The sequence below is a fragment of the Lytechinus variegatus genome, chromosome 6 (genome assembly GCF_018143015.1).
Source record: "Lytechinus variegatus isolate NC3 chromosome 6, Lvar_3.0, whole genome shotgun sequence".
NCBI lineage: Eukaryota > Metazoa > Echinodermata > Echinoidea > Temnopleuroida > Toxopneustidae > Lytechinus > Lytechinus variegatus.
Window position 1 is genome coordinate 39,362,655 of NC_054745.1, and position 72,089 is coordinate 39,434,743.

At 36.8% G+C, this 72,089-nt stretch overlaps 2 protein-coding genes across 2 annotated transcripts; one reads left to right on the plus strand and one right to left on the minus strand.

Annotated features, from left to right (window-relative positions):
- Positions 1-7,365: 7,365 nt before the first annotated feature.
- LOC121416640 (alpha-(1,3)-fucosyltransferase 7-like) lies at positions 7,366-9,135 on the plus strand. Its single transcript, XM_041610119.1, has one exon. It carries the CDS (start codon positions 7,701-7,703, stop codon positions 8,886-8,888), a length of 1,188 nt encoding a protein of 395 aa, XP_041466053.1. The 5' UTR covers positions 7,366-7,700; the 3' UTR covers positions 8,889-9,135.
- Positions 9,136-17,962: 8,827 nt separating this feature from the next.
- On the minus strand, positions 17,963-34,828 carry LOC121417458 (3-ketoacyl-CoA thiolase, mitochondrial-like). Its single transcript, XM_041611173.1, has 9 exons — positions 34,719-34,828; positions 31,683-31,849; positions 31,003-31,131; positions 30,228-30,344; positions 26,140-26,287; positions 25,393-25,565; positions 21,545-21,745; positions 20,935-21,089; positions 17,963-20,298 (listed from the first exon to the last, which is right to left on the minus strand). Exons 1-9 carry the CDS (start codon positions 34,732-34,734, stop codon positions 20,214-20,216), a joined length of 1,191 nt encoding a protein of 396 aa, XP_041467107.1. The 5' UTR covers positions 34,735-34,828; the 3' UTR covers positions 17,963-20,213.
- Positions 34,829-72,089: the final 37,261 nt, after the last annotated feature.

Consider the following 72,089-nt stretch of genomic DNA (forward strand, 5'->3'; position numbering starts at 1 on the left):
CGTCATGAATATTCATTAGGTTTTTCTTTTTCTTATGTTATATGAAGTTATAAATGTTTCATTTGTTCATACATGTGTAAATGACGTGTCTCCATTATGATGAAATAAGTTGCGGCAATAAAAAACAAATGTACTTAATCAGTTGTCAATCCAATTATTTAAGTTTTTGGTAGATTTTTTTTGATAAACCTAATTTCATATACTTAAATACAAAAGAACAATTGGGGATATGACATCAGCCCACCTTATAAACATTCGTTATGTAAGGTTGCAAAAATAGCTATTAGTGATAAATATCTTGTCTAAACCTGTATTAGTTTTAAAGATGAAATCAAGGCGAAACATAAAACAGTTACTTACCTTGACTTTAAGAACTTCGATCAGTCTGCTTTTGTTACTGACTTACAGACTGAATTTTTCTCTATACATACTTTAAAAAATCTAATGACATTGAAAAGGCGTGGTGCTTCTGGAAATTTAAATTTTTGTCTATTTGTTATAAATATGCCCCCATAAAACAGAGAAGGGTTAAACAAAGGTGTTGCCCGCGTATTTCAAGTGATATTATTAAACTCCTGTATAAAAGAGATTATTTAAAGGATAAGAGTAAGTCCAATCATAATTTAAAGAAAGATTTCCGTAAGATTCGAAATCACATCACGAAACTAATCCGTAAACGTAAGGATTACTTTAGTCAAATTGTCAATGAACATAATCACGACTCTAAAAAGATCTGGCGTGAGCTAAACAGAATTACAGGCAGAGGTATACGACAGGATACTATTCCGTCTAACATTGACGCAGATTTTCTTAACATTTTTTTATTAATATTGGTAAGAATTTGGTTAATGATCAAACTGGTCAATTTTTATGGAAGCATCCTTATTGTATTTATGAATTTAAATTTGAAAATATTGATGAAAACAAAATTTTAAAATGCCTTTTAAATGTTGGCACTGAGAGTAATAACGATATACTCAATATTGATTCGAAACTATTATGTATAGCGGCTCCGTACATCGCAAATTCTCTTTATTATTCAACGAAAGTTTGGAAGAAGGCACTTAGTCCAGGATAGGCCCCATAGGAAATTGACCAAACCTTGTTTTTTTATATATACAATATTTTTTGATGGTTTCTTGTCAATTCGAGGGTGCTGATTACGAATCTGAATGATGCCACTCGTGTAACCTTGAGCATTTTCCGCAAATTGGCAAAATCCAATATGGCCGCCAAAATATGCAAATTACTCATGAAATTCATAAAATTGTCCGCACATTGGCTGTGAAATGCATGAAATTGTGTGGCAGGAGTGAAATACAATCTTAAAAAATAATTTTTGACAAGATATTTATCTTCCTGATATTCAAAATGGCCGCCATAGGCCATTGTATACACTATCATGTACAATATGAATAGGGAAAACTAATTTTCACAAAAATGAGCACTAAATTGCAAAAATCGCGATGTATGAACGAAGTAATATATGCAAATCATCATTACTAATGAGATATATTACTTATTATGTCAAATATGGGAACATTGCTGTATTTCGATATCTAAAATAGCCGCCACTGGCCCAAAGAGTATTATGTACAATGGCAATGGCCGGGGCCAAAAAAATGAGAAGATTGAGCATTAAAATGCATATTATTAAGATAAACGAGTGGAATACTGACTAAAAACATAGATGTAAATATGCCATTTATGTGGTAAATGCTGTATTTTGAAATTCAAAATGGCCGCCATAGCCCCTATCTTCATCATGTACAATGCGAGTAGAGAAACTAATTTTCACACGAGTAAGAAACATAAAATGCATGTAATTGTGATCTATGAGTAAAATATTGTCTGACAACATGTTTTATAGCAAGACATATCATTTCTTTTGTCATGCATGAGATAAATACTGTATTATGAAATTCAAAATGGCCCCTATAGGCCCTAACAGTATTATCTACAATCTGAATTGGGACATATAATTTTGTACGAATTTGGATTTGCTTGACTATGACATCCATGTAATCCTGTTGAGTAAAACGTTGTTTGAAAACATTTTTTTAATCATCGCATTTCTTCTTTCATATAAGTGATAAATACTGTATTTTGACATTCAAAATAACCTCTACAAGCCCTAACTAAATTATGTAACATGCGAACAGGGAAACTAATTTTCACAAGAGTGAGAATCATAAAATGCATATAACTGTGATGTATGGGTAAAGATATTGTCTTAAACATTATTTCTAACTAAATACATCACATATGGGTCGTGGACATGGTGGAGGTAATAAATGGTGTACTTTGAAATCCAAAATGGCTGCCATAGGTCCTAAAAGTATTGTGTACATTGTAACATGGGACATATAATTTTGACAGAATTTGGCTTTGCTTGACTCTAAATATTGCATATAATTGTGAATTGTGATGTAAAGGTGAATAATTGTCTAAAACCATGGTTTCTAACTAGATATATCATAACGTTGTGTAATTAAGGTCATAAATGCTGCATTTTTAAATTGAAAATGGCCACCATAGGCACTTATCGTATAATATACATTTTGGGTGGAGACAAATCATGTTCACAAAAAGGGCATATGGCAGCCATTTTGAATGTTGAAATACAGTATTTATCACCTAAATTACATAAGATATGATATATTTTGTTATAAATAATGTTTTCAGACAACGTTCCACTCATACATCACCATTTGACCAAGCAAAGCCAAATTCTGTTCAAATGATTTGTTCCCATTCATATTGTGTATAATACCGTAAGGGACTGTAGCGGCCATATCTTAATAAAAATTATGCTTTCAGACAATATTTTACTCATAGATCACTATTACGTGCATTTATGGTGCTCACTCCTGTGAATATTGGTTTCCCACTTTGCATTGTACATAATACGGTTAATGTCGATGGCGGCCATTTTGAAAGTCGAAATACAATATTTAACACAAACTTAAAACCTGAATGATATATTTCGTAAGAAAATAAGTTTTTAGACAGTATCCAATTAATTTATCACATATATATGCATTTTAGCGCTCACTCTTGTGATTTCTTTTCTCCCATTTCTCATTTCTGTATAATACTTTTAGGGCCTTTGGCAGCCATTTTGAATATCAGAATACAACATTCACCACATACATGGCATATTAGTAATATATTTCGTTAATAATTATGTTTATAGTCAGTATTCCAACTGTTTAATCTTCATAATAAGCATTTTAGTGATCACTCTTGAGAATTTTTTGGCCCCCATTGCCATTGTACGCAATACTGTTTGGGCCAGTGGCGGCTATTTTAGATATAAAAATACTGCAATTTTGCCATATATGACATTACAAATGCTATATCTCGTTAGTAATGGTGATTTGCATATATTACTTCGTTCATACATCGCGATTTTTTGCAGTTTAGTGCTCATTTTTGTGAAAATTAGTTTTCCCTATTCATATTGTACATGATAGTGTATACAATGGCCTATGGCGGCCATTTTGAATATCAGGAAAATATTTTTTTGTCAAAAATTATTTTTTAAGATTGTATTTCACTCCTGCCACACAATTTCACGCATTTCACAGCCAATGTGCGGACAATTTTATGATTTTCATGGGTAATTTGCATATTTTGGCGGCCATATTGGATTTTGCCAATTTGCGGAAAATGCTCAAGGTTACACGAGTGGCATCATTCAGATTCGTAATCAGCACCCTCGAATTGACAAGAAACCATCAAAAAAAATATTGTATATATAAAAAACAAGGTTATGCCTCTTCTATCCTGGACTAACTGTTCCGCTTGATTGGGAACATACTCAAACCACCCCTGTATACAAAGGCAAAGGAGACAAAAGTGACCCGTCAAATTATCGACCGATTTCTGTTGCCTGCCATATCTCAAAACTCTTCGAAATAGAAATACAAAAGCAATTATTATACTATCTTCGTAAAAAATTACTTGATAAACATTGATCAGTTTGCCTTTTTACCCAACCACTCAAAAACTACTTGCCTACATAAAGTAGTTGATGACTGGTTGGAATCCTTTAATAATTGTTTTCTTGATATTTCAAAATGCTTTGATTCCATTAATTATGAATTATTATTAAAAAAACTGAAATGTTATGAGATTAAGGGGTCAGAAATAGAATGGTTTAAAAGTTACTTATCTCAACGATCACAAATCAAATCCTTTATTGTCATGGTAAGTTCTCTAAACCAGGAGATGTAATTACGGGCGTGCCCCAAGGTAGTTTCCTTAGCCCCATTTTATTTTTATTATTTATTAATGATATTACAGATTGTTTGAAATATTGTTCATGTCATATTTTTGCTGACGATGTTGTTATATACTTCTAACAAAATAGTGCTGGCAAAGCCATAAATATACTACAAAATGCTTAAATCTCACTTCTTGGTACCATAATAATAAATTGTGTATAAGTATTGATAAGACCAAAGTAATGTCGTTAAGTCCAAGATCTTCTTTTCATATGAATATATTTAAAGATAATAAAACAAGAACAGGTGATGAATATTCGATATCTTTGAGTAGCGATCGATGGAAAGTTGAATTGGAATTTTCATTTTCAAAATCTTGCCAAGTTACTTGTCAAAAAACGTTTTGCTCTGCGAAAAATTAGCTTTTATCTGGATTTAAATGGTTTGAATCTAATATATAAAACAATTATTCAACCCACTTTTGACTATTCAAGCTCGGTATGGGGTAATTGCTCAACAAAAAATAAACAGATACACGGTTACAAAAAAGAGCTGCAAGGATCGTATCAAAAATTTTGATTATGAAAATACAAATGGCCTAGATTTAATTAAGTCATTGAAATGGCAAACTTTTGAACAAAGAATGGATTATTTCTTAGCATTACTGATGTATAAATGTATTCATGGATTTGCTCCCACTAGAATGTGCAATAATATTGAAATGAACTTTGATAGACATGGTTTTAATACAAGATCTGGCGATTCTCTTAATGTAATCTTGCCAAAACCTAATCTAGAATGTTTCAAACATGGCTTTATGTATGCGGGAGGAAAGCTTTGGAACACCTTGCCATACGCTACAAAATATTCAACATCTGTACTATCTTTTAAGCATTTGTATAAGAAAGCATTTTTTTAACTAAGCGTTGACATATACTGTATTTTTACCAAGGTAAACGTCCAACTGCATTTATTTTAGTCTCTTTTAGACCTGTCGTGCAATAATTTGTATTGAGTGGGGACCTGGAGGTTGCAAGCTTCGTTTCATTTCTACAATAGTTATCCTTGTACATTAGAGAATGAGTCGTGTGTGGATTGTTGTTATTTAGGTGTTGTTGCAGGGTGATCTGTCTACCGTGATTGTTTATTGATAGTTTATGAATTAATCTGGTTGAGGTTGATTGATTTTGAATGATTGTGGGGGAATGTGTGTTAGGTGATAGGATGGATGGATGCGTAGTGTGTATTCTTCAAGTGAGTCACGAGGTTTACAAATGGTTCCTGGTTCCTCTTTTCATTCTCATTTTAACTTGTAAATACTGATTCTCAATATTGCAATAATGTGGAGCGTTGTGGCCCAGTGGATTAGTCTTCGGACTTTGAAACAGAGGGTCGTGGGTTCGAATCCCAGCCATGGCGTAATTTCCTTCAGCAAGAAACTGATCCACAGTGTGCTGCACTCAACCCAGGTGAGGTAACTGGGTACCGGTAGGAAGTAATTCCTTAAAAAGCTGTGTGCGCTATGAACGCCTAGCTTAGCCGGGTAATATAGGAGCGCCTTGAGCACCTAACAAGGTGGATGAATTATGTGCGCAATATGAATACCCTATATTATTATTATAAATTGCGTAGTAAGAACTGCCACTGTCATTCTCAATTTGTTTAGCTTATTATATGCAACTGGTCGTATTCTTTTATCAGCTTACAATTTTGATGTAACTTTTAACCTTTTCAGGACCTTGATGTAAAACAGTGCTTTTCTACTGATCTTGTATTTTTCCTGAAAAAATCGTCACCGCTCGCTACCGTTCACCATTTTCGATTTCGATTGTTTTTATTTTGTTTTCGATTTTTTTCCAAATTTTGTGAGCGAAATTCGACCCTCTTTCCCTACCGCTCCACGACCGCTCCAACAACGCTCAGGCGGTGTGACCAGGCCTTTACTAAACAATTGATGCGAGCTGAAAGCGCGAGCGGAAAATTCGAGATTTACACCTAAAAATGGGAAACTCTATTCATGTTTTGTAAATCATGAAAAATTGAGTAATTAGAAATCTTCCTACATTAATAATTCGAGCGCAAAGCGCGAGCAGAAAAAAAATTGATATTGTGATCTTAAACTGGATAATGATAGAGACCATGCTGCGTCTCTGAATAAATGCGTGTGCGTGTTTCAGATTTCGACCTATAGAATCTAGGCATTCTAAATAAATGTTTTAATAATGAAAATCAATAAAGCGAGTGCGAAGAGCGAGCTTGAAATATTTGACAATCCGATCTGAAAAGGGGGTCAATTTAAGCTCTGTATTTCAAGCACTTTGAAGGAAAATTAGGAGGTGGATATGTATCACAGTTTTAAAAAGAGCTGTTGTATTTCATTATTATTATTTTGAGTTCTGAAATGGGACCAGGACATTCTAAAATTATTTCATCATATGAAAATTATGACTATCTTTCTAATTCTCTTCCTAAGCGCGAGATAAAACTTGTCGATATCCCATTCTGGAAAAAGGAGACAATTTGATTATTAGATTCAGAAGCGGATCTAGAGGGGTGGGGTGGGGTTGGGGGGTGCAACCCCCTCCCCCCCCCAAAAAAAAAAACTTGTAATTTTATTTTATTCGATTTCTATGAATTTATTCCATTATTATTATTATTATTTCTTTTGGGGGAGGGAGGGGGTTGGGCGAACAAATGTCACAGAGTCCCTTGCCCCCCCCCCCCAATTTGGCAACGACCTCTTTACCAAAAATAGTGTTTTAGATGCAAGAAAACGCCATTTTCACACACAGATTTTCAAAAATTTTCCCTCCCCCTCGCTCGCTCCGCTCGCTTGGACTCGGTCGCTACGCTCTCTCGCATACCACCCAACCCCCCCCTTTATAAAAAGCTGGATCCGCCCCTGACATTAATATCCAATAAGCCTGATGATAGTGCGAAATCTGTTAATATTACGACCTGAAAACTGGACATTAGCACTTCTGTGATTATGAATAAGATGCATGAGCTCATATATGTTTTCAGCAATCAATGCGAGAGCAAATCGCGAGCCGATCTTTTCCCTTCTTTCCCCCCCCCCCCCCCTTGGATCCGCCTATGCATAATGTCATTCATTTAAAGAGACTCGTACCAATATAAACATGTGGAAAAGCTTCATGATGTTAAAACGTATCCGTTTATGTGATGGAGTTTTTTTTCTTCAAAAGTGTGTATTTTATTTTGATACGCTCTGTAGTCGAATGGCATTGGTCACGGTCATCATACACGGAGGCATAACCACAGGCAGGTCGACGGTGAACGTGTTAATACACGTGTGACAATGCATCAATGATCCGTTTCGTTTATAATTATACTATATGTTGTTAACTTAAAAGCGATATAGAAAATATTGTTGGATTGTAGGTGCATTGCATTTGATCACTGTCTCAATGCATCAGATTAGCTCCGGTCTTCTTAAAATATCAAATAAGTATGGAGAGGAAGAATGGTAGGCTCATAATAGCATTTTGCTTAGCAGCACTCATCATAATATGTTTGTCGGTAGAGAGTAGTAACTCCACCTGGCTCCTGAAATCCCTTTTCAGGTTATCAGAAGTCCATGGGTCGAGATCTCCGATGTATGGAAATGCAAGTGGTCATTCGGAAAAGAGATTATCTTGTTACCGTCGGGTACAGGTGTGGGCGGGCAAAAGTAGCACCGGGACTCCGAAAAATATAGAATGCCCAGGTCTTGACTGTGGACTTAGTTATACCTTTGACAGAAGTTATGAGACTATGGCGAAAAGTGATGCAATCGTGTTCTTTCATGGATCGAGCTGGAATTGGACGGAGATACAGAAAAGACGACCACTGAACCAGGCTTGGGTGTTTTATTCTTTAGAAAGTCCTCGGTATACGTCCAAACATGCAGCGCCACCAGCCAAACTTGATCATTTATACAACTACACGATGTCATATAGGCCAACGGCATCGATTCCTAGTCCGTATGGACTCTACAATAAGACTCTTCCACAAATATCATCAGGTGAAAGTCGAAATTGGGCGAAGGAGAAAAGTGCCTTGGTGGCATGGATGGCATCCAACTGCGGAAGGACAACCTGGCGCCGCCACGACTTTGTGAAAACGCTCGCGAAGCACGTAAGCGTCGACATGTATGGTCGTTGCGGAAGCATGACTTGCGATAGATTTTCTAAAGAATGCAGGAACAAAATCAAGAATCACAAGTTTTATCTATCTCTCGAGAGCAGCGAATGCCGGGACTACATCACCGAGAAGTTCTGGTCTAACGCTCTCTTGAATGACGTCGTGCCCATCGTGTATGGTCCGCCGCGGGTAGATTATGAGCGCGTAGCGCCACCAAACTCGTTCATACATTTACAAGATTTCAAAAGCTTCCAGGAATTGGTCGATTTTATTCATCTTTTAGATTCAAATGATGCCCTATACAATTCTTACTTTGAGTGGAAAAAACATGGATCGGTAAAAATACTTGGTGAGGCAGTTGTTCTGTATCCACCATATATGTGTAAACTTGTCTCGAAGTTATTGGATGATGAAGACAAGCTGCGAAAATTTCACCAGGAAGCAGTTCACCCTTCTGTTCGTAATGACATATTAAGTTCTTGCTTTGAAGCAACTGGATTTCCACATGATTTCTAAAGTGTATATGTAGGGCTGTTGTGGCTCAGTGGATAAGTCACCGGATCGACTTTGAACCAAGAGGTCCAGGGTTCAAATCCCATCGCAACACTCGCGTACCTTTGGCAAGGTGTTTATCTACATTTGCCACTCATCACCCAGGGAATGGGTACCCGGTAGGAATTCCTTGAATGCTCGTGCACCGATCAGGGTGGCCATGCTAAGCCGGGATAATAGTATGCAGCAACAATTGTATTATTATTATGTAAATGTTGCATAAGAATAATATTATTCTTATTATCATTATTGGTAGTATTAGTGGTAGTAGTAGTAGTAGTAGTCGTCGTCGTCGTAGTAGTAGTAGTAGTAGTAGTAGTAGTAGTAGTAGTAGTAGTAGTAGTAGTAGTAGTAGTAGTAGTAGTAGTAGTAGTAGTAGTAGTAGTAGTAGTAGTAGTAGTAGTAGTCGTCGTAGTAGTACGATGTTTTCAACATCAATGTTGATTATGACTATGGTTGCAATAGCGCTGTTCACGAGGAATAATGAATTGTGTTATTCGGACTATTAACCACATATTGCCGAAGGAGCGTTTCACGAAAGGACTTGTCGGACGTTTTATCCTTCATGTCATATTTTTTCTCAATGTTACCTAATGCCTCGTTGCCACTGCCGTACGATCGCTTGCGAAAGCCACGATTGGCCTTCCGTAACTGATCGCAGAAATTTTTAAATCATTAAAGGACAAGTCCACCCCAACAAAAACTTGATTTGAATAAAAAGAGAAAATTCAACAAGCACAACACTGAAAATTTCATCAAAATCGGATGTAAAATAAGAAAGTTATGGCATTTTAAAGTTTTGCTTATTTTCAACAAAATAGTTATATGAACGAGCCAGTTACATCCAAATGAGAGAGTTGATGACATCACTCACTCACTATTTCTTTTGTATTTTATTATATGAAATATGAAATATTTTGATTTTCTCGTCATTGTCATGTGAAATGAAGTTTCATTCCTCCCTGAACACATGGAATTCCATTATTTTAACATTTTGTGCTTCAGGCAAGGAGGTCCTAATCGTCAAATTCGTAAAAATTGAAATATTGTATAATTCAAACAATAAAAAACAAAAGAAATAGTGAGTGAGTGACATCATCAACTCTCTCATTTGGATGTAACTGGCTCGTTCATATAACTATTTTGTTGAAAATAAGCGAAACTTTGAAATGCCATAACTTTCTTATTTTACATCCGATTTTGATGACATTTTCAGCATTGTGCTTGTCTGATTTTTCTCTATTGATTCAAATCAATATTTTTCTGAGGTGGACTTGACCTTTAAAAACAAATGCTACGATCAATACGATGGCCACAGCTGATCTGATAATCTGGTACGATGTTTAAGATCACTACCGTTACTCCACGATTTAGTACGCCCTTTTGCAAAACGTTTTACTTTATTTCCTTGTAATTATTAGACTATTAAAAAAATGTTATATTTCATTACATATAATGTAGATTTTCTTCAACCTTCATTTCTTTTCTTCAAATTTAAGCATGGGCACGCAAGCAAGTTCTTGGCCCCCGCACTAAGGAGAAAACAAAATAAAAGTGAATTAAATGCAGTTGGACTACCTACTTTATTCAACGTAATAACGAAACTTAATTTGGGAGTTTTACTGATGAGTGCTGAGAGAAGGATCAATCGCTGTGCTCAATAGACCACATATTGCTTAAAATTTATGGCAGATGTATAAAGCAAATGGTAGTTTGCGATAATAAAATTATATACAATATGATGAGGTAATTTTCACGTTATACTCATTTAAAATGTCGTTATTTTTATTTTTGTTATTATTTTTTATTGGGGGGTTGTGCCACACTGTATAAGAAAGAATGACAACCTGCCCCTATCTGACATTATTTCTGAAGCTACTAGTCTCCCAATTTCTGAAATTGTTAAAATGAATACATATGTTCTCAATGTCTTCACGATAAGATATTCAAAACGGTTCTGTATATCACTATTTTGGTAACACGTTTGAGATAAACTCATCATTCAATGCTTACAATAAGCCAGTTCGTAGTTCCTTTCTGCGCATGATCAAAAGATTCTACGCATGATCAGAAGAAGGTCATTTGTACTAAAATGACATGGTGCTTTAAAATCTAATGAGATAAGCACCAACTTTGATGTTTTGATTATTCATATATTCTTTTGAATTGTCGTTTTCATTTATATCCACAAAAAAACAACAATGCTTCCACGAACGACTGGTATTTCACAGTTTGCAAACTGAGGTCCAGATTTTAAAAAATGGGCTCAGAAAAAGTGCTTTAGGCATTTTGTGTTAATGCTGATTTATCAATTGTTTTAAGGTAATTCAAAGGTGCTGAACCCAAAAACGCTGTTTGCCAAACTTGATTCCGACGTTTTCACCCTCAAATCGGCAAAAAACAAAATGGCGGCATTTTTAATGCAGTTTCCCATATTAAACGATTTTTATGGGTGATTGTATTTAAAAATTTGGGATCTATGCGTTATTTTTGATACCCAGGGTTGCAAACATAATGTGTCCGATTGATTCGTTAGCCATCTATAATTCCAAGATGGCTGCCATGATTCACAGCTGCTGATTTGATAAATAATATGGCAAAATGTTTGATAATTTGGGGCAATGCTGGCATATTCACATTGGATATCTTTAACGTGTCCGCCATTTTTTCCTCGCCTGCATAGCAGAAGCAAGACATGGACGTCGCTTTTCCGACGGCGGCGGCGAAGTCAACATCAAATCTTAACCGCGGTTAAGTTTTTGAAATTTCATAATTTTTAGGGTTTAGATGTCTATTTCATGAAACTTAGGCATGTTAGGATTAAACAAAGTCTATTGACACAGGTTATAGTTACAAAACGTTGTCAAGGTTACCGGGAAATTCAACATAGCGTCCACAACGGCAGTCGTTGTACTATCAACTCCAAAAATAAAGTAAATCCTCAAAATCAAAATCATCAAAAAGCTTTTAAGGCAAATAATGAATCAGGACATGTTTACAAGATAGTGAGTGTGTCAGAGAATTCAAGATTACCTTCCAAAATGGCGTCTATAATGGACGTTGTAACTTTGAAATGGTCCAAATTCATATAATATCCACCTGGTAGAAATAACTTTGGGGTCTACCGAGAATAAAACAAAAATCATGATTCCAAAGGGAAAAATTACATTGGAAATATTTCAAGGTTTATCAGTGGTGCAGTTTTGCCCCCCCCCCCCAAAGGACTTTTTCAAAAAATCATGTCCAGAAGTCGTATTTTCAGAGCACCTTTAGAAGAGAAATGCACACTTAAATCACTGTATATCTTCATGAATAAAAGACACATACTGACTCATTTAGGAGCTGGTTTCCAGTCACACACCGTATAAGCGGTCATTCAAAACATACATTTGGCAAAGGCTTATCACTTGCTTGCATCGTGTGATTGAAACGTCAAATTTAAATGATACGAAACTGAGACTTGTAATCGATAAGTTCCGAATAATCCATTCTGTTTATTGTCATTTGTGTATTTACATTGTGTGTTTCAAACGAGAATTGTTTAGTCGTATGGCAACATGCATAAAATTTGGTTCTTTTTTCCCCAAAATGCACAGTAAATTGTTACAAACTACAAAAAAACGACATCATCTTCTGGTAATCAACCTTTTCCCTCGTATTATTTTCAAATCATCTTCAATAATCCAGTCATTCTGCACAACCTCAAAGTAATATAATGCTTCTTAAGGGGATTCTCATCATTTTTATTTTATACGTTTTCGATTTTACTGGCATTTTTCTTAAAAGATATATTGTAATCAGCAAACCTATAGATTATCAAACATTAAAAATGGGGTAAGGGAGGGGGGGGGTTAATGTCACAATTTCTACTTTTTAACAATACACAATGTGTCCTCGGGACGTTTTTTCCCCAGCACGAAAGTATTTTTATTCTCCCCCCCCCCCCCTTCACATAAAATTTTCGCTCCTTACGCTGACATATAGCTGCCTATACACAGCAAACGCGGAGTGGGGTCGACTGGTGATTGAGAATATACAATTTTGCTCCTTGATAATTCGTTGGAATGATTGCTTCGGCGAAACTTAGTTGGGGCGCCCTGGATAATATGCCTCTGAATCTACCAGAAAGTGTAAAAGTTAGTTTACATTAAATACAAATATGTCTGACCTACACATTTCAGTGAAAACGTACATGACCAAGGCAGAATGATAATGCTGCGCACGTGGCGCCCGATATAAGGCTTCATCTTTGAGTGAAGAATAATCTCGGGGATAGACATTATCATTCGCATCGTTGACACTTTCTCTCGCGATCTGTTACTTACAATTTACATGTATTTGCCATAAAGACGGACAAACGCATGTTACAAAAAACACAAAATGTCGGGAAAAAATGATATCCAATCCAAAATCTTCACACTGGTCACTGCACTGCCACTCCCGATTACAAGTGGTGCAACTTTCCAACCAATCGACTTGCGCGCCCTGGAATTCCGGAATTTGCATGTTGCAATACAATATGACAGAGGTGCATTTGTGCGAACACAAAGGCAATGAGCGTAAGTTAAAATATAGTTTTGACTAGATCTAGCCCTTGAAATTGACTACATTGTACCAATCCAGTAAATATAACCATCCAAAAAAAAATAAAAAATCCGGCGAAAATAGGGGGGGGGGGCGCGCGCCCGGGGCGCCCCCCTCTGGATCCGCCACTGCTATCTACCTACAATGTAAAAACATTTTTGTGCCTTTCTCATGATTTCAAGGGTCATATGATATAGGTGAAGACAGATTACAGGGAACCACTGTTGTCCATTTTGTCAAAAAATTGAAGAACGCTCCAAAAATTACATTCAAATTGGCCACCATTGTTACAAAAATGACAATACTTTATATCTCATCTAGTGCCACTATTTTGGTGTCTCGGTTTCTAAGACTCATGAAATTATGTTTGACAAGAATTAGTGACATAATTAGGTGGTGGTGCAACAATAAGTAAACATCCAAAAACAAACTTTAAAAAATAAGGTACACTTTCACCTAAAAATTTCCATAATTCACTGATAAGTATTTCAAGACACGTCATTTTTGTGCTCAGGACTATCCTATGGTTTCATGATTAGGGGATTGCAGTCATTTTCACGCAATTTTAGAAGTCGCTTTGGACGAAAAGGAAACTGACCATCTTTTTTATTTGTTCCGATTTATTATTTCAGCCTTCAAACCACAATACATGTAGTGAAGATTTTGTTCACCTAATTATGACTATGTTTAGCTGATGGAAGTATTTTAAGACTCACTTTGAAAGCCAACTTTAAATAATAGGCAAAATGGACCGCTTCATACCATTGTAACTAATCCAAAAGTATTATTCAGCCCTTGAAACCATAGTGTAGACATCAACATCATATTTCCCAAGTGGATTTTAAATAGATTTTAGACTCCTTAATTGGAAGCCATCTTGGATTTTTAGACATACAGGACCATTGATTGCCCTTGTAACTTATCCTAATGTATTACTTGACCATTTAAACCAAGGGTTAGACAAGATAATCATATACCCCAGGTGGATATTAAACAAACTATGACAGTTTTTAGTTAACAATAGCCATTTTAGACTCCAATTTTGGAAGCCTTTTTGGATTCTTGGACATGCTGGACCTCTGACTGTCCTTGTAACTTGTCCTTATTTATTACTTGACCCTTTAAACCATGGGTTAAACACCAAAATCATATACCCCGGGCTGATACTAAACAAACTATGTCAGTTTTTCGGTGAGAACGGCCTATATAGACTCCATTTTTGGAAGCCATTATGGATTTTTGGACATAATGGAACCACTAACTGTCCTTGTAACTTGTCCCAATCTAATACTTGACCCTTTAAACCATGTGTTATACTAAAAAATCATATTCTCCAGGCGGTTATTAAACAAACTGTGTCGGTTTGTAATTAACGACAGACATTTTATACTCCATTTTTGCAAACCATCCTGGATTTTGGACATGGAGGACCATAGACTGTTTTTTTTTACTTGTCCCAACGTATTTCTTGACCCATTAAACCATGGGTTAGACACCAACATCATTTGCCCAAGGCAGGTATTAAACAAACTATGTCGGGTTTGGGGGTTTTTAGATAACAACAGCTATTTTAGACTCCAATTTTGAAAGCCATCTTGGATTTTTGGACATAAAGGACTGTTGACTGTCCTTGTAACTTGTCCCGGTTTACTTCTTGACCCTTGAAATCACCAATGAATACAACCCAAATAAAAGACAATAAAATACGTAAAAGATGAATTATGATTTTTTAGGCCATGGCAGCCATTTTTCCGCAATCTTGGATTTTCAGGTACCCTGGAGTGCTTATGTTCACTCTTTCCTTTTTCGCCTTCCACCATTGAATACATATATGCACCGAAAAAGGTGTCTAGGGTAGATAAAGTGCCGGTTATTTTAATTTTCAGTTAATGGCGGCCATCTTAGATGCCATCTTGAAAATAACCACTTTCCCGGATACGGATTTTGGTGGATTTTAAGTATGTTATTTTTGAGATCAAATAGTACCAAAAACCGTTGACAAACATTTTTGTTACAAGTTTTGGGGGTCAGAATAGAGTAAAAATGGGTGTAGAATGGCGGCCATTTTGTTTTTGCCAATTTGAGGATTTTAACATCAAAATCAAGGTTGGCAAACAGCAAATTTGGACTCAGCGCCCTCAAATTATGTTAAAGCACTTCTCAATTCAGCATTAACACGATTTGCCTAAGGCAGTCTACTTTTCTCAAATCTGGACCTGACTAGTTTGCAAAGTACATTGTGCAACGTGCTAAGATATGCATTCAAAGTAGGAATGCAACAAATGCGTTCATTAAGTGTTCATTTGTGTGCTATTCTAGTCACCTGGTCTATTCAATTTCTTCATCCTGCTATGTAAGGCAAGCTTACATAATATCTTGCTTTGAAATCTGCCTATCATGATGAAAGAAATGAAAGGTGATTTGACCAAAATTGTCCATGAAGTAATTACGAACTGGTCTATACTATTTGTATTCGCCCCCCACTCCTCTTTTCTCCCCCCCTCTTCTATTCTCTCGTCCGTCTCCCTCCTTTTATAAATCTCTCTCCCAGTCTTTCTCACCCTCTTTCTATCACCCCTCCCCCTTCTCTCTCTCCTTCGTCCCCCCCCCCCCCCTCTCAGGGGAATGAGTGTTTCATGAAAAGGACTTGTCGGACATTTTATCCGACAAGTCCCGTTTTCTCAGTTACCATATTGCAACAATGCTTCTCAGCCAATCAAAATCAAGGAAAGATGTCAGATCCGAAAACTTGTTGGACAAAAGTGTTGATAAAGTGCTCTCCTGGGCTCCATCTTACAAAGAGTTACAACTGCTCCAATCAATCTCAACTATATGGAAATCCATCTATTTCATATCTTTTTTTAAACAGGAAATTTGCACAATGTACTTTGTGAACATAAAGAAGCGCGCTGCATTTTCAAGAAACGTTATTTAGAAAATATAATAGAATAACCATGCATTATACACGTTAGCGTTGCTGGCTTTCCATAGTTTTCGTTGATAGGATCAATGTCTTACTCTCTTCCCCTCCCTCCTTCTCACTCTCATATGTCTAGTTCCGCCTTCTATAAATTGATGTTATTTGTCGGTGAAAAAAACAATATTTATTTCCATTTTGAAACGTTGTTCTTCGACATGTTTGTAATGTAATTTATCCATTTTCAATATGTTGCCATATAGCCTCACCCACAAGTCTTCTCATTTGGAAATCCTTGCAATTATAAATATATATATATTTTTTTTGGATTAAATTGAATTTGATTGAGTCCGAGTGGCCATTTGGCAGGAATCGCTTATTTCTTATGGATGAATGTAAATTTATATTAGACAGCCCCCCTCCCCCAAAAAATAAATAAATAATGAAATAAATAAAAAAATAAATAAAAGTATAAAAATCTGATGGATGTTTCCCGAGAAGTATCCCAATCTGTTTCCTAAGCTATTTCTAATCTGGGAGAAAATCCAATAGGAAACCCACTTAAAACCAAAAACTCCGATTTCACTGGACAAAATGCAAAAATGCCCCAATGACAAGCATGGTCACTACGCTCACTCGTTTTTATTTTTTTTTAAATAGTGTAAGTATACTGCCCCCGCCTCAGCGAAAAAAATCTGCGTACTGACCTGATATGAGTGACTCCAATGTGTTATCAAAATTGACTTAATCAATTTAATAATGTTTATTTATGATGTACAGGGGGATGTTAGAGCAACCCCCAAAAGTTCAATTCATGTTTGAGGATATGAAAGAGAAGGTATACAAAGTGGGGTAGACCAATCTGGGCCTTACAAAGAGTTATGATTGATGCGATCAACCTCAAGTATGTGGAAATCCATCAATTTCATAACTTTTCTTTCAAAAATTTGCACAATGTCCTTTGAAAAGAAGGAGAAGCACCCTGAATTTTTAAGAAAACTATGAATGAATGAATATACATCATATCTAGAAAAAAATCTTTGATGTATTTTAGTTATTGACTTTGCTTGCTCTCCATAGTTGCAGTTGATTGTAACTCTTTGTAAGACAGGGCCCAGAAATTTACCACATGAGTGCTACTTCAACTCATTGCCTCAAGAAATCAGAGCAATTGCCAATTTAAATGCCTTTTCTCAAATGCAATAGTTGTTTTGTCAAATGATTCATCTTTCTCTTTTCTTTTCCTTTATTTTTGTGTTGTTCCCCCTCCTCCCTTAATTTATGTTGTTTGTTTTCTACAATTATATGTTAAAATGTTAATATGTTTGATGTTTTTAGACTTGTATTTTATTCTAAATCACGGCCTTGCTGAAAAGCAGTCTTTTTGGCTGAATTGCAGGCTTTTATGTTTTATCCGTGAATAAATAAATCAAACTCAACTCAAACTCAAACTTTGGACCTTCTAAGGGTAATTGCCATCCACAATCGCCAATGTATATATTACTGCACGGTAATCACGACAAAACACAAAAGCATGTATGGTTATATATCATTTTAATTTTCATGAATTTAATTGTATTCATTTCATAACTACACATGTTTAACATGGTGTAATAGTAATATATTTCTTTCAATACACAGAACTTAAATTTGATGTCCGACCATTTCCTATGCAATACTGATTTAGAAGGAAGGGAAGGGGTTGGAACGGGGCCTGACCCTTCCATAAAATCTTTCTTATTATTCAATTGAAATTTAGGCAATAACATATTAACTAATTTAGTATGAAAACAGTTTTTGAGCCGACTTGCCCTTAGCTGCCGTTGTAATAAGAACTTGATATGCATGCATGCATTCTGTCATGATATTTGCTTGAAAGATTTGTCAAATCAATACCACATTAATTTCATGACCCTGTATTCGAGTTTTTACGAACTTGTAATAATCAGATATGATTATTTACCTTTGGGATTGACCTTTAATGTCACTATCCAAAAGACATGAATCTCCATTGCAATATAAGTTTCTGTAAAGACATTCACTAGAAAGTTTAATGACTGAATTTCAACAATATATATATATAACTTAACAGACAAGACATTGAACAGAAGAAATAGACAATAATAGAATTGATTTGGAAGGAATTTCTGAAACTCCAAAATAATCCTGAGAGTTAAAGGTATTTTGAATACATTTCATTACACTTTTAATACATAAAGAACCAGACAATCACGCTTCTTCTGAAGAAGAATAAAATTTGTCCAAGAATAAGATTAATATAGGATATTGCGTATCAATCATCTATACTAATTGATTTCGAGTTAGTGTCGTCGGGTGGTCACACATTTAGCGCGGCATGTACGTTAAACTATGGCACGCCATTTTTTCATAAAATTCTATTTCTTAATAGCGAGCATTCTATACATGATATCGAGAATTGCTTTACGGCTCAAAGTAGAAAGAAAATGCATTATTTACCAAAAATAAATCTTTTAGTATTTCTAGCAATTTTTTATGACTTAGTTAGGAAATGGCTCGACGTTCGGAAGTCGGCAATAGCATCCAGGGCTTCGTAACACAAAGATTAGCAATCAATCGCTATTAAAATGAACGGACCAATCAAGATCAATGTTACACGCGTATTTGTAGCAAAATACTGACTAGGAAGTAGGAACCAATCAGAAGTGTTCTTTCATATTTTCGATTCATCGCAAACCTTTGTGTTACGGAGCCCAGGTGAGACAACCACTTTAAAGGGGAAACCAACCTTCGTCAAAAATTGTGTACGAGGAGGAAAAAAATCAGAAAAATAGCATGGTGAAAGTTTGAAAGAAATCCGACAAGGTATTAGACAGTTATGGCCATTTAAAAAATGAGATCACTTACATTTTTGGTAACTGGGGAGATAAATTCTGACAAGTGGCAAGTTCACCTTCTCCATAGATTCTACTCAATTACCAGAGATTTTCACGTAAGTGCCAATTCACATCGGGCAGTAATCAACTATTTATACATATAATTTGAAGTGAAACTTTTGAAAAAAAAACTTACATTTTAACCACTTTGTGTACAAAAATTCATAACTTTCTCTTTTATCAAATATTCTTCACACTTTCACCTATCTATTTGTCTGATTTTGTCGTTTCCTCTAAAGACAACTCATCATTTGAGTTGGAATTCCTTTAATGAACAAAAATATAAATGTTGCTTCTTTGGAAGTGCAGTGGCAAAGTGGTTCTGAGTCAGAGGGCTGTGTGTTCAAATCTCATCACGGCCTGGCATCCTTTGAAAAGGCATCAATCACCACTTCGCCGCTCCCCACGAAGGTGCAAATGGGTACCCGAAAGGATGTGAACGTCATTGTTGCTTGCTTAGTACTGTATGCACCTCACCGGCAACTGGCTGGTATACTCACCAGGGAGTGGAGGATGTGCATACATTGCGTGCGGGGATGACTGATTGAATCCAATGACCAGGGCTCCGTAACACAAAGGTTTGCGATGAATAGCAAATGTGAAAGAACACTTCTGATTGGTTTCTGGTCAGTATTTTGCGCCAAATGTGCGTGTAACATCAATCTTGATTGGTCAATTCATTTAGCGATTGATCGCTAGTCTTTGTGTTACGGAGCCCAGGTAATAATAAATCTCTAAGCCCTAGATACGTACAATGTATGTCTTATGCATATTATGAATAATAAAATTATTATTTACTATACTCTGTAGGGCTTGCATTTGTTGTGGAAATGGATGGTTTGGTCTAGAGGTTGTTGCTGAAGACGGAGGCTATTATTCCAGGCTTTCTAGGATGACAGCAATACCCTGTCCGCCACCGATACACGCTGAACCAACACCGTATTTATTGCCTCTCCGTCTGCATTAATATATAAAATAATAATAATAATGTCCATTTATATAGCGCAGTTATTATGTGCATATACTCGACTGTGTTTTGGTATCATGTCATTACCCCGGCTGTAGCTGAGCCGCCATATCAATAGGCGCTACAGGGTTCGAGGAATAAATCCTACAGCAAATTGTGCAGCACAATGTGGATAAATTTCTTGCCGAGGGAAATTACGCCTTGGCTGGGATTTGAACCCACAACCCTCTGTTTCAAAGTCCGAAGACTAATCCACCGTGCCACAACGCTCCATAAAAGAAGATTAAAAGGAATAAAGAAGTTTGAATTTAAACCAGTTAACGACATGCTGCATCGAACCCACTGCCACCGTTCTTTGTATACTATTTGTCCAACAAAAGCAAGAGTTATTGATGCTTTTCCTCACTTAATGAGCATAGATCCTCCTCTTCTATCAATCTGATGGCAGTTAATTGAATTGATCTGATGGATTTATCGCTAAAAAGCCCGCCAGTTTTTTTAGGATTAATATTGCAGTGAATGGATTTTTTATAGCATTTCAGCCGTAAAATCGCCTCAAGCCACATGTAATTTTTTCCCCTGCCCCCCCCCCCCCACTCTCTCCTTTTCCCCAGGAAATTGACCTACCTTAGCTCATGGACAAGATGTGCTGTGATTCTCGAACCAGAGGCCCCGACGGGATGACCCAGAGCGATTGCGCCCCCGTTGACGTTGGTCTTCTGCCGATCCAAGCCCAGCTCACGCTCCACTGCGATGAACTGTGCTGCAAAGGCCTCGTTGACCTAATAGTGAAATGAAAATATGACAATTTCAGGCTTCCCACAAAACAGAATTCCATGACTAAATTGCTGCTTTCCACGACTTCCGGTGACGTCCCGAGAGTTATGTAGACATGATCTTCCAATCCAGTTTGAAAAACCACCTCGCGATGTAGTTTTCAAGATTGCTCTGCCTCGTTAAACTGGTTTTAGTTGGTACTTCGAGAAGCGATCTTCGCTCACTTTGAGCGCGCTACTCCACACACTGTGTGTAGAAACGCTGCGGTTTCAAATTTTGCATCAAACAGGTCACCCCCACTGAGAGCGTTCCCATAGCAACAAGACCACTTCACGTGAAGCGTGTTTGAAAACCACTTTCGGATCATATGGGAACGCTAGCAAAGTGATCTCCAAACTAGTTTCCTGAATTGGTTTCTAATAAACAAGTTTTAGGAAGTAGAAAAGGAAAGGTGTCTTACTTCGACAAGGTCCATATCATCGAGCGTCAGGCCGGCTTTCTCTAAGGCACTCCTTACAGCATATACCGGTCCTATACCCATGATGCTAGGGTCGCAACCGGCAACGTTATAACTGACAAGCCTGGCAAGTGGAGTGAGGTTGTGCTTGGTAACTGCTTCCTCACTGGCTAGGATCACCGCTCCAGCTCCGTCACAGATACCCTATGAAATAGACATAAGGATTTTAATAGAATCATGGAGTCGTATGGTCTAGTAGTTTGAGCATTGGACTCTTGATAATGATGTTGTAAGTTCAAATTCCCGCTGAGGCATTGTCTTCGCTTTGATTGAAAAGGTCCAAGAGTTACGATTGATCCGATCAACCTCATTTTTACAGAAATCCATCATTGCCATAATATTTTCTACAGGAAATATTAAAGGGGAATCCAACCCAAATAAAAACTTGCTTTTATAAGGAAGGAAAAATCAGACAAGTTTATAGGTGAAAGTTTGAACAATATTGGACAAACAACAAGAAAGTTATGAATTTTTAAAAGTTGTATATATTGGTAATCACTATAACCATGGAGACTTCAAATTGGCCGCATATGGGATGTCATAGTGATGTAAGGCAAGGACTACTCTTCCATGTACTCCAATACATATTATGGCTAAAATGTCATTTTTCCCAAAAGTTTTATTTCAAATTATATTTTTCTTTCATGAGGACATAAAACAATATACTACCTGGGTTATATTTAGATTACTGCCCCAAGGGAATGAGTACTTAGGAGAAAACCACAAATCCCTGATAATAAAGTACATGGCCTATGAGAAAGTTGTCCTTGCCCCTTGTCATAATTTACTTACCCAGTTGCCAATTTGAAATCTACATAGTATTAGTGATCTCAATTTTAAAGAAGCTATAACTTTCTTATTGCTTGTCCGATTTCTTTCAAACTTTCACCATTCTGTTAAATTTATTTTTCTCCTTCCCAACACAACATTTTATGGCCAAGGCTGGATTCCCCTTTAACAATGCCCTTTGTAAACAAAGTGAAGCACACTGAATTTTCCAGAAAACAATGAATCTATAAATATACATCATAGTCAAAAAATATTTGAACAAACATGCATTTTAGAAGGTGACATTGCTGGCTTTCCATAGCTATGGTTCATTGGATCAATCGTAACTCTTTGTAAGACGGGCACATGATGTCAATAAGATCAATCACAATAACTGATTAACTTAGCAGTAAAATATTTCAAGTAATTAATTTATGTCAGCTTGGCGTTTCATAGCAGAAAGCTGTTCGGTTCCATGACATTTGCACTGGCGACAATTGCTCGGCTATACATTCCACACACTAATTGGATGAGCAATTTGAACCCTTGGCTTATCAAAATGATACCAGTATACCCTACCCTAAACCCTAAAACCCTATTGCAACCCTAAACCTAACCCTACATCTTTGACAAAATTAAGCCTGGAGCAATTGTCACAGGAGTGAACGTCATGTCACCAGCTGTCCTGCCATGTTCCTACAGGAGTTATGGTTCTAAAAACAGAATAAGAGGGAAACTCTATTAGCACGTCCAAAGTCCATAATGTGGATTATACTCAAGTATCATAAAAAAAATCACTCAAACATGCCACTCTTGGACAAGTGAGAATTGAATCTTGTATAATTTTTTAGTGGTAACTTGAATATTGACTTAAAGGTATTGTTTGTGAGCGGCCATTTTAAAAAATTCTCAAACCACGATGAAACATGTGTACAAGTGCATGTATTAGAACTAATAAACCCTGAAAACAACCATTATCGAGAATGAAAAGCTAAAACTACAAGGCAAACCCCGATTTTGTAAATAGGTGTCTTATAGACGCCTTAAGTGTATGGGATGAAATTAAGATGGTGTTTCCGGTCACTTTATATTTCAATTTTTGAAGAACTAAATAATTATTTTTGAACGCACTTTTTTCTGGGCTTCATTTTTGTAACATATCACAGACACAGGTGACAAGTGTGACCTTCTAGCTCAGATTTTTTAAAAGTCAAACCAATGTTAACCAATCAATTTTATACATTTCATGTGCCCTCTCCTAGCAATGTCTTTATTTTCTTTAACCCTTTCCCCCGCATACTTTGTACCAGTGCCAACTTGGTGCTGCGTGAACTTCGCTCAAATAAACAATCCATTGTTCCCCTCCCTAAAAATAATTCAGCACAGAGGGGTTCATGGCCCAGCGCACAAAGGCCCCTTATTCTGAAGTCGGGTATAACTTAACCCTATCTAGGCCGGGGGGGGGCCTCGGAGGCCCCCCCCCCCCCCGGCCTAGATAGGGTTAAGTTATACCCTAGGTCAACAAATCACGCGATATTTTTGCCGTGCGAAATTTTTTGACCGCGCCACTCGCTGAGTTTTTACTTTCAAGTCTTGCGCAACTTTTGAGACCAATTTTGCGTCACCCGGGTACGTGGTTCCGAAATTATGCAACATTATGTAAGTGCATGTCAGACCGAAAATTGCTCAAAAACGTGATTTCGTGTACAAAGTCAATGCAAATTGTGTTTTCAACCAAAATTCATAAATGTATGATTATTTTTAGTTTTGCTAGTCTAAATGTATTCATTTTACGATTTTTATGATCACAGAAGAGTCCTCAACACATTTCATTGAAAAAACAATGAAAAACAAAAGGTCAAAAAACAAAGAAATACATAAGAAATTGCAAAAAACAATATAATACATAAGAAAATGATTTGATATCACAATTTTTTTCATGTACTCTTGCTAAGGACACCACAAAGAGTTTCTATACCAAAAATTAGTACATTTGGAGCTTTATTTAGGGAGTTAGAGGAAAAAGTATGATTTTGCATACTAATTATGCATAAATTAGCATAATCACTTAATAGCGATTCGCATGAAATAAATTACTATACAATCTTGTAGATTATGTCCCAGACAACCCGCGTGCCAATTTTCGGCGCAATCACGCGGTCGACGGCCAAGATCTTGGGGGGGGGGCCTGGGAGGCCCCCCCCGGCCATAGGAACTCCCAAAATACCCCGGCCTAGATAGGGTTAAACGCAGGTTTAAAGTTGTGGTTTAAGTATGGGTAGCCAATTGTTACATAAATCAAGTGGTTTTTAAATCCACGGTTGAATGCAGATTTCCGGTATAAATTACACTTATTTTAATGCGTATATTAAAAAAAGTGTCCAAAGCTGATGCACGCTCTTGTCACAGTGCGCAAAATTGACACCTGTTGCCGTAATCAACCATGCTATTTTATCCATGAGTCCACTGTTTTGAATCAATGAGTCCACTCTTCAAACAGTGGACTCATGAATAGAAGAGCGTATCTAACCATGGTAACAGGCGTCAATTTGGCACACTGTGAAAAAAGCACGCATCAGCATTTGACATGTTTTATACACGCGCCCGATACGCGCTAAATTAAGCGTAATTTATACAGGAAATCTGCATAAACCATGGATTCGACCGTGGGTTTTTCAAAACTACCTTTGTGAATTCGGGCCAATGAGTGAAAAAGGGCAATTCAAATACTTATCATGCATACTTTACTACCTGATGGGATATCAGAGAGCTAAGATTACATCTTTATCTCCAAAGGTATGGTCTCAACATAGTTGAAAGCTTTTCTCTTACAACATTGGCCCCGTATCAACACAAGGGTTAGCGATTGATTGTACGCTTGACTTTTACGATCGATTCACAATCAATTGTAGAAAAATGCTCTACGATCATTGCTAAGCTTCACGAAACTGGCCCCGGAAGTGCTAATCAAAATTTGAGAAGTGAAGCAATACTCTGAGCATACATATTTCAGGTGTACTCACCGAGGCATTCCCTGCCGAGACCAGACCATTCTTCTTGAAAACCGGCGGTAACTTTGCAAGTTGAGCCATGTTGGTCTCCCGAGGGTGTTCGTCGGTTGTGACCAATTTTGGTCCTTTCCTGGTGGCGAGCTCGATGGGTGCCATTTCAACATCAAAGATCCCTGCCTTATTGGCTGGAAAAGAAGACATAATAGATATATTTAGATTCAAAGGGCAGACTGATCAGCAATCGTAATAGCCCGACCTCAAGATCTCAATCACTCCAATCTGGCTACCTTTCTAACCCATAATACAAAATTCTGAACAGTTTAGTCTTCGAAAATAGGCCAACTTCAATGATAACTCACTAATTGCCTTCTGGGAAAGTTCCTTAAACTGCAGATTAACGGCATTATGATCAGGCACCAGTTCCCGTAGACCATGCGATATGAAATGATAGTGCAAAGCAAGTTAATATGTAGAAGCCTATGGAGATATTGCCGGATTTTGGTGCTTAATTCAATAGTTGGACCTCTTAGGCAAACCATTCAGATGAAAATCTTCATTTTTAATGCACTACTAGAGGCTGAATAAAGACAGTAATATCTAATATCACTTGCTTCAGGTGTTCCTCTTCTTTTTTGTGGGGGGTGGGCATTTTGTTAAAATCCATAATGGTATATCTTGTCATTAACTCCACATAATGATTATATTTGTTCCTATATACCCCCCCCCCCAACGCCCCCACAAAGCTGTAATACTTCCTACCTTCAGCCCACCTCTGTTGACCAAGTAAAGCAAATTCATCACAATCTTCTCTCGTGACCTCATACTTAGCTCCAAGTGTTTCTGCCGTGATGCCCATGGGTGTCTTGATGTGTGCGTCAGTGAGGGTAGCCCACAGGGTATCCTCAAGCTAAAAAAAGAAAAAAGAAAACAAGAGAAAAATTCTTTATTCCCATAGGCATATTGATGTGTTCATCAGTGAGGGTAGCCATAGGGTGTCCTCAAGCTAAACAAAGAAAAAAAAATAGGAGAAAAATCTCAACAGATATCCTTATACTCGTAGGCCCGTATTCTGAAGTCAGGTTTAAAGTTGTAGTTAAGTATGGGAAGCCAAGAGCATCAAAATTGTAATAAGTTATATACGTTTCTTATTTTTACTGTGCTCTTTCCTGATTCATCGATAGAGAAGACAATCATCTATTTGTACTTCCAAGACAATTATGAATGATTTGAGAGCCAAATGAACTGAAGTATGATATCTCTACTGTAAGTGATTTATGCAATAATTGGCTTCCAATATTTAAACCACAACTTTAAACCTGAGTTTAAGTTAAACCCGACTTCAGAATGCGGGCCCTAGAGGTCTTGATTTGTGCATCAGTGTTAAAAGCCCATAGACTCCTTAAGCTAAACAAATTATTTAAAAAAAAAGATAAATTAGGAAGAAACCTCAACAGATGTTATTCCCATAGGCATCTTAATGTGTACGTCAGAGTGGTAGGATGCCCTCAAATTTAAAAAACAACATTTAAACATAAAGAGAAATATTCTTAACAGATATAGGTATCTAGATGTGTGTGTCGGTGAGGTTTGCCACTTGGGTGTCCTCAAGCTAATCAAATTGAAAAAAATATATAAATTAGGAAGAAATATCAACAGATATCTTTTGAACCCATCTAGGTGTCTTACTGTGTGCATCAGAGTGGGTGGCGATTAGGATGTCCTCAAGTTAACCAAATAATATGAAAATATAGGAGAAATATTCTAAACACATATCTAGATTCTAGATGTGGGTGTCAGCAAGAATTGCCTATAGTGCTCTCATGCTAATTAAAGAAAAGAATAAAGTGAAAAATCTAAAAAGATATCCTCAAGGGCTATCCTGGGCTGAAAACAATTATATTCAAATAAGAAATAGAGCAATCTTCACCCAGCAAAATGCTGAAAATTTCATCAAAATCAGATAACGAATAACAAAGTTATTGAACCTTAAGCTTAGCAATAGTTTGAGATAATTCTTTTGCTCATTTCTCACCAATTACACATAATTTACTTCCAGTGCCACTTGGCACATTTTTTTTTAAAGAGATTCAATTCACACTCATTTTCCGATTGGAATACCACAACTGAAATTTATCTTCAATGATGTGAATATTCATACGCAAACCACGTGAATGCATAATTCTTCAATAACTTCAAGTATAGGTATGCGGCTACATTGTACCAGCAAATATACCAATACAATTGGCTTGGGAACGTTTCAATGCATGCTAATGAGGGTGGGTTAAAATAGCAAATCAATTGAACCTTGAATGTGTATGCTTGATAATACTTCAAGTTGATAAGAAGATAGTAATAATATGATATTGGCTTGTCATACATTTGTTTGATCATTCAAAATGTATTTAAGGAAAAAGAAAAAAGATACGTGCCATTAATTTTGCCAATGCCACTTTATGAAAGTGGTAGAGACTGAATTACCATCCGGTAGCATATATGCACCGCAAAAACTGATTACATTTTAATCGCTTCCACAAGAAAACAGCCAGCAACGTTATGAAGAGCTCACTTGCAAAAGGGGTTAGGTCCATTTTTCATCAATTTTTTTTGTCTCAATGTATAGATTCTAAATAGCTCTATGAGATGATATCAAAGAAACGTTGAAATTCCCATCAAAAGGCGATCTAAAATGGCAAAGAAAAATCACTTTTTTTCAAAAGGATAAGGTCCATTTCAGATTTGTTGCAAAAGGGGCTAGGTCCACACAAATTTTTTTTAGAATATTTAAAAAATATAGCTAATTTTATGTTCACGTGATAGGTTTGGAAATCATGATTTTTAGTTACTCATAAGAAAATTGCAGTAATAAAATGAGAATAAAAAACATGCTTTTTCTCATTATGGTCCAAAGTGGACCTAACCCCTTTTGCAACTAAACTCTTCATATATGCGATTTCTAATGCATGCACAGTCTGCGGTAAAGAATATATGCATAAAATCAGAAATAAAATGTAACATATTTTTCTTTCCACATTGGGACTATTGCAGGATCTTGGGCAATATTTCTGTCATTATATAAGAATAATGATGATAATAATAATACATGAGTGTCATGAGATTTATATAGGGCACTTTCCATCTTGATTAGATGCTCAAGGCGCTTCAGAGCAGAACAAACAAAAGCTATTTACATACATGTATGATACATGTCTGAACAATAAGTCAATGTCTATCAAAAACACTCTTATACAGGTATATTTTCAGGTTGCCCTTGAAGGTGGTCACTGAAGTCTATGTTTTCAAACTGTGTGGGAGAGAATTCCACAGGCTAGGCCCTGCATGAGCAAAGGCCTGTTCCCCTCACTGATTTCTTAGTAACTGGAATTTGTAAGAGATTAGATGATGAGGATCGTAAATTTCTTGAGGGTTGGTAATGATACTTCAAAGACCTATTGTAACTGGGGGAAGTTCCATTGATTACATGAAAAATCAAAAGAAGGATTTTAAAGACTATGCGTTCCTTCAGGGGCAACCAGTGAAGGGATAGTTTAATTTTTAACGGGTATTCACACAATTATGCAGCAGCGAAAGGAAATAGTTACAATTCTGATTTTCTAAACAATCTTGAATATTGTTTGTTACAGATCTAGTGGCAACTCCAGAAAGAATGGTCCCCCCTCCCCAGAAGGCATTTTTTTGGGGGGGGGGGATTCTAGGGGTGATTTGGGCTGTCCCAAAGGGGAAATTGTCCGTTTGCCTCATGTATTTACAATGCTGATCGGCTTTAACCAGCCAAGTGTTTGGATACACTATTGATTCATCTCCAAAAGACATGTTTATCTTCTCTGATAAGAAAATGGCAATGTTTAACACAATGTTTCTGCTAAATCCAGAAATGAATATATCACGATGATTGAAAATCAAGTACACAATAAATCAAACTTCACAAACTACATGTAAGATAAAACTGTGTGTACAAATAAGACCCAAACTAAATGCTACTATCTTGTTTGTTTGCCTTTTTTTGGGGGGGGAGGGGGCAGCAAAGGTTATAGAGTTTGCTAAATTTTTTTCCTGTTTAAAGTTGTATTCTCTCTTAAAAGAATAAGCAATGTATTAGCATAAATTTGGAAATTACATATGAAATGGATATAAAAAATAAAAAGATTGCAGAAAAATTAAGTAATTATGGCATGCAACATAATAATAATAATAGACAGTTCTTGTATAGCGCATAACACATTATAAATAACGTCTCTATGCGCTTCCAAAGGACTTGGATATTATTACCCTGGCTTTAGCCTCGCAGCCTTTTTTACAGCGCGATGGCATTTCAAGGAATAAATTCCTGCCAGGTACCCATTTACCTCACCTGGGTTGAGTGCAGCACAATGTGGATAAATTTCTTGCTGAAGGAAACTACGCCATGGCTGGGATTTGAACCCACGACCCTCTGTTTCAAAGTCCGGAGACTAATCCACTGGGCCACAACGCTCCACACATATATTACTGTTGACTATATAGTCTGTGTTATTGTTTCTCACATCATTGGAAAGTGAAAAAATGACAGAATAAATCTTTTGTTTTCTTCAAATGAAATGTAAGAAATTATATTAAGAAAAACATAAACGCAATTGACTACTAAAACCATAAAATAAATCCATTTGAGGTCTCATATGCACTTAAAAAATGTTACGTAATTTTGAAACAGTGTACCGAGGCATCGAAAATTTATCAAGACGCGCGAGACTTGAAAGTACAAAGTCAGCGAGCAGCACTGTAAAATTTTCCGCAGGTGGTGGGGTAAAATCACTCCCCCCTTTCAATTAGGGTTAAGTAAAATACTTTACCTTCTGATCTTCACCAAGTTTGGTACCAAATCTTGCCCCTCTCAGGGTGTAGGGAGCCATGCTCATATTCTCCGTTCCCCCTGTCAGAGCGACCTCTGCATCACCAGCCAATATCTCCTAAAAAGTTAAGATGAGAATGAATAATTAGACCAACCATTGCTAGAAATATCAATGAAGGTCAGGGGCAGATCCAGGATTTTCCAGAAAGTGGGGGGGGGGGGGCACACTTTCCTGAGAAAAATTTGACAAGCCAAAAAAAAAGAAAAGGGTTCTCACTTGGGTATGAATGAGGACATATCCCAATTATATATATATATGCTGTACCTATCAAGGAGGGGGGGGGGGGGCACACTTGTTTAAGACAAACATATTTACACTAGTTACAAATATTGGCTATGGCTCTCAAGGGGGGGCACGGGCCAGATAAGCATCCCGGCCCCTTCAATCGACCACTGCAGGAGGTGATTGATAACCCTACCCTATGGCATTACAATGGAAATGCAATTTCAAACACATTTAGGAAATAAATCCTGTATTTCTGTACCCCAAGATGAATATTCGTGCTCACTTTCAGTAGCACTGGCTAAATACTGGGGAAGTAGTTTGATCCCCAAGTTTTCCTTAAAACATTGTTTCTTTGCATTGCCATCAGTTTCTTTCCAAACAAAATGTTACAAAAAAAGTGCATGATTGCCAGACTACAAGACAAGACATAGAGAAAATAAATTACGTTCTTCTGAGAATGGCGCTCCTATGGCCTACGTATGTCATTTACCTGCGTAGCTGTTACAATAGAAGTGAACCCGGACCCACACAGTCTGTTAACAGTGAGGGCAGGCTTCGACATGGGTACCCCACAACGGAGTGCAACATGCCTGGCGGTGTAAGCAGCATCTGGCGATGTCTAGTAGAAAGAAAAATAGGGTCAACAATGAATAAAGTTTGTTTCCTTTTAGCCCATTCGTGTATTCTGGCATTTTGGCTTCTTACAGTCCACCCATGGCATATTTTTGGACGGCTGCTCAAAAATCCCAAACCCTAATCTATTCATTCAAACATCCTTGGTTCTTTAAAAAGGCACTTCCAAGAAGAAATCAATTGTAAATGCTTTACCTCATTCAAATGATACAATATACGGGTACTTTCAACATTATGAAAGATAATTATTGCAAAATGTACCCTTCTGACCTTAATATTTCATCTCTATTTATAGGCCTCAGATCCCTTTCACAGGCCTTGAGGATTGATTTTGCCCCTCTTTTTATCACTTTTTTAATGACCTATTAAAGATAAAATGTGTCCGCAACAAAAAGGGGACTTGCTCTATAGAAATCTAAGGCTTTATAAGATAACATGAAAAAATGACCCATTTGAAGGGAAAAATAACCACAGAGTCGGCCATTTGAAATTTTACCAAGTTGCACCAAATCTTTTTATCCTTTGAAATGTCCTCACCTGTGCTACGTTTCCCACGACAGTGGTATCTATGATTTCAGGGTTGATGTTGCCCGATGCTAGTGCTGCCTTGGCCGCCACTTCAGCAAGGTCTGTACCACTCTTATCCTTTAGAACACCACCAAAGGTACCAAACGGAGTGCGCTTGGCACCGACAATGAAGATTCCTGAAAACAATTATAATGCAGAGGGCAAGCTCTTTGAACAATGGGTGAATGTAGAAGTAATTAGGGTTTATTTTTATTTGGTCCCATGCCAATTCGTCCAATTATCAACTCGTCTACTATCATTTGGTCTACCAGCAGTTCATCAATTTTTTTCCATTTCGTCAATTCATCATTTCATTTAATAACCAGTTGGTCCAATAGCAAAAAAAATCCATTTGGTCTAATGAGACTAAGTGTTGATTAGGCAAAACGAATGAAAATAAAACAAATATTATTAGACCAACTGGTTGTGAGACGAGATGGTCATAGATGAGCTGGTGATTAAACCAAGTAAAGATTGAACCAAATGGTTGTTACATGAAATGTTGACAGATGGAATGGCATTAAGGCCACCGCACACCTTACGACCCGACTAGTCGCCGACTGGGTGAGGGGAGATGTGACATCACAGCTCTTGTCAGCTTGAGCGTCGCAGACCGGTCAGAGACCAGTCGCAAGGAAAATCGGAAGGATTTGACATGTTGAATCCTTATGACTGAATCGCAAGCTCAATCCAACCTCCAGCCAATCAGACAGCAGAGTTGCATAACGCGTATTATGATAAACAACGCACATACGCAGTAGAAAGCACAATTTCTCAGATGCTACGCCAAAAAGCAAAAAGTGCATGCGTGAGTTGCAGATCGGATCGCAAGGTGTGCGGTGTCGAGGCTTATGACTGCCTTGCTACTCATCTCTCCTCACTCAGTCGCAAGCCAGTCGGCGACCGGTCGGGTAGTAAGGTGTGCGGTGGACTTTAGACTACATGAAGGTAGACCATGTGATGAGTGGACGAGTTGGCAGTAGACAAATTGGCAATTAGTATGAATCAAATTAGCTCCATACATATATCATTATAGTGTTGCCAAATGTTGCACAAGAAACAGCTGGGTAGGCCGTAGGCCTACCATCAACATTCGTGTGTGTATACTGTATAGAGTCCACTGAGAAAACATCGGGGACAAGTTTTTTTAATTAAATGTTCAGCAAAATTAGAAGTCAAATACATATGAAGCTGTCCTTAAGCTTAAATAAAAAAATATATATCCAGACATAGGCTACAGTGAATATGAAATATGCATGCCAAAGGGGGAAACATCTAAAGTTAAAAGCCATTGAATGTGTGACTTATTGTTGAGGATAGGGCGGGGCATGTCGATTCACAGCTGTGAAGTTATGGCAAAGCATTTCAAGGTTTTATGGAATTGTAACATGTGATGTAATTTGACATTATATAATATTGCAGTAAAAAGCAAACACATATACCGTATAAAGTGGAAATATGATTTGTGAAATGCAAATTTTGAACTCTAGTCTAACTATAAAGTCTAAATACATAGGACTCCACATTAACTTTTTTTGTTGGTGGCCCGTTCAGGCAGGGTGCTACATAAGCACTTGCCTGATTCCCAGGGCAAGTAAAAGTTCAAGTTTCTTAAAAAGTTATTAAAAGTTAGAGTTGGGCAAGTTTTTTGAAGTAAAGACCAAGACTACTTGCACGACTTGGGCAAGCAAAATTCTCACAGAAGAATTACCTAGCAGTTTTTTCTACCTTTGAGTTCCTAACACCAAGTGTCTACCGAGGAGACTACTAGGGCGTGAAACAAGCCCAAAACGAACAAGAATGACCAAAATTAGAGTGGATATGATATTGACCAAAATTTTGGTCATGGACTGAAGGCAAGATAAAATCACAAATAAATGCAATGACAAAGTAGATCAGTGCATGTCAAAAGAGAAAAAAGGGTCTATGGTTTATAAAACCGCAAAACTTTTTTTGAATAAGTAAAACTTTTTTTTCAAGTATCTTTTCGGGCAAGTGAAATAGATTTTTGGGGCGAGTATATTCCAACTATTCAAAAATTAATTTGCCCAACTGGGCAAGTCCTTCTAAAAAGTTATGTAACACCCTGCGTTAAGGCCACCAAAACCTTCAAATAATTTATTTTTGGTGGCCCGAAAAATACAAAGAAACACATTAAAAATGAAGAAAACAAACTTCAGAAATATTAATTCTGCAGCCATTACCACTAAGTTACTTTCGTTTTGTACATCTTGTATAATAAGCTTCTTGAATCTCATGCAGTTTACAAATTGCTTCAAGTTCAAGCCAAATGGGGTTGGAGTCTGATTTAGAGTGTTAAATGAGATTCATTTTTCAAACTGTAATTTAGTTGACAAGCAGAACACAATTTTGAGTCGCTTCATCAAAAGCACCAATGCCAACTTCTAGCACCAGTAGCAAATAGTACCTAGCAGCTCATCAACCTGTAACAAACACTGAGAGAATACTGAGGAGTTCATTTGGGTGTGGAAACGACCCACAACGAATAACAACAACAACAATTTTCAGTCAGGACAAGGTGACATTCACAATGACAAGGTCATGATTCATTCAGAGCTCTCTCTCTCTCTCTCTCTGTCCTTGGCCATTGTTCAGTTGGCTGCCTTTTTCTGCCCTGGTATTATTAGTATTTGGCAGACTAAAAAAGTTAGAATGAGTCTACATTATATAACATCAAATGCAATGCAAACAGAATTATCCCAATAATGAATACAATCCCGTACCGAAGCATACAAAATCAATCTTATTTATTCTGACTATTGAAACTAATTATGATTGCGAATTCGCAACCGCAGCGGTGTCAAACGTGCATACCGTATCATCACTGCCCCCAGGGTTTCCCCGCAAACTCGCAAGCAAGATGCGGTACCAGCGAAGAGACAGCACAGAGTCGGGCACAGAAAATAGAAAAATGAGAGAAGACAGCAATTAAATTCAAATTATGAAATTTATCATATCGACACTTTAAGCTAATCATACAATTACCTCGAGTCAGGGCCATGATATGACTTTCAACGACTTTATAAGACCAATTATTTTATTTGGAGTGCAAAGTCTGTGCCACTTCTCCAATTTCAGAGTTCGTTCTGTCTCGAAATGCTTTTGAAAAGATTTGGCGCCATCTAGTGACAATATACCGTACCGGTACGTACCGGCAAAAAAAATAATTACAAACGAGGAAAATGGAAAGAGGCGGGGTCGGGGTCGCGTCGGGGGAGGTAGGGGGGGGGCCTGGAGATCCCATCATCATTACGATGCAGTTCACTAACTTGCAAAACGGGACATGTGTCATGACTGTTATGAAATGGCTGAAATTGAATTTGCATCATGTTCAAACAGAATGTGCAATAAAGAAATTTGCTTGTTTGTTCATTGAATCTGTGTTTACTTCATAATTTTATTTGTTATGATTCTATTTATAAACAGTCACGTATTTCATTTAGTAGTTTTATTTCAACAAAATCCAACTAAAAAATGTACTATGTACTAAATTAAGGCTTTCAAAAGCCTAAGTTACTTTTACAGGAGTACATGAATTGCAATTTTAGCGCTATAATAATAATGATGACAATGGCATATTTACCCAGGGTAGCCACTTCAGTTCCGAAAACTGTTCTCCTAGCGGGCCCTGCTTTTATTATTACCCCGGCCTTAGCACGGCTACCTTGATCGGGCGCTCGAGCATTCGTGGAATTTCTTAATTCCTACCGGGTACCCATTCACCTCACCTGGGTCGAGTGCAGCACAGTGTGGATAAATTTCTTGCAGAAGGAAATTAGGGCATGGCTGGGATTCGAACCCACGGCCCTCTGTTTCAAAGTCGGGAGACTAATCCACTGGGCCACAATGCTCCACGTTGACTCTATAGCTCAACTCCAGCCCTCTCCATCCCTCCCCTCTCTGGCCAGCGACGCCCTTCTTTACTGAAAATATGCTACCCTTCCCCCCCCCCCCCCATTTCGAACTCCATGCAAGTTTCCCCAGTTTCAAAGATGTGGTGTAAATTCTAAATGGGCAAAATAATATGCTCATACCATACACACGCCAACATTTTTTTCTGGGTCACAAGTCATGGAGGGTCATTTAGAACGGAAAACATTTGCATTGTGTCAAAAGGTCAATCCCTCGATCCCTCCTAGATACCCCCCCGCACACCCCTCTCTCTCTCTCTCTGCTCCCCACCCCCTCTATTAATCTATCTTGTTTCTGTCTCTGGGTGTCCCACTTAATTTGTAGGCTCGCGGTGTCACCACTAACCCCAACCCCCTCTCTATCACCCCTCCCCCTCCTCTCCTTCTCTCTTTCTCACACACATACAGCACGCAACTACGCCTTGATTTGGCCTTGGGGCGCCCCCATCCCCCCCCCCAAAAAAAAAAAAAAAAATCACGACCAAGCAAAAAATAAGTGCATGGATTATGTAAATGTTAATAGTATGCTAAAATCTGACAAAGTTGGATTTTCGTAATTAAAATTTCGAAATAAATACTCACTCGCTTTACTCGCAACTTTTTTATATTTTTTCACCTGATGCGCCATATCTGACCCTCCCATAATTTGTGCCTCATTACGCCACTGCACACACACATACACCTACTCCGGGTTTTCAATTTCTGTCTCCTCCACCCACTGTTGATATACTTCATCTGCATTAACATTTGACCTTTGACATCGTTATTCATCATCGCTATTGCCGTGTGCAAAACAGTATAGGTGAACTTGAAAATAACAGTCACATAATGTTGTTGAGACAAAAAAGTACTTTTTTCTCAAGAGTATAAGATATGGAAATATTATCACTCATTTAGCTCTCCCACAAACACTGCCGAACATTTCGGGGAGGGTTTAATTCCGAAAATAAATAAAAACAAATTAAAAAGTGACAAGTCTGTGAGAATCCATACTGAAATAGCAGCATATTCGACATTAATTTAGGCCTATAATCATAAACAGACGCTTGATCTAGCCTGCAGGCACGGACCCTGATTGGAACGTTGATCAAAAAGTGTGCCTCCAGCCGTCCACGCAAAGACTAGCTGTTCCAATACAGAGAGCCTTCTGTCACCCAACTCTATGCCTTCAGTACACAAGGCATGAGTAGGCTGCATATTCAGACCCTTAACTCGAGTGAATGGTTTGCCCAGCAGACTACGCTTTATCCGCCTTTGATCATGACAGAGGGAGGGGGGCAGGAAGAAGGATGAAATTATGATATGAAACCTGTGAAATAGTATTTAAACAGGTATTTTTTAAAATGTAATATTTAACATGCTTAAATGCGCCTATAATTAAGATGGCTGAGAAAAGAATATGACACCATCGCGAGATACCCCCCCCCCCAGCCCTCCCAAATAATACTGGCACCGCTCCTCCATCAAATCTGGGTCGTGTTTTATGATAACAACTACACAAAATAACCTGCAACAACTTTGCTTGCTATGGGCCAATCAAATTGTATGATTTAAGTAGCTTTTAACATGTATTGGACAGTTAACAGGTTTTGTGAAACTGGCCCCGATGTAGATGGAAAAATAAATGGATTGAATGGAGACATAACCGGTGAGGAATGACAAGAGAAATATAGGTCGAACGTCAAATGAAAATTGATGAAAACATGCACGTGCGAGCATCAATAATCCAACCAAAGCTGAACTGAATTAGAATGAAAATTAATATCTGAACTAAATACTAGGTAGTTTTTGCATTTAGCCCTAGTACGGGAATTTTTTTTTACAACACAACGCATCGATTCCTTTGAAAATGCGACTGAAATCACTATTCAGTGCGTATAAAAAAAACGGGCCAGTTTTGAAAAGTCTATAAAAATTGGTTTCAAAATATTATATCTATATTTTGATGTTAATAGATGCTCTGGGATCTTATCTTTCAAATGCTAATAAAAAAATTGTTCATGAATGAGTCGGGTTCAAAATAAGGCTTGCGCCAAAATGGCAGAAATGAGAAATTTGATGATTGGACTTATGGCTAATCAGCAGACTTCCTCTTAATCTTTTCATTATCTTTGCCATAATTTTCATTTACAAATTTATCTATTTACCTGATTTGTTTTGTTTTTCATTTAAACTCCTTTTACCTTTGAATTTTCCTTCATAAGTAAGAAAAGAATGCTTTTTGCCCACACAAGTAAGATGATTTACATTATTAACTGGAAGAATTCGTAATTATTCAATTTTTTTTATTATGTGAAAAAATTATGTTATGTACCTATAAAAGACAATTTTATAGGCATTTCAAATCTGTCCCACTTTTTTATACGCACTGTACTGAGAGAGCTGAGAGGCTTTTGTTCATATGAAAGTTGGTGGACTGGACAGCAGATCATCCGAAGATTTGCATTGGACGAAAAATTGCAAGCAATGCTGCTTATTTTTTTTATACACCGCTATTTACTACATGAAACTAAAAGTTGCTGTTTAAATGGTTTAAAAGGTAAAAAATATTGCTTAAAATCTTAATCAATGTTTGATTTTTATCATTTAACTCTCAATAAATAAAAACCTTCCTTCCTTTCTTTCTTTTTTCTCTCTTCCTTCCTACCTTCCTTTCTTTCTTTCTTTCTTTCTTTCTTTTTTTTCTTTCTTTCTTTTTTTTTTTCTTTCTTTCTTTCTTTCTTTCTTTCTTTTTCTTTCTTTCTTTTTTCTTTCTTTCTTTTTTTTTCTTTCTTTCTTTCTTTCTTTCTTTCTTTCTTTTTCATTATTTCTTTCTGTCTGTCTGTCTGTTTGTCTGTCTTTCTTTCTTTATTTATTTTTATTTATTTATCTATTTCTTACTTTATATTTTCATCTATCTATCTATTTATCTATCTATCTTTCTTTCTTCAAGTTTAGTTTTTAAGGTATTTTTTTGTTCATTAGTTTCTTTCGTTGTTTTCTTCTTTCTTTTTATCTTCCAATCTTTCCATCTTCCCTAGGACAGTGTGCAGTCAACCCCTGCGGCCATATCATACCTGCCTACTCCTATATCTGTATATGCGTTTATGGAAATGACAATGAAATCTGCCACCCCACCTCCCATCTTTAGGACACCCCCCCCCCCGCCACCAGTCCCAATTAAGCCTCCCATCAAGGAGGTTGGTGTACTTTTCTGCAATTCAAATCTATGTCCCTTCCTGTCTGACATGAGTTAATGAAACCATGGCAACGCGAGACATTTATCATGTTTATATTATCCCATGCCCGACAGAACTAGACCTTATAATGATCAAAGGCTAATCGATAATTGTGTCTCGCCTAATTGCGATCATGATTAAAAATCGAGGCGATCTTTGTGTTGCTACACTGCTCATGCACCGGGCTCATGGTGTATAGAAATACATTTCCATTGAGATAAATTAAAGGTCAAGTCCACCTCAGAAAAATATTGATTTGAATCGATAGAAAAAAATCAGACCAGCACAATGCTGAAAATTTCATCAAAATCGGATGTAAAATAAAAAAAGTTATGACATTTCAAAGTTTTGCTTATGTTTAACAAAACAGTTATATGAACGAGCCAGTTTCATCCAAATGAGAGAGTCGATGATGTCACTCACTCACTATTTCTTTTGTTTTTATTGTTTGAATTATATAATGATTCAATTTCACGAATTTGACGATTAGGACCTCCTTGCCAGGACGACAAAATGTTAAAATAATGGAATTCCATGTGTTCAGGGAGGAATGAAACTTCATTTCACTTGACAATGAAGAGAAAATCAAAATATTTCATATTTTGATTTGCGTGCCATGGTAGGTTACTTGTCTGATGGTAAAATAAAAGAAATGATAAAATAGAAGAAATAGTGAGTGAGTGATGTCATCGGTTCCCTCATTTGCATACTGTCCGAGATGTGCATATAACTGTTTTGTGAACATGGTGAAATGAAGCGAAACTTTAAAATGTCATAACTTTCTTATTTTACATCCGATTTTGATGAAATTTTCAGTGTTATGCTTGTTGAATTTTCTCTTTTTATTCAAATCAAGTTTTTGTTAGGGTGGACTTGTCCTTTAATGATAAGTTATTCATGTTTCTTGAACAATACCACACGGGTAACACAGCAACTGCTGTGTGATGCTTGCCTATGAAAAAAAATCATTAAAAAAAAAGAATCGTATATGGCTTCCAGTTCGCCGATGAATATATTTCAAGATGTTTTAATCGTATGCAAGTCACTATAAGTGGCCTAGCACCTATATTTCTGAGCTTTTACAAAGAAAAGTATACAGACACTCTGTATGAAAGATCGACAGCCAAGAAAAACCTTTCAAGATTACAAAGATGTCAAAATAGATATGCCCGCCTTATATTAAACGTTGATTATTTTACCCCGACCGTTCAATTACATAAAGTGGCAATCCATACACACGAGATTTAATTATCAATATTGCGTTTTACTTTATAAGGTATTAAATAGATTGTCCCCTCCATATCTCAGAAGACTAATTACTTACCGTCATACCATCTACCCTACTCGACATGTTCTTACCAATCAGTTATACCTTCCCAAGCCCAAAACAGATAACAAAAAACGTTCCTTTTCATATATTGCAACCGAACTTTTCAACTCCCTACCACTTCATATTCAAACATCCCCTTCCCTCCAAATTTTCAAAAGACGCCTTAGGCAACATCAGACCCTTTGAACAGATTTCCTATAAGTAACCATAATGACCATTGTCTTATGATGTTTTTTTTCGTTACTTGTACTTGCCCATCATGCTTTGTCTTTGTGTTTATATATTATTTTCGTTGTTTTATACTCATATCATTTATGATGTTTTTTTTCTATGAAATGCGTTGTTTTACTTATTTTTATTCACTGTTTTTATTTCTGTATATGTTATGTAAATCATGTATGTACACTTTGACAGGGCTCCCTTGTAAAGCAGGCCTTTTGGCTTGAATGGGGCTACCCTGTCTTTCAAAGAAAACGTGAATAAATATAATTGAATAGATAAATAAATGAATAAATAAATAAACAATCTACGCAGTTCTCATGATAATTTGCTCCTTCACATTTCCACTCGTAATACAAAGATAACTTTGGGAGATCGTGCTTTTGCCTGTGCAGCCCAAAAATTATGGAATGCGGGTTTGCCGTATGCATGGTATGTAATAGGATCCTGTTCGTCAGTAGAAACATTCAAACTTACACTAAAGTCACATCAAATAATTCCCATACATGTAAATTTTTCTTAGATCTGTTCTCAAGTATTTCACAAGTTCTTAATTGCAGCGCATGCAGTAGAATATATGCACGTAGTTTCTGCGACATAAATTAGTATATTATTATTATGTTATTATCGGACTGGGTACGTGGAATCGAACCCGGCATAACCTCGGGATTACATAGATCAGTGTCATAACCACTAGACCACCGAGTGCCCTATGTGTTAATTCAATACTCAAGACGAAATTGTCTGCGGTTTGAGTCGCCTAATGAAGATACACAGCAAAAACTGTGGTGTTAACCGGTGTACATAGAAGACCACGCCAGTTATTTTACACCGGTGTTAAATTGGTGGTGTTAGTTTTACACCTATAGGTGTTATTACAACACCTTTTGTTGTTACATTTACACTATTTGGTGTTATGTTTAATCTCTAGGGTGTAATTTTAGCACCTCAGGGTGTGTTCCTCTATTAACACCAATTGGTGTCAGGTTTAACACCGCAGTTTTTACAGTGTACAGACAGCAAGATCATCAGTTTATCGTCAGAAGATCTAGGAATTATGGAAGCTTAAAAGTGCCACCGAGATGTTGAGATAATTATCTTGGGAAGTCGACATCATGATAGCAAAAGATCAACGAGATCCTGGATCTCATCATGTCCACATCTTTCAAAAGACATGATCACATGACGAGATCCCTGATCTCGTCATGTCGACATCTTGTAGAAGAGATGATCAGATGACAAGATCCCGGATCTCGTCATGTCGACATCTTGTAGAAGAGATGATCAGATGACAAGATCCCTGATCTCATCATGTCTACATCCAGTGGAAGAAATGATCAGATATCATGATCTCGTAATTCGTCATGTCTACATCTTTTAGACGAGATGATCAGATGACATGATCATGGCTCGAAGATCTTGTCATCTGATCATCTCTTCTAAAGGATGTCGACATGACGAGATACGGGATCTTGTCATCTTATCATCTCTTCTACAACATGTCGACATGACGAGATCAGGGATCTTGTCATCTGATCATCTCTTCTAAAAGATGTCGACATGATGAGATCAGGGATCTTGTCATGTGATCATGTCTTCTGAAAGATGTGGACATGATGAGATCCGGTTTCTCGTCATCTGATCTTTTGCTATCATGATGTCGACCTCCCAAGATATTTATTTCAACATCTCGGTGGCACTTTTAAGCTTCCATAAGGAATACATCTCGTCAAAGATGATATCGAGCGTAGTCATCGCGCTGGAAATCCTGATTGGAAAAAACACGCCAGATCATTGTGAAGTTTCGATCACTCAGAAAACGTAACGAAGTGATAAGAAATCGTCGCAAACTTGCTGGAAAGAAGAAATCGATCATGGAAGATCTTACGGCGAAGAACGTTTCTCTCCCTATAGCAAAGTACGTGATTGTGAGCATGGGCGGAAATCCCAGGGGGGACAGGGGGGACATGTCCCCCCTACTAAAAATAGTAGGGGGGACACAATATAAAATGTCCCCCTACTATTTTGGGTCTTTGTTGATGCTAAGAAATGTATCACTGAAAATGTGAATAAAACGTGCGTTTTTTGACGAGAAGACCTTTTTTTTTTGCTCGTGAAATATATTTTCGTCGAAATGACCTGAAATTTTAGGTAATAGCCTTTTTTCAGACCCTTGTCCCCCCTACCTTTTGCCTTTTGGGAGAGATTTCCGCCCCTGATTGTGAGAGTGCATGGACAATGGATGGTCGAATCTCTGCACTCTCAAGGAAGCCTGGTAGCAGGAAAAAACTGATTACCTGTCAACCATGAGACATTGATAAACTCTAATAGAGTTATGTGCCTACTGGTTGTGTTTTATATGGCTCCTACTTTTTTATATTACATCGTTTGGGCTTGATTACATGCCATTTGTTATCCTTTTTTCTTCTTCTATCTGTATTTATTCTTCATTCCTTCTTTCTCTGATCCTTTCTCTTCTTTTTCTCTCTTCCTTTTTTTTTCTCTGTATCTCAAATGTTTTCATTCCATGTGTATTTATACTGTTAATAATAGTGTTTGATATGCTACATGTGTGTTTTTATTGTAACTGTTTAGTGGAAATTGAACATGCTCTTCTTGTAACATGTAATCTCTGAATTTGATAATAATGGTAAATGCTATTGTCTTTCCCCTGTTTGTATGAACTCTATTTTTGCATTCAGTGAACTCGAAGCTGACAGATTTTGTGCAATATTTAATGATAAACAAGTTGATGCTTTTGATTTTCAATCATTAAATTCTTTATCTTATGCCAGTGACGACACATATTTTGACGATGATGACGAAAATGATAATAATACCAATAAGTTCACTTATTCAAGATTTCCAGCTAGATTTTCAATATTATGTTGTTGATAAATTTTCTTCAATATATGAAAATCAAACTGATACATTTAGTATTCTTCATTTCAATTCACGATGTTTAAACAAGAATTTTGATGATTATTTTGATGAATATCTGATTTCATGTCTCATATTCCTTTTCAATTTTCAATTTATGGTTTTTCTGAAACCTGGTTACATAATAATACCCCTATTTTATTTTCCGTAGATGGGTATACATTCATACATTCTGATCGAATTCAAGGTCGAGGGGGTGGAGTTGGTCTTTTGATATCTAACATGTATATTTTTAAAAAAAAAATACGAACTGATCTATTTTATTCTACTGCATACTAGGAATCTCTATTCATTGAAATCTTGTGTCAGAAACAAACAAAAACATTTTAGTTGGAATTATATAGAGGAAACCTCAATCTATCATTAAGGAATTTACTGAAGAAATTGATAAATGTTTGGATAAAATGAATTGAGAGAACAAAATGAATTATATCATGGGTGATTTTAACGAGAATATTATGAAAAATTCTAATAATTTAGTTAATAATTTATTGAGTGTTATGCATGCTAATTATGTGATTCCTCTTATTGACAAACCTACAAGAATTACACCTACATCTTTCTTATTGATAGATAATATTTTTACGAACCATTTTGATATAAACATTTCTTCTGGCTTAATATATAGTGATATTTCTGATCATTTTCCATTACTCCAAATCTCCCAACAACAAAACTTGTATTCAAGTTGAACCTTTATGCCACAGCCGGATTATTAATGATGTGGCTATAGAGTCTTTTAAGAAATCATTATGCAGTGTCAACAAGGGTGATTGATTGTTCCCATACTGATGAAGCTTACAATAGATTTTCAGATTTTTTTATCATTGTATAATGAAGCTCTTATAATGAAAAAGAATAAACCAAGGAAAAGAAAAATTTAAAAACCTTGGATTCCTTTAATATTTTGCATCAAATTGACAAGAGAAACAGACTTCATAAGCAATATGTTAAGAATCGTAATAACTTTAACAAAAGAAAATATAATAAAGTACGAAATAGAGTTAACAGAATTTTGAATTCAGCAAAAAATAATTATTATACATTTACATTAAAAATTGCTCAAGGAAACATAAAAAAGACATGGGAAGTAATAATCGATGTCCTTGGCAAGTCTTAGCAAAGACTTCCTTCATATATTTCATTCAATGGTCAAGAAATTCATGATCCCAAAACTAATTCTAACCCCTTTAACCATTTTTGGTGACTATTGTACAGGAAATAAGTAAGTCATTACCAAATACTGATAATGACTTTTCCAAATTCTTGCCGATACCCTGTTCAAAATCTTTTTATTTCAAGCCAGTTACTGATAGTGAAATTGTAGATATTGTAAAAAAAGTTAAAGGCTACAAATAGTTGTGGAATAGATGATAAGAATCCTAGAGTATTAAAAAAAATGTTATTCATGTAATTTAAAAACCACTATGTCATATATTAAACTCCTCTTTGATATCTGGTGCTTTTCCACAGAAATTAATAATAGCTAAAGTAGCGCCCATACATAAGAAAAATGATATGATGTAATAATAATAGCAAATTACCGACCAATATCAATTCTCCCTTTCTTCTAAAAAAATCTGGAAGAAATTGTCTATAACAGGACATATAATTCTATTTCCTCTCAGTCACTATTTACTCATTGTCAATATGGTTTCTTGAAGCATCTTTCTCCTGAAATAGCATTAATTTATTTATATGATTTTGTTACCCGTTCTTTTAGTAAAAAAAAGCATACTATTGGAGTTTTCTTGGATTAAACAAAGGCCTTTGACTTTATTTATTTTTCAATTTTATTACACTAGCTTAAATTTTATGGAATTAGAGGATTATCTTTATCTTGGTTTGAGAATTATCTTTATGGTAGAAGTCAACGTGTTCTGCATCAAAACACATTATCGGATTCACAAAACGTAACATGTGGCGTGCCGCAGGGCTCAATCCTCGCCCTCTGTTGTTCTTACTATTTATTAACGACCTTCCTAATAGCTCTGATGAGTTGAAATTTATTTGTTTGCCGATGATACCAACATTCTTTACTCAACAAAAAATACTTATCAATAAACAACAATTTAAATGACAAATTAATCAATGTTTCATACTGTTTTAATTGTAACATATTATCATTGAATGCTGAAAAGTTTAATGTAATCTACTTTCATATTAAAATTTCTAAATTTCATACAAATATTTCCGGACAACTAAAGATATCAATGAACGGCAACATTACCGAGAAAGTCCACTCTGTTAATTTTTTAGGTATTTTTATAAATGAAAACATGTCATGGACGGATCACATTATGTATATTGCAAACAAAGTGTTAAAGGGTGTTGGTATCATTAACGAATTGCGAACAGTATTGCCTGAAAATATACTGAGATTGCTTTACAATACATTTATTTTACAATCCTTGACTTACTGTAATGCTGTTTGGGCAAACACTTAAAAAACTAAGTTGAAGTCCCTTTTTTATTACAAAAGAAGGCCGTTAGAACATGTTCTTTGAATTCATATTATGCCCATAGTAGGCCTCTGTTCAAATCACTTAAAATTCTTAACATTTATCAGTTGAATAGATATTACATCTTGATTTTACTGTTCAAACATAGAATTAGGTTTCTACCTTGATTACGTAATAATATGCTTTCATTAAGTATGTCAGTACATAACTACAATACAAAGAATAAAAATAAATATCATTTATGGGCAGTTGAAAAATCCTATCTACTATTTTCATTCAGTCACAAAGCACCAACAGTTTGGAATGACCTGCCAAGTGATATGCATGTAACATCAATAAAGAATTATAATGCATTTACAATAAGCATAAAGGAGCATTTAATCAATCTTCAACTTGTGTAGATTCCTTTTCCTCTTTACCTTTGTGTAGGGTTTGTTTTTTTGTTCCACTTTATTGTTTGATCTTGTGTTTTATTGTGGGCAAATAAATTTCTTATATCTTAATTTGTCAATTATATGTTGTCTAATTCCTTTAGGGGAGGGTTATCTAGACAAGCTCTACTCTTGGGTTTTTATAATTTCCCTATTTCCTCTGTTTAAATGTTAACCTATTGTATACATATATTTATTTTATGTGGAAGACTTTTGTAATACATGTACATTAATGTTGCTTTACATTTGCTCAATTATTGAGCATAAATGGAAATATGGGGGTCCACTAAAAAGCAAAGTTTGTAAAGTGTAGTTCCCCTTGGAAATGAAGGGAATAGAATCGACTTATATATGCGTATATATGCAGGAAAGAAGAAAATAAGAGAGGAAACAAAAAGGTCGAAATAGGGCCAAGCTATCCCATATAAATTTAGATATCAAATCGAAGGAATCGTCTTGAGTTAAGATAAATGAAAAGTCTGATTCAAGTTTCTCCAACAACACCACAAGGTTAACGCAGCAAGGTATAACACAGCAACGATGAATCCTTCGATATGATATACCTGCATTTGAAGTTCCACGATATTTACTCCGGCTACAATTGCTCCAATGGAAAATCTAGACGTTACGCCAAAAATAATTATTATTATAACCTAACCTAGTAACCTTCATAACTAAAATTGATTTTTTTTTATTGTACCTTCAGTATATCAATAGAAAAATTATTTCACACCCATTTCTATACAAAGAAAATAAGAATAAGTCGCCACGAACCGTTCCAAAAAACGAAGTTCAAATCGTTCAAAGTTATGCATTTCATATTACATAACATATAAAGCAGCTGTTCGTCTACGTCGACACAAATCCCAGACTTTAAATTCTAATAACTTTCTTAATCTTTAATGGATTTTCATCAAGCTTACATCAGTATTTTTTTAGTATTATAATTTTTGCTATTTTTTACAAGGAACTTTTCTTCAGGTTGAACTTGTACCTTTAAATCTTAGTATGCCTATATACCGGGCCTCGTAACACGACGCTATATGCGATCAATCTTAGGGCTAATATCTGCGATATTATTATTTTGTGTGGGTGCATCGTGGTCTAGTAAATCCGCCTTTGGAACAGATGGTCGTGGGTTCGAATCCCAGACATGGCTTGTTTTCCTTCCTTTCCAAGAAATTTATCCACACTGTGCTGCACTCGACCCAGGTGAGGTGAATGGGTACCCGGCAGGAGTAATTCCTTGCTTGCACTGCGCGCCGGTGATAGTATAGCTAGAGGTAGAGCCGGGGTAATAATAGCAGCGGTTTTTATCCTTTGGGAAAAAGCGCTATATAAATCCAGCTATTATTGCTATTATTTTTATTATTCCTACGAGAACTTAGGAGTATAAGATAAATCGTAAAATAAACGCAACAATCAGTCACTATAGGCTTTATGTAACCAGACCCTGGTATATATCAATGCCCTCGGCTTCGGAGCGTTTCACTGAGAGTTATATCAGTGATGCTCATGCACAGCCAATCAAAAGCAAGGATTTCTGGTAGCTCATAACATCGTTCCGTGATGAAGGTCCACATGAAAGGTACCCATGTTCTCATGTACAAATTGTAAGGACATGAGATTAGCTGCTGAGCTGGTCTGAGCTCCTTGATCTCTGTTAGGCCAGACAGCGAGATCTGGCTAGCCGCCCCCGCTCCTCCATCTTTCCCATAAAAATAACTTTCCATTGCAAAGTACCTGACAGGTTAAGAATGAATTTCAATGATCACGATATGTATCAGTGCCGTAATGACCTATACCCCCCCCCAAAAAAAAAAAAGGTTCTGAGGTTGCACTGTCATAGGGTATGGGTTTAAGTTTCTTAAATTAGCGAGCGAGTTTTTAACTTTTTCAGTACAAAAATTGTCTCATAGATTTTGGCATAATATTAAAAATGTATATATGCACCATATTTCACCATTTTACACCAGTTCCGTTTCTGGTAAGGATTTTTTTTTGAAGAGGGGGGGGGGGGGGTCAATGCCCCCAAGCCTCGATCCCGCCTCCCCCCCCCCCCCACACACACACACCTACACGCCTGTGTTGTGCGTATTATCTTACACGAAGATGGGGGCTACTAATAAATTATCCTTTTGTTCACAACATGCATATTTACCTCGAAAGGGTAAAAGGCCGCAGTTGATGTGCCAATTTATAAGGCTTTAGTCTTGTATAACGCCATCTACGGTCTGAGAATTACAATGGGGGGGGGGGGTTGGTTGGCATCATGCAGCCCCCACCTTTTTCCAAAACCGTGTACAAAGACGTAAAAATGACCTTAGGTTTGTGTTTTTTTGCATGGTCAGCCCCCCCCACACACACACTTTATTGTTCCGCGGCACCTGTAATTCTCAAGTTTCCAGACATGAACAAGGTCTTTCTTCTATTTATTCATTTATTAAATCCCTTAGGAAAACTCGCTCGATTTGTGTAGGCTACCAAATACCATTGGGTGTTCTAAGGCGCTCGACTACACCATGAAAGTCTGGGGTTCGATTCCCGGCACAGCCCTTGACCAAGGCATCTTTATCTTCATTGCTCTTTTATCTATGATCGAATAAATGAGAATGGTTCATGTCTTATCGATACCAACGTGTGTACGTGATTAAAAAAAAATAATGATAAGTCAACACAAACTCCCCTTTCGTCTGATATTATGCAATTCACTTTATAAAACAGGACGACATATTTGGCGAGTTACGGTGACAAATACCCAGTATAACACAGTCAATAAAGATATAGCTAAAATGACCCAAACAAAAATGTCTTAAACCGGAATGATGACTTGATTGCATGATAAATACAAGTCAATGGCCACCCCATTTCAATCTCGGGGGAGATGTACGGTAGGAAAGGTGGGGGCAGATTGGGGCAGATTCAGGATTTTTCAGGGAGGGTCATGGGGATATTTTTGTACAGACTTTCAAGGGCGTTAGACATATTCGTGTGCTCTAATACTCACACAGAATCCATGATTACCCCCACACGTCTCTCTCTTCAAAATTTTTCACATTTCCTGTCCTTTTAGTACAAAAAAGAAAACAGGCTTTAAAAAATATTTATTATGATTATTACTGTATACATTATGAAATATTTTGTATATTGCAAACAACGTGATTACTTTTGATAATTTATTATTGTGAATGCAGAAATTTTAATGAAACAAACAAAATCACAGGAAGGGGAGTGGCCGTCATATTCGTCATAATTTAGGTACACTGTAAAAAAGGAAGTGCTAATTTAGCACTTACAGTGTTTGTATAGTGACTGCACTACGATCGAGTGCTGATTTTCTAGTTCACATTTAAACTAGAAAATCAGCACTCCTATAGTGCAGTCACTATACAAGCACTAAAAGCGCTAAGTTCGCACTTCATTTTTTACACCGTAACTACTATTGATGTTATACATCAACAGATCAAGGGCGTAGGCCGGGGTGCACTTGGTGCATCCTCCCGACGGGGCAGAGGAGTTCCGAATATGGGAAGAAAAACGAAAATTGTACCCCTTCTTTTGCTTTCTGTTTGTGGTAATTAACTCCCGTATGAACTCGACAGGACAGCATTTTTTTGCTGGTAAGCGCCAAGCTGGTATATAACAAAATACCTTGGAAACATTTTACGTCTAGGTTAATCAGTCATAGTGGCTGACGTAAAAGACGACAGATATCACTCTTGGGCCTTTTTATCAAAGTGGAGACAATGGCAGAGTTGGGATTCGAACTCACAACCTTGCGATTATGAGTCCAATGCTCTAACCACCGGACCAAAAGGTTTTCCAAACTTTAGTTCCACCTCCCCAGGACGGTGCACCTCCGAATACTGAAACCAACCTCGTATGCCCTTGCAGATACTTCTATTTATGCCGAGATGGCAAGTTTAGGGGGTCCTGCTCTCGAGAAATATGATGATTCCAATGTTTTGATGTATTCCAATGTACACTGTCAAAACAGTCTGCTCGCGACTTCGAAAAATGCATTCTCGGGGGAAAATATCCAGATTCAGACCCCGTGGCATCTAACATGGACCAGAGGAAAAGGGGGTTTAAAGGGAAGTTCATTCTGTCAAAAAAGCTTATTCTAAAATTAGCAGGAAAATAATGCAAAATATCGGTGAAGGTTTGAGGAAAATCCATCAAACATCAAACAAAAGTTATTACAATTTGTTTTATTTGTGCATATGCGAACAGCTTCCCTATAAATAAAACTCTCGTGTTTTTAAAAATCAATAAAATGTCATAATTTTTTTTTCAGGAGTTTCTGCATTTATTGTAAAGTCAAAATAAATTCACAATACATAAACATAATCGTAATATGACATTAAAGTACATTGTAATGTGACAAATAACAGTGTCATAACAAAATTTAGACATGAATACAATTTAAGGATAAGACAAATTAGCGAAAAACAAATACAGTGGCACACTAATGATTATAAGCAACATAAATGCTTGAGTAATAGCAGCCAATTATCTCAAGATAATATTTTCAAAAAATACTTTACCTTTAGCGTGTCAACAGACAAAACATTTGCACCCACTCTTGAAGAAAAGACAAAATGATAGTCATCCTGAACCATTGAATATTGAAATGTATGCATGTTACATAACATATTTACACTGTAAAAACTGTGGTGTTAAAACTGACACCAATTGGTGTTAATAGAGGACCACACCCTGAGGTGTCAACACCCTATAAATTGAGCATAACACCAAAGAGTGTAAATGTAACAACCATAGGTGGTGTAATAACACCTATAGGTGTAAAACTAACACCACCAATTTAACACCGGTGTAAAATAACTGGTGTGGTTCTCTGTGTACACCGGTAAACACCAGTTTTCGCTGTGTAGAAGCTGCTCGTATATGACGTCACAAACAAATGTAAAACTTAAAATTCTTAACACTTTCTTCATCTTTGATGGATTTTCCTCAAAGCTTCACCAATATATTCACAATCATAGTCGACCATGTGTACACACTGTGAACAGTCACACTGTTCGTCGAAGCGTCAACAGTGTGAAACCTATCTCCACACCACTGAATTTGAGTACTGTAACAGTAAAACAAAATTCACAGTCTAGGACGATACCATGCTAGAAAAAATCAGCCATTTTCGCAGCATTCTAAAACCCACTGTCCAAATAAATGAGGAACTTCAATTTGTTTTGCGGTAGTAATAAAGAACTACCGGAAAGTCATATGAAAAAAAATGACAACCGATAAAAATGTTTTTTCCATAGTGAATGAGAGGTGAAAATGTTGCGTGTCGTAAGGGACATTTTTGAGTTCCGTAAGACACACAACATTCTCACCTTGAATTCACCCATAATCCAACCTTTTTTTGTTGGTAATCAGTGTTTCAGATGACTACCTACTATAACTTCATTATTGACAAAAAAAATATTTTCTATTTGCTCAAGCAATGAGCTAAGAGACTTGAAATTGTTGTCAAAATGTCCCATACGACACGTATGGAGTCGCCCTCGACTATGGGAACACACTGTGATCACAATGTGTGTGAGTGGGTGTGTGTGTGGGGGGGGGCTTATTGGGCAACGCCATTTCTTCACCAGGCGAATCTGTAATTTCACCAGTGTCCTATGCATTCACCCAAGTTCCACCCCTCGTGCGATCCCTTCTCGATACGCCCCCATGGGAAAATAAATGCATACTGACGGGGTTGTCTGGTGATATGTCTTTCATCGCGATGTTAACGAATGGGGACAGTTCCCAAACATTTCTAACCCCAGTCGACTTGGATCAATTCTCCTAGGTCTGGTTGCCATGCAATTCGAATGCGTGTCTAGCAGTGCTTTTTTTCATAGGACATTTATATTCTTTGCTGTTAAAAAGAGAACAGTTACGCTCCCTTGACTAGCAGGCCCCCGGCTTCAATGGGACTACACAACTTGCTTGAATTAATTAACAGATAAATGAATACATACATGAATTAGTAAATGAATAAATAAATAATTAAATAGGGTAATTAATTGATCAATTAATTCACACTTGGTAGGTTGGTACTTTTATCAATCAAGAGTATATCCTTTAGGAATATCCTTTATTTGAAAAGGGTTGGGGTAAGAGTTCGTTTTAATGGTACATGACTGCAGACACGTGGTCGAGTCCTACTTCGTATATACACTTGTATTAAGGCGTTAATATTCATATCTGAATGGAGAGTATGCGCCTTAAAAACCAGGAGAACAACAACAACAACAACATTCCTTTGATCTCGCCTCGCATGGTCTAAGTCCTTTTCGTCTACCCTAGTTCGCTAAAGGGACACTCCGCTCTGAAAATAATCATACACAGCAAAAACTGTGGTGTTAACCGGTGTACATAGAGGACCACACCAGTTATTTTACACCGGTGTTAAATTGGTGGTGTTAGTTTTACACCTATAGGTGTTATTACAACACCTATGGTTGTTACATTTACACTCTTTGGTGTTATGTTCAATCTCTAGGGTGTTATTTTAACACCTCAGGGTGTGGTCCTCTATTATCACCAATCGGTGTCAGTGTTAACACCGCAGTTCTTACAGTGTACCTTAAACAGGGTAAACTTTACTAAAATGCTGAAAATTTCATCAAAATCTGATTAAAAAAAAGTTATTGAATTTCGAAATTCAACAATAGTTTGTGACAACAATTATATCCAAATATATTATTAGTTGGGGTGATGATGCCCTGTCCCTACTCTCCCTTTTTATGTTATTACATGAAATGAATGATTATTTCACAATTTTCATACTTGTGTAGAATATAAATTATGACTCCCTTCTAATAAGCTAAGTTACAGCAATGAATATCAAATGAATCAAATCAGTTATTATCAAGACTGTTAGCCCGTATCATACAGGACTTGCAACTGTTGTAACTTTGCAATTATCATGATTATGGCAAAGATAATCATGATTATATCCAAACTAATATATATTGGAGTACATAAAAACACACCATGAGTATAATAATAATGAAAAGAAAATTCACTGATAATTCGGTAATCATTGTTAAATACTTGATAAAAAAGCACTTTTCACCTCACACTGTCACACACAATCCCACATACACACACACTGTTACATAAAAGTTTCAACTACGTAACAACACATATACCCACAATTACTTCACTACAGTAGTACCCTGACATGCATGCACCTCGTATCGATGCTAATCATGTAAATAAAACCACCGTCCACTTACTTTACTTTAAAGCTTTCAATTTTCCATCAATATTACATGGCGACGTGCGGAAAACACCACGTTTATTGTGGCTGACGGGGAATTATGCATTCTAAAACCACGTTAGATGAATATAAAAACGTTAAGGTTTTTTTTCCAGAGCATCACCTTTGGTCTTTAATTCTCTCTCCTTTATTTCATGATCACCTTCGCGTGTTTGTTGTGTGTTCTTATATTTTTTCTCCGGGGGGGGGGCGAGATTTTAAAAGTGTGAATCACATTAGCAGAGTCGACTATGTGCACCGTGAAAACACTGTGAACACTTTATCAGCACATTATGAACATACGTGTGAACACACAATGACTATATTATGAACACACTATAAACACACTGTGAACACACTATGAACACACTGTGAACACACTATGAACACACTGTGAACACAATGAGAACACACTATGAACACACTATAAACACACTGTGAACACACCCTGAACACACTTTGAACACACTATAAACACACTAAGAACACACTCTGAACACACTAAGAACACACTCTGAACACACTATGAACACACTAAGAACACACTGTGAACACACTATGAACACACTATGAACACACTGTGAACACACTATGAACACACTGTGAACACACTGTGAACACACTATGAACACACTTTGAACACACTAAGAACACACTCTGAACACACTATGAACACACTGTGAACACACTAAGAACACACTGAGAACACAATGTGAACTCTTTTGAGCAGAAACGGTGTGCCTTAAGAATCATTATAGTGTTTATACACAGGGGTCCGTATTCTAACGTCAGGTTTAACTTAGACCACGGTCTAAATCTGTGCTAAAATTATGGGAGCCCAAAATTTTTGTTTACATTGTATATTTCTTATTTTTCTCGCTTTCCTAATGAAACAAAAATATTTTTAAAACATTTCAGTTACAGTATCATTCCCAGATAATTTTTTAAAAATTCGAGTGTCACATGACTTAATAGACTGATTGTGTTCTGTTAAGGATTTGTGGCCCAATTGGTTCTCCATAGTTAAACCACAACTTTAAACAATGGTTTAATTTCAACCCGAGTTCAGAATGCGGGGGCCAGGGGGTTTACATGAGAAGCGTGAGTATAGAACACTGTTCGCTCACTCATTAGTGCCTACAGATAATCAATTTAATAATAATAATAAAAATATTCAGTTCTTTTATAGCGGAAAACACATAGCAACGCATGTCCCTATGCACTTGGATGAAATTAAGGGAAGAAATTAGAAAGTAAGTAAGAGTGCTAGGCACTTTAAGGGCACACATGAGTATTACAGACCCCCATTCACTCACGTGTTATATCATAGCTCATCAAAAAATCATTAAAAATCAATCCCTCGATAGATTTTGCTTTAATTCACTGACATTAGTCACAGATAACAGTACATTAAGATTTGATATGTTAATCAGGTACTTGCCCAGCTCAATCAAAAGTAAATGGCCTGAAATAAGACTAACCATAATTTCGGCCAGTTCATTGCCAGAAAAACCAGAACTGCATTGTGGGTAATAATTAAAATGAAATACAAAAATGCAGTCTAGCCTCCCCAAACGCCCTAATTATGAAAGAGTATGAACATAGCATTATCTCTATCGTTTTTCTTTTGATATACAAACATTTGATATATTTTTAATGAATCACTTTAATCAATAAAGTCATGTGATCTTTATTTACGCCTGTCCGGCATGCTTTGCGCGCAGATGAATTATTCTCGTGTGCCCTATATTGATATAAATATCCTGACAGACACAGAGGGTTTCATAGGCGGTCATGACTCTGACCGAGGGCGGAAATCTCTCCCCAAAGGTAGGGGGCAGGGAGCAGGGGTTGAAAAAATTTGACAAGCAAAAAAAAAAAAAGGATTGTCACCCAATAAGTAAGGTAATTTCGATCAAAAAACATGTTCTAGAATTTCGATTTGGAATGATGTATTTCTTTCCATCATAAAAGACCAAAAATAGTAGGGCGACATTTGATACTGTTGTGTCCTCCTAATACTTGAGGTAAGGGAACGCGTCCCCCCCCCCCCCCCCCCTGCGATTTGCGCCCATGACTGTGACACCAAACCAGATCCATCCGACCAATAACATAATTGTAATCGTATTGGGGTAGATTTCGTTAGTGTGAACTTAGCATTATATAATGGCGGCCTTGTCAGTGACAGCCTCCACGATTTGCCAAAAGTCATCAATAATGTAAGAGGTTGCACTCAATTCCGTCACTGGTTCTGAATCCCTTGTCTGTTCAAATAATCAACCCCATTTTCTTTAGGTGTTGAAACACACATAGCGGTGTCATTTATAGGTACTACCCCCACCCTGCTTGTGTGGTTGGAAGGTGTTTTCACATTGTGTTCAGATTATCCCACGGTGCGTTTAAAGTGTGTTGACAGTGTGTTCACAGTGTTTTCAGAGTGTGTTCACAGTGTGTTCAGTGTTTTTACAGTGTGTTTACACTATTTTCCGAGTGTTTCAGACTGTGTTCAGATTGTCCCACGGTGTGTTTGCAGTGTGTTAACAGTGTTTTCAGAGTGTGTTTACAGAGTCTCACAATTTGTTCAGATTGTATTCAGTTTGTGTTCAGAGTGTGTACATGGTGTTTTCCGAGTGTATTCAGCCTGTGTTCAGATTATCCCACGGTGTGTTTAAAGTATGTTAACATTTTGTTCACAGTGTTTTCAGAGTGTGTTTACAGCGTTCCACAATTTGTTCAGTTTGTATTCCGTTTGTATTCAAAGTGTGTACATGGTGTTTTCAAGTCTATTCAGTTTGTGTTAAGATTATCGCACGGTGTATTAAAAGTGAGCTCACAGTGTTTTCACATTGTTTTCACAGTGTGTTTACAGCGTTCCACAGTTTGTTCGGATTGTATTCAGTTTGTGTTCAGAGTGTGTACATGGTGTTTTCCAAGTCTATTCAGATTGTGTTAAGATTATCGCACTGTGTATTAAAAGTGAGCTCACAGTGTTTTCACAGTGTGTTTTACAGTATCTCACAGTTTGTTCAGATTGTGTTGAGTGTGTGCTCAGAGTGTATTCGGATTGTGTGCGAAATGTGTACACAGTTTTATTCAAAGTGAGGTACTGTGAACCTCGAATTTTCAGAGTCCACTTTTTGAAGAAAAAAAGCCCAGAACAGTATATCACAGTGTTCAAATGAGGGTGATTGTAGCAATAATAATAATAAGAAGAATTTTAATAATGATAATAATAGTAATGATAATAGTGATAATGATGATAAGAATAAAGATTTATCTATCAAGTCAATAATGAATAGAACATCTTTCTCTGTGATTTAAAATGTAAGACACACACACACACATATATGTATACGGTATATTTCGGCATCACCAAGTTTTCAAAGGGTAGATAGCTCTGGGGAACCTTGATTTAAGCTACGCCTACCATTGTTCTCTTCATCCATTTCTTTACAATATATAAATAAAAAAGAGTTGCCAAAAAGCTGTTGTACATAGGGTAGATAGCTCTGGGGAACCTTGATTTAAGCTACGCCTACCATTGTTCTCTTCATCCATTTCTTTACAATATTTAAATAAAAAAGAGTTGCCAAAAAGCTGTTGTACATGTAAAGCTTTACACATTTGTATTTCTTCTCCCATACGTGTACTGTATCAAAGCAATAGCTTTGATCCAGCTGAGGCATGGCGGCTTGTCATTGTTCGAAACTCACCTTCACCCAACAAAGGAAATTATAATTGATATGGTGTCGAAGATCTGTCTTTCTGACGGTCAATTGAATCAGGGTTGTCTTAGCCATTAACCCGTCTCTGTGGTCTAGTGGTTAAGGCACCGGCGTTCAAAGCTGGGGGCCCGGGTTCGATTCCCGGCAGAGACATGTTTTCGGCATCACAATTTTTCCAAAGGGAAGATAGCGCTGGGGAACCTTGATTTAAGCTACGCCTACCTTTGTTCTCTTCATCCATTTCTTTACAATATTTAAATAAAAAAGAGTTGCCAAAAAGCTGTTGTACATGTAAAGCTTTACACATTTGTATTTCTTCTCCCATACGTGTACTGTATCAAAGCAATAGCTTTGATCCAGCTGAGGCATGGCGGCTTGTCATTGTTCGAAACTCACCTTCACCCAACAAAGGAAATTATAATTGATATGGTGTCGAAAATCTGTCTTTCTGACGGTCAATTGAATCAGGGTTGCCTTAGCCATTAACCCGTCTCTGTGGTCTAGTGGTTAAGGCACCGGCGTTCAAAGCTGGGGGCCCGGGTTCGATTCCCGGCAGAGACATTTTTTCGGCATCACCAATTTTTCCAAAGGGTAGATAGCTCTGGGGAACCTTGATTTAAGCTACGCCTACCATTGTTCTCTTCATCCATTTCTTTACAATATATATGTATATGTATATATATATATATCTTATATATGCATATCTATCATATTTACATAGTGTGTGTTCTCGTCGTATTGTTAAGATAATGTGAATCACATCTTGACATAGTCCCCTATCACTGCGAACACATTGTAAACACACTGTGAATACAGTGTCAACACACGTTGAACAAACTTTGAAAACACTGTCAACACAATTTGAAAACACTTTCAACACACTGTCAACACAATTTGAAAACACTTTCAACACACTGTCAACACACTTTGAACACACTGTCAACACACTTTGAAAACCCTGTCAACACACTTTGAATACACTGTCAACACACTTTGAACAAACTTTGAAAACACTGTCAACACACTTTGAAAACACTGTCAACACACTTTCAACACACTTTGAACACACTGTCGACACTCTTTGAAAACACTGTCAACACACTTTGAACAAACTGTCAACACTCTTGAAAACACTGTCAACACGCTTTGAACACACTGTCAACACTCTTTGAAAACACTGTCAACACACTTTGAAAACACTGTCAACACTCTTTGAAAACACTGTCAACACACTTTGAAAACACTGTCAACACACTTTGAAAACACTGTCAACACACTTTGAACACACTGTCAACACACTTTGAAAACACTGTCAACACACTTTGAAAACACTGTCAACACACTTTGAACACACTGTCAACACTCTTTGAAAACACTGTCAACACACTTTGAACACACTGTCAACACTCTTTGAAAACACTGTCAACACACTTTGAACACACTGTCAACACTCTTTGAACACACTGTCAACACACTTTGAAAACACTGTCAACACACTTTGAAAACACTGTCAACACACTTTGAAAACACTGTCAACACACTTTGAAAACACTGTCAACACACTTTGAACACACTGTCAACACACTTTGAAAACACTGTCAACACACTTTGAAAACACTGTCAACACTCTTTGAAAACACTGTCAACACTCTTTGAAAACCCTGTCAACACTCTTTGAAAACACTGTCAACACTCTTTGAAAACACTGTCAACACACTTTGAACACACTTTGAACACACTTTCAACACACTGTCAACACTCTTTGAAAACATTGTCAACACACTTTGAACACACTCTCAACACTCTTTGAAAACACTCTCAACACACTTTGAACACACTGTCAACACTCTTTGAAAACACTGTCAACACACTTTGAAAACCCTGTCAACACTCTTTGAAAACACTGTCAACACACTTTGAAAACCCTGTCAACACTCTTTGAAAACACTGTCAACACACTTTGAACAAACTGTCAACACTCTTTGAAAACACTGTCAACACACTTTGAAAACACTGTCAACACACTGTCAACACACTTTGAACAAACTTTGAAAACACTGTCAACACACTTTGAAAACACTGTCAACACACTTTGAACACACTGTCAACACACTTTGAAAACACTGTCAACACACTTTGAAAACACTGTCAACACACTTTGAACACACTGTCAACACACTTTGAACAAAATTTCAACACACCTTGAACACATTGTCAACACGCTTTGAGCAAACTGTCAAGACACTTTGAACAAACTGTCAACACACTTTGAACACACTGTCAACACACTTTGAACACACTGTCAACACACTTTGAACACACTGTCAACACACTTTGAACACACTGTCAACACACTTTGAACACACTGTCAACACACTTTGAACACACTGTCAACACACTTTGAACACACTCTCAACACACCTTGAAAAAACTGTCAACACACTTTAAACACACTTTGAACAAACTGTCAACACACTTTGAACAAACTGTCAACACACTTTCAACACACTGTCAACACACTTTGAACACACTGTCAACACTCTTTGAAAACACTGTCAACACACTTTGAACACACTGTCAACACTCTTTGAAAACACTGTCAACACACTTTGAACACACTGTCAACACTCTTTGAAAACACTGTCAACACACTTTGAAAACCCTGTCAACACTCTTTGAAAACACTGTCAACACACTTTGAAAACCCTGTCAACACTCTTTGAAAACACTGTCAACACACTTTGAACACACTGTCAACACTCTTTGAAAACACTGTCAACACACTTTGAAAACCCTGTCAACACTCTTTGAAAACACTGTCAACACACTTTGAAAACCCTGTCAACACTCTTTGAAAACACTGTCAACACACTTTGAAAACCCTGTCAACACTCTTTGAAAACACTGTCAAGACACTTTGAACAAACTGTCAACACTCTTTGAAAACACTGTCAACACACTTTGAACACACTGTCAACACTCTTTGAAAACACTGTCAACACACTTTGAAAACCCTGTCAACACTCTTTGAAAACACTGTCAACACACTTTGAAAACACTGTCAACACACTTTGAAAACCCTGTCAACACACTTTGAAAACCCTGTCAACACTCTTTGAAAACACTGTCAACACACTTTGAAAACCCTGTCAACACTCTTTGAAAACCCTGTCAACACTCTTCGAAAACACTGTCAACACACTTTGAAAACCCTGTCAACACTTTTTGAAAACACTGTCAACACACTTTGAAAACCCTGTCAACACTCTTTGAAAACCCTGTCAACACACTTTGAAAACACTGTCAACACACTTTGAACACACTTTGAGAACACTGTCAACACACTTTGAACAAACTTTGAAAACACTGTCAACACACTTTGAAAACACTGTCAACACACTTTGAAAACACTGTCAACACACTTTGAAAACACTGTCAACACACTTTGAACAAACTTTGAAAACACTGTCAACACACTTTGAAAACACTGTCAACACACTTTGAAAACACTGTCAACACACTTTGAAAACACTGTCAACACACTTTGAACACACTGTCAACACACTTCGAACAAAATTTCAACAAACCTTGAACACATTGTCAACACACTTTGAACACACTGTCAACACACTTTGAACACACTGTCAACACACTTTGAACACACTGTCAACACACTTTGAACACACTGTCAACACACTTTGAACACACTGTCAACACACTTTGAACACACTGTCAACACACTTTGAACACACTGTCAACACACTTTGAAAACACTGTCAACACACTTTGAAAACACTGTCAACACTCTTTGAAAACACTGTCAACACACTTTGAAAACCCTGTCAACACTCTTTGAAAACACTGTCAACACACTTTGAACACACTGTCAACACTCTTTGAAAACACTGTCAACACACTTTGAAAACACTGTCAACACACTTTGAAAACACTGTCAACACACTTTGAAAACACTGTCAACACACTTTGAACACACTGTCAACACTCTTTGAAAACACTGTCAACACACTTTGAACACACTGTCAACACTCTTTGAACACACTGTCAACACACTTTGAACACACTGTCAACACTCTTTGAAAACACTGTCAACACACTTTGAAAACCCTGTCAACACTCTTTGAAAACACTGTCAACACACTTTGAAAACACTGTCAACACTCTTTGAAAACACTGTCAACACACTTTGAACACACTGTCAACACACTTTGAAAACACTGTCAACACACTTTGAAAACCCTGTCAACACTCTTTGAAAACACTGTCAACACTCTTTGAAAACCCTGTCAACACTCTTTGAAAACACTGTCAACACTCTTTGAAAACACTGTCAACACACTTTGAACACACTTTGAACACACTTTCAACACACTGTCAACACTCTTTGAAAACATTGTCAACACACTTTGAACACACTCTCAACACTCTTTGAAAACACTCTCAACACACTTTGAACACACTGTCAACACTCTTTGAAAACACTGTCAACACACTTTGAAAACCCTGTCAACACTCTTTGAAAACACTGTCAACACACTTTGAAAACTCTGTCAACACTCTTTGAAAACACTGTCAACACACTTTGAACAAACTGTCAACACTCTTTGAAAACACTGTCAACACACTTTGAAAACACTGTCAACACACTGTGAATACACTTTGAACAAACTTTGAAAACACTGTCAACACACTTTGAAAACACTGTCAACACACTTTGAACACACTGTCAACACACTTTGAAAACACTGTCAACACACTTTGAAAACACTGTCAACACACTTTGAACACACTGTCAACACACTTTGAACAAAATTTCAACACACCTTGAACACATTGTCAACACGCTTTGAGCAAACTGTCAAGACACTTTGAACAAACTGTCAACACACTTTGAACACACTGTCAACACACTTTGAACACACTGTCAACACACTTTGAACACACTGTCAACACACTTTGAACACACTGTCAACACACTTTGAACACACTGTCAACACACTTTGAACACTCTGTCGACACACTTTGAACACACTCTCAACACACCTTGAAAAAACTGTCAACACACTTTAAACACACTTTGAACAAACTGTCAACAAACTTTGAACAAACTGTCAACACACTGTCAACACACTGTCAACACACTTTGAACACACTGTCAACACTCTTTGAACACACTGTCAACACACTTTGAACACACTGTCAACACTCTTTGAAAACACTGTCAACACACTTTGAACACACTGTCAACACTCTTTGAAAACACTGTCAACACACTTTGAAAACACTGTCAACACTCTTTGAAAACACTGTCAACACACTTTGAAAACCCTGTCAACACTCTTTAAAAACACTGTCAACACACTTTGAACACACTGTCAACACTCTTTGAAAACACTGTCAACACACTTTGAAAACCCTGTCAACACTCTTTGAAAACACTGTCAACACACTTTGAAAACCCTGTCAACACTCTTTGAAAACACTGTCAACACACTTTGAAAACCCTGTCAACACTCTTTGAAAACACTGTCAAGACACTTTGAACAAACTGTCAACACTCTTTGAAAACACTGTCAACACACTTTGAACACACTGTCAACACTCTTTGAAAACACTGTCAACACACTTTGAAAACCCTGTCAACACTCTTTGAAAACACTGTCAACACACTTTGAAAACACTGTCAACACACTTTGAAAACCCTGTCAACACACTTTGAAAACCCTGTCAACACTCTTTGAAAACACTGTCAACACACTTTGAAAACCCTGTCAACACTCTTTGAAAACCCTGTCAACACTCTTCGAAAACACTGTCAACACACTTTGAAAACCCTGTCAACACTCTTTGAAAACACTGTCAACACACTTTGAAAACCCTGTCAACACTCTTTGAAAACCCTGTCAACACACTTTGAAAACACTGTCAACACACTTTGAACACACTTTGAGAACACTGTCAACACACTTTGAACAAACTTTGAAAACACTGTCAACACACTTTGAAAACACTGTCAACACACTTTGAAAACACTGTCAACACACTTTGAAAACACTGTCAACACACTTTGAACAAACTTTGAAAACACTGTCAACACACTTTGAAAACACTGTCAACACACTTTGAAAACACTGTCAACACACTTTGAAAACACTGTCAACACACTTTGAACACACGGTCAACACACTTCGAACAAAATTTCAACAAACCTTGAACACATTGTCAACACACTTTGAGCACACTGTCAACACACTTTGAACACACTGTCAACACACTTTGAACACACTGTCAACACACTTTGAACACACTGTCAACACACTTTGAACACACTGTCAACACACTTTGAACACACTGTCAACACACTTTGAACACACTGTCAACACACTTTGAAAACACTGTCAACACACTTTGAAAACCCTGTCAACACTCTTTGAAAACACTGTCAACACACTTTGAAAACCCTGTCAACACTCTTTGAAAACACTGTCAACACACTTTGAACACACTGTCAACACTCTTTGAAAACACTGTCAACACACTTTGAAAACCCTGTCAACACTCTTTGAAAACACTGTCAACACACTTTGAAAACCCTGTCAACACTCTTTGAAAACACTGTCAACACACTTTGAAAACCCTGTCAACACTCTTTGAAAACACTGTCAACACACTTTGAACAAACTGTCAACACTCTTTGAAAACACTGTCAACACACTTTGAACACACTGTCAACACTCTTTGAAAACACTGTCAACACACTTTGAAAACCCTGTCAACACACTTTGAAAACACTGTCAACACACTTTGAAAACACTGTCAACACACTTTGAAAACACTGTCAACACACTTTGAAAACACTGTCAACACACTTTGAAAACACTGTCAACACACTGTCAACACACTTTGAACACACTTTGAAAACACTGTCAACACACTTTGAAAACACTGTCAACACACTTTGAAAACACTGTCAACACACTTTGAACACACTGTCAACACACTTCGAACAAAATTTCAACAAACCTTGAACACATTGTCAACACACTTTGAGCAAACTGTCAAGACACTTTGAACAAACTGTCAACACACTTTGAACACACTGTCAACACACTTTGAACACACTGTCAACACACTTTGAACACTCTGTCGACACACTTTGAACACACTCTCAACACACCTTGAAAAAACTGTCAACACACTTTAAACACACTTTGAACAAACTGTCAACACACTTTGAACAAACTGTCAACACACTGTCAACACACTTTCAACACACTTTGAACACACTGTCAACACTCTTTGAAAACACTGTCAACACACTTTGAACAAACTGTCAACACTCTTTGAAAACACTGTCAACACACTTTGAACACACTGTCAACACTCTTTGAAAACACTGTCAACACACTTTGAAAACCCTGTCAACACTCTTTAAAAACACTGTCAACACACTTTGAAAACACTGTCAACACACTTTGAAAACACTGTCAACACACTTTGAAAACACTGTCAACACACTTTGAAAACACTGTCAACACTCTTTGAAAACACTGTCAACACACTTTGAAAACACTGTCAACACACTTTGAAAACACTGTCAACACACTTTGAAAACACTGTCAACACTCTTTGAAAACACTGTCAACACTCTTTGAAAACACTGTCAACACTCTTTGAACAGACTGTCAACACTCTTTGAAAACACTGTCAACACACTTTGAACACACTGTCAACACTCTTTGAAAACACTGTCAACACACTTTGAAAACCCTGTCAACACTCTTTGAAAACACTGTCAACACACTTTGAAAACACTGTCAACACACTTTGAAAACACTGTCAACACACTTTGAAAACACTGTCAACACACTTTGAAAACACTGTCAACACACTTTGAAAACACTGTCAACACACTTTGAACACACTGTCAACACACTTTGAAAACACTGTCAACACACTTTGAAAACACTGTCAACACACTTTGAAAACACTGTCAACACTCTTTGAAAACACTGTCAACACTCTTTGAACAGACTGTCAACACTCTTTGAACACACTGTCAACACACTTTTAACAGACTGTCAACACATTGTGAACATACAGTAAACACACTGTTAACACACTGTTAATAACCTGAGGCCTGTTGCATAAAACTTTTTATCTGAGAAAACTCTGGTAAAAACTGAAAACTAAGGTTAGTCTGATTTCTGCCATTGACATTAACACAGGGCAAAAACTCTGGTAAAAACCACCTGAGTTTTCTCAGGTAAAAAGTTTTATGCACACAGGCCCCAGGTTGTGACGGCTACCTGGTATAGGATGTAAAACCCAACGCAGTATATGCAAAGTATTTGAGATTGCAAGATCTCGGGTTACTAGAATGAACTTTCGTAGATTGGATAAAGTACATGAGGCATAGTTGTTTTCCACCATCCAGGATCTGATGACAGAGGTCATAAAATATCTGTTAATAGAGACACCGTTCATCGTTAAAAAACAAATAAAAGTAATAACACAAAAAGGGAAAAGAATGGTATAAAACAGGTCCACGACCATAATAAAGAATAAAGAGAGAAAGAAGGAAATGCAATAAAAGACAGAAAGAAAGAAAGAAAGAAAAAAAGAAAGGAAGGAAGAAAGAAAGAAAGAAAAAAAGGAAGAAAGAAAGAAGAAAAGAAAGAAAGAAATACAAAGAAAAGGAAAGAAAGTAATGAAGAAAGAAAGAAAGAAAGAAATAGAAAGAAAGAAATAAAGGAAGGAAGAAAGAAAGAAAGAAAGAAAGAAATAGAAAGAAAGAAAGAAAGAAAGGAAGAAAGAAAGAAAGAAAGATAGAAAGAAGAAAAGAAAGAAAGATAGAAAGAAAGACAAAGAAAAGGAAAGAAAGTAATGAAGAAAGAAAGAAAGAAAAAAGAAAGAAGAAAGAAAGAAGAAAAGAAAGAAAGAAAGAAAGAATGAAAGAAAGAAAGAAAGAAGAAAAGAAAGAAAGAAAGACAAAGAAAAGGAAAGAAAGTAATGAAGATAGAAAGACAGACAGAAAGAAAGAAAGAAATGAAAGGGTGAATATTATACGACTTGATTTTTCTCAAATAATATATAGTAGGTCAAAATGTATCTATCAAAGACCCTGGCTTGTTTATAGTATAACCCTTACAAACAGTCAAATCCTGTGCTGTAGAAATCATCGTGAGTTAAGATCATTCTTGAAGAATGTTTGGGACTGCTGCTAAAAGGCGTTAAGTTCAATTTTGATAAATATCTCCATGTGGGTTATGTATGGGAGCTACGTTAGGCATACACGTAAACATCACGGACATGGTGTCACACATTGTGTTAACAGAATGTGCAGAATGTGTTTACAGTATGTGACTGTATGTTCACATAATGAAGGGGTGATCTTGTCACAGTGTGAAAAAGTTACACTGAATATGAACCATTCAAATTTAACAGTGCGAATGCAGTTTAATGTTGTGTTTGTCAATTAGTTCCACAGTATTAGGATCATGACAATAACGGGATTCATCTAAAAGTTTGAAAAGAGGTTTTAGAGCCTCTTTTTAAATCAACAACTCTGCTTTTGTAGTCATTTTTCGGACATGATTGCGAGGCATACGGTTCGTGCTCGCTGCATAGCTCCATGTCCCATCTGGGCATATTTCATGAAACGCCTTGTCGGCGCATTTTAACGACACGTCCACCATTAGCCAATCAGATGCAAGGATTTCAGTACCTTATTACAATCCATCCGCGAGGGTCGCTGACACGACTCTTCGTGAAAAGCTATTCTGAACTTGACAGGGTTTAAAAGGTGAACTTGTCATAAATCCTCGCTAAATCCACATCGCCTTGTTATTTTCATCATCGGGATCATTCCACCGGTTTTTGCTTGGTGTGCAACTTTCCAAAGTTCAGACACACTTATTCTAGAAGCACTTTAGAATTTTCCCGACCTTTCTTTCTTTCCCCCTTCTTTTCTCCGTTCTTCCGTTATTCTTCCTTTCATTCATATCTATTTTTTCTTGCTTTCTTACTTATTTTTGCTGTTTATTTTTTTCTTTTTCTTTCTGTCATCCTTTCTTTATTTATGGATTTATTTTTTCTCTCTCTCCTTTCCTTTCTTTCTTCTTTTTTTTCTTTCTTTCCTTCTTTCTTTCCTTTTTTCCTTACTTTCTTTCTTTCTATCTTTCTTTTAGTACGATGTTTTACTCCTTTTTATGATATTTTGTTATTCCTCATGTTCCTTTCTTTTTGTGTCCCTTTTCACGTTTTATATTTACTTTTTTCATTGTACATTCTTTTTTAGTGTTTTTGGTAATATTTTCTTTCTCTCCCTCTTATGTAGTATACCTTTTATCCCCTTTTCCTCCTTTCTTTATATCTCCTCCTTTTCGTTTTTTCTTCTTATGTCGCTGAATAATCTACCATGCCTCATATTTTGTACCATAACAACTATATAGTAACTATAATTGACCTACTACAGATAGTATATGCATGAATTGTGCAGTAGAATTCATTTATTAAAACCTTTGTGTAACTTTGCTAAAAGGCCAATGATGTGAATTATTTTTCAGTAATATCTGACACGTCAGTCAAAAAGAACAAGTCCACCAAAACAAACAGTTAATCTTAATAAAAATAGGAAATCTCACAAGCATAACACCGAAAATGTCATCAAAATCAGATGTAAAAGAAGAAAGTCATGATGTTTTAAACTTTTGCTTCATTTCACAAGTTATATGCACATCCTGGTTGGTATGCAAATAAGGAGGCAGATGAATAACCACTCACTATTTCATTTGTATCTTATGAAATATTCTGATTTTCTCCTCAACCTTCCTGAACATGTAGAATGAGCATTGTTTAGTACTACGTGGTTCGGTTATGTTGGTCCTTATTGTCAAATATGTCAAAATATAAAACATTTAGATATGAATATATAAATAAACAAAAGAAATGGTAAGTGAAGGACGTCATCTTGATGAAGTGCTAAATTAGCACTTCATTTTTTATATTGTAACCACACCGAACTTTGCTTTGTTTACATAAAAATCTGAAACATTTCATACTTTACATGAAAAAAAATAAAAGAGATGATGAATAGGATAATTACCCGTGCAATGAGAAGGGAGTACATATAAATAAGTGTTTTGTGGACATGTCACTGTTTTGTTATATTTCATCCAATTTTGATTAATTTTAAGTGTTATGTTCAACTTTTGGGGGTGGACTTGACCTTTAATGAACACTTAGCAACGTCACATTTCATTCATTGATTTCAACACGATGCTAGTAGAGACTTTCCGCATCCACCGCGCAATACCAATACGTTATCAAGAACATAGAAGATGTATTGTCAAATGCTATTCATGACAAAGCAGAATTAAGAAGTCTTTGTCGAAAATTTGTGTATCAAACGGCATGTTCGTCTTAGACTTTGGACGAACGACATACTTGCAATTTTTCGTCAGTTCCGAAAACTTAGGACGGAAAAGCTGTTCCAATGCACCAGTTTCTAGACAAAGACCACCCAACTGTTCTTAGTCATTAATTTTGATGGGTATTTTTCAATACATTTACTGTGTTCTGGGATCCGTTGTGCGTCGCTGAGCGAAGACTCCATATTGATTACAATGCGTTGTTAATAAACCAGTTCGTAGTTCCCCTCTGCGCATGATCAGAAGATTTTGCGCATGATCAGAGGAAGGTAATTGGTACTAAACTGACATGGTGGTTGAAAATTCAATGAGATAAGCACCAACTTTGATGTCTTAATTATCTATCATTATTCATGTATTCTTTTAGATTGTGTTTTTCTTTTACATCCACAGAAGAAAAACAACAATGCCTCCTACGAACGACTGGTATTTCACAGTTTGCCAAGTACATTGTGCAACATGCTCTTAAATGCAAGAAATACCTTCATAAGTATTTATTGGTGTGCTATTGTAGTTATCTGGAGGCCGCTTCATAAAGCTGTTCGTAAGTTAAGAGAGACTTTAAGAACGTCTGGTACCCTTTCTTACGTGCTTGACCATTACTAATGTGTATACCATTTACCATAAGAAAAGATCACCAGTCGTTCTTAAAGTCGCTCTTAATTTACGAACAGCTTTATGAAACACCCACATGGTCTATTTAATTTCTCCATCCTGACATTTAAGGCATGTTTACCTAATATTTACATACAATTTTTACAAGAAAGATATGATGACTTGTATATTATATATATTCTGAACTTCAACAAGAACGATATGATTTGTATATTATATATAGATATATATATATTTTTTTGCATTAATATGTCTCATTTATTGAAGGAAACCTTCGATAACAAGCTTTGCTTTCCAGAAGGTTCCTATTTCATTTCAAAATGTTATATTATATTTTGCTTTACTTTTTAACTTTGTTAAAATTTTGTAATGAATAAATTCGTTATCAATAAAAAAAATATCTTCCTTTGAAATATAAGGAATCAAAGGTCATTTGACCAAAAATGAAGTAAATAAGAACTGGGCGCCTTAACACAAAGGTTAGCGATTAATCGCTTAATGAAATGACCAATCAAGATTCTCGTTGCATGCGCATTTTGCTAAGTAGACCGAATATGAACCAATCAGAACTGTTGTTTTAAATAAGCGATCAATCACCAACCTTTGTGTTACGAGACACAGGTTTGCGCGAGACGCCATCATTTTCTCTCCCTCAGTTGTTGATCGGCTTGCTATATGATGGCAGGTGCGTTTCTTTTATTTTCGTGTTAGGTCACGTGTGAGATCACGTGTGAGGTCATGGTCTATTACCTTATCCTGTATTTCATTACAAATCGATTTGAAAAATCCTTAAGGTCTGTAATGAACCATGGGGAAAAGGTCGATTACACTTACCTATGAAATGCATTGTCACATGTACACGATGTCCTTTCTTGACCTATTAAAAAAACACATCTAAACATGCACCCTTGTATAACTACAAACCTTAACTTGCTTTATGCCACAAATAGCGCTTTCTGGTCTTTGGAAAAAAACAGCTATATAAATCCATTTCTTATTGATAAATGACAATATAGAAATTGGATTTTTATTTTACTTTATGGTACACAGCTACATAAATCCATTTCTTATTGATAAATCGCAATATAGAAATTGGGGTTTTATTTTACTCTATGGTACACAGCTACATAAATCCATTTCTTATTGATAAATGACAGTATAGGAATTGGTGTTTTATTTTACTTTATGGTACACAGCTACATAAATCAATTTCTTATTGATAAATGGCAATATAGAAATTGGTGTTTTATTTTACTTTATGGTACACAGCTACATAAATCCATTTCTTATTGATAAATCGCAATATAGAAATTGGGGTTTTATTTTACTCTATGGTACACAATTAGAGCAGGGGCGGAGGAGCGAAATTGAAAGTGGGGGCCACAAGAAAAAAACGGAACGATCTCAAACATGGCCGTATGCAGACGATTTTTAAGGGAGGGGGAAGGGCAGCACGTGTAAACTGTTTTGAACAAACTCAAAATTGAGTAAGCAAAGCGACTGAGCCTAAGTGAAACTATGGATTTTGTGAATACTTTTCGTGAATTTTGTAAAAATCTGCAGTAAAATAATAAGAGTTTTCACAATTTCGGGGAGGGGGGGGGAGTAATCCCTCCCCGCTGAGTACGGCCATGATCTTAAACAAAGACAAAAATGACTTATCTACCCCACTACATGACTCATGAAACTGCACGTATTATTACCAGTTTTTTTTTCATTCATTATAATTATGCACATGCAGGAGGAGGCAGAACTGCGCTAAATAAAGAAATCGGGCGCTCATCGGGCACGAAAAGAGTGGTGTTTCAGCATAACCTATCTGATATGAAGAACAGACACGTATTGAGAAGGCAAAGGCCGGGGCACTCGTTAACATATAAACAGATCCTTCTTAGGTGAAAGTGGCACAGGACATGTTTGTGGGGCACTTTACTTGGGCAAAAAGGGTAATAATTTGAGAAAGGGCACCTGCAAAAGGACAATTGCTAACGGCATAAAACGGATCCTTCTCAGGTAAAAGGGACACAGAACAGGTTCGTAAGGGGGATTTGGGGGGTAAAATTGGCACTTATACGAGATATGGCACTTGCTAACACATAAACCGAGTCTAAATGCGTTGACACTAGTACTTGCACGCATTGTGTTGCCCGCATTGCCCCGCATTGACTTTGCTATATCAGTTCACGCACTGTCCTGACGTGATTTCAGCAAATATTCCAGACACCATATTCTGTGACTATCTAGTGCAAATTTAAATTTTCGAACATTCTGGTGTTGACACCCTCTACGTCCGTTGATTAGGACGACTTACACTGATCACTTGGTCTGCACTAACAATTTTGTGCACATCATTCGCGAACAATGCTTGAAGTATGCTTAGCCCAGGCTATGCGCAAAGTATGCGCGACACTGTCGTGAACTGCGTGCCACTACCCGGGGGGGGGGGGGGGGGGGTGTCTATTATTTTTTACGCCACGAAATTTCTTTTTCGATGCCACGCAGTGGCACGCCTAGGTTGCGCATAGTTCACGAACAGTTCACGAATTTGCAATGCGTGCCACGCATTTCACGAACTGGGACGCACTGCCACGCACCTATCCGCAAGCTGGCACGCATAGTTCGCGCATTGGCCCGCATGAGTGCGTGCCCATGCGCAAACTTTGCGAGAACCACAATGCGTGCAAGTGTCAACCGAGCTTTTCTCAGATGAAAAGGGCACAGAACACGTCCGTGAAGGGCATTTTAGGGAAACAATAACAATTATGACAACAATGACAGA

Coding starts and splice junctions, on each gene's coding strand:
- LOC121416640 (XM_041610119.1), top strand. CDS start 7,701: ATGGAGAGGAAGAATGGTAGGCTCATAATAGCATTTTGCTTAGCAGCA.
- LOC121417458 (XM_041611173.1), bottom strand. Junction 21,746..25,392: donor TCTCGGCAGGGAATGCCTCG/GTGAGTACACCT, acceptor TCTATTTCATAG/GGTATCTGTGACGGAGCTGG. Junction 21,090..21,544: donor ATGATATGGACCTTGTCGAA/GTAAGACACCTT, acceptor TTTCACTATTAG/GTCAACGAGGCCTTTGCAGC.